The following is a 72,089-nucleotide window of genomic DNA, read 5'->3' as shown; positions in this document are numbered from 1 at the left end:
TACGATGTCCATCCAACGGCGATAGTGCTTCTTCAACCTCTGGTCTTCTTGCTCCAGCCGCCCAAAGCAGCGCCGGTCGTGCCGCATGCTCCTGCCTCCCGTGGCCGGCTGTGCTGCCGCGGAGGCCTCACCGCCCCCTACTATTCCCACCGCTGGCCAGGCCCTGCGGCAACGGCAGCCTCACACCGCAGCCGAACCAGTCAACCCTCGTACACCTCTCCGCGTGGGCTTCCCTTACCGCGTCTTCCCCGGCTCCCCGTCGTCCCCTTCCTAGGCCTCGCCGTCGTCCACCGCCCTGGTGCTCTCGGCGCGGCGTGGTCAACGTGGTCAAGGAACGACTTCCATCGGACGTGGACTGTACGTGGAGAGGCTGACAGCTGGGTCCACGGCCGCAGCAAGGAAGTGCCTCCTTATTTCGCGGAAAATAATGATTCCTCCACCTGACAGCTGGGACCCACCGGACGGGCCACTGTATTTCGTGAAAAAAACGTTTCCCCCTGACTGCTGGGACCCACCAGCTACATCTTCGCACGCAAGGAAGTGCGTCCGGGCCAAAAAAACGATTCGCCCCCTGACTGCTGGGACCCACCAGCTACATCTTCGCAGGCAAGGAAGTGCCTGACAGTCGGGACCCACCAGCTCGAAGCGTACGTTGCATTGTCATTCTGGTCGCGAACGTGTACGTACATACTGGTCGATGTAGAGGCGCGCACGTGTCGTAGTAGAGGCGCGCACGTAGCATGTACATGTACGTATAGCGGCCAGTGTGCAAGAAAGAAAATACGGCCACGTACGTACGTACGGGCAGGGTCTCGAATGCCTACTCGCGCATACGTACGGCCAGGGCTCGTGTACATGGCTGGGTTGGAACGGAGAAACAGCGTCGTCGTCGTGTTCATGGGGAGCCAACCGGCTGGGTCGGAACGGAATGCGTCGTCGTGTTCATCGGGAGGCTTGGACGGAACAGCCGATGGAAACGAGGCCTTGCGTACCGCAGAACGGAGGAAACGGCCTTGTGTTCGACCGACCACGATTGAAACGGGATCCTGTTCATCGGGAGGGGTCTGGCGTACCGCAAAATGGAGGAAACGGACCTCCTACGGTCGAAACGGGGGTCCTGTTGATCGGGAGGGGTGTGGCGTACCGCAAAACAGAGGAAACGGCCTTGTGTTGGAGCGCTACGGTCGAAACGGGGGTCCTGTTCATCGGGAGGGGTGTGGCGTACCGCAAAACGGGACTCCACGGGACACAGTTCATCTCCACCGTCGACCCCCTCCCGCCTCCACGGGCTACTGTTCATCCACCATCGACCTCCTCCAGCCTCCACCTGCGACTGTTCATCCACGAGCTCCTATTCATCCAGCCTCCACCACGCGCTACTCCACCGGCTACTGTTCAACCAGCCCTCTCCACGGGCTACTATTCATCTAGCCCTCCGCCGTCTACTGTTCATTCTGCCCTCCACGGGTGGTCCTGTTCATCCTGCCCTCCACGGGGTCCTGTTCATCCAGCCCCAACCGGCTCGATCAATCGGGGTCCTGTTCATCCAGAGGCAACACCACGGGGTCCAGTTCATCCACCCCCACCGGGAACTGTTCATCCAAACCCCCCCAGCAACGCTCACTGTTCATCCAGTGGCTGCATCGATCGGCTTTAGTTAGCAGCAGTAGCGAAGGAATCGCTCGATCAGGTTCAATTAACAGCCATCGATCGATCGCTCGGGTTCAGTAACGCGTAGCCTGCAGTGCAATCACTCGGGTTCAGTTAGAGCCCAAGTCCTCGCTCGGGTTCAGTTAGCGCCAACGCCTCGCACACACGCGCACACGTGTACGAGAGAAACGCGCATCGCTCGGCCCCCGACCTCCCACCTTAACCGGGAACTCCCCGAAATTTTCCTCGCCCTCGCTTCTACCACGGTTTTTTCCATCATGGACGGCCCAAAGAATGTCATGCAGCTGCGTCTCCAGCCCGCCCAGGACGAAAAGCCCATTTTATGTCATGATTTTTTGTCATAGAAGTAGGAGCCCACCACATCTATGATGATACCGGGTTTTGTCACAATTGTCGTCATAGAAGTGTCATATGTATGACAGTTAAAAATTTCGTTCGGCCCAAAATGTCACGGATGTGTCTTTTTTTGTAGTGTAAGTTGATGTCCACTCTGTTTGTGGTCTATTTTTTTTCCTAGTTTTTTTTGTTTCTTGTTGCTACATTATATACTTGTGGGAGCTTAGATGTGATATCCTTAAATAACATCTAGATGTGAATTAGACAAACTGATTTTCTAACGTACCAAGAAAGAAAACTCGATCAAAAACATGCCCCCGCTTCCAGGTCGCGAGAGTCGTCGCGCACACACACATAGACATAGACATGCATATCCGTGTTTACGTAAAATTCCATTTCCATCTCCATCAGCAATCATATTTGTCCAACTGGCACATTATTTACGTTGTTAATTATATACGCAGCAATATTAACGTACAGCATCTCTTGTTTGCGCATGTCCGGACCGCTGCCACGGCCGGTCCTGACCAACCCGAACCCTCTTCATCACCCGCGCGTGCTTCCCGCCCAAAACGGTCAGTGCCGCATTCATGCCCGACCAGAGCGGACGCGACCTCTCACTGGCGGCGGCACTGAAGCGGCGCCGCCGGCTGAGAGAGCGTCTCCCACGCCGCTTCTGGGTGCACGCGGCTGCTCCACGTTCAAAGGTCGCAATAGCCGGCTACAACATGCATGTAAAAAGTTCTTGGGAGTCCGTGCTACAGCTAGCTGTCCTCCCCCAACTCGTCAATCTCTTCCAGTAGTGCTAGTACTCCATGGCGCGATCCATCGACAAGCAGGCGGGAAAGTTATCGTATATTCGGTTTGCGGTGAGTGGCATGCCGAGCGACCGTGTGGGGTCGAGCCGTGGAGGAGGGTGAGACACGAACACGGCAGATGTGATTTAAACGTCGGTTTTGCTCGATGGCGCGATCCAACGAAACGAAACGTTGGTTTCTCTCCGTTTCCATTTTTTCTCCGGAAAAACGGAAACTTTCCACTCCATTTTCATTCCTATTCCAAGGTTGCCCCGTTACAACATTCCATCAAATACAAAGGAAAACTAACACGCATGCTGATGCATCTCAATGATTCACAGATCATAGCCAATATTTACTTCACAACTAAAGAAAAAAAGTTGTGAGAGCGTGTACGAAAGAAAAACTACTGATGGGGTCACTACGACTTAAACCCTAAACCCTAAACATGATTTAATTTCCTGGCCAAGTAGAACCTGTCGAAGGAAAGACGGCTGGCACCCTCGGATCATACGATGCTTTTGTGCAGTTCCACTAAAATCGACCTGAGCATCCCTGATGGCAAAGATACTGAAGAAGTGTGATTAGAATAATAGTACTGGCACTAGTTCATGAGACATAAACTCATCACAAGTAGAAGCCGGTAAAAGTAGAGAAAGATCGACATGGAGATGGAGCTACGGCAGTGGAGCAAGCCGGCTCCAAAAGGAAGATGGACTACCTGGGACGTCGGGCTGTAGCTAGAAGGGCGGTTGGGACGCGGCATCGGCCCATACCGCGGTGACCCCCGATTGGGACGCACCGGCTGTGGGTTTTCTCCCTCGCCGATGTCGACCGCGTCTACGCAGAACATTGTTCCCTTCCCCCAGCTGCAGGATCAGGCCCGTCGTTCTATGCTTGTGAAGAGAGCAACCTAAGTAAGCAGGCTTGTAGCTTAGGCTCCTACTAGTGTATATATAGTGGTTTTCTTTTTCTCTGCATATCAATCATTTATATTGCATACGTGTCATTCAAGAGTGAAATGATGGTTGCTTCTTCCGACTAACTTACTGTGTGATTTGACTGCTCCTTAGTGGCCCCTACACGTACTCCCCCTACGTGTATGCAACAGTCACACGTACACATGGACGCAAAAACGCGTGCGACGCCCTAATGCATGCATGTCCGAGCACACGACGGAACACACACGGTCACGCTCAAGTGCTCAACCTACACGTGCATGCACACACATACTCAGTCAGGGTGAGCTGGTGACCGTATAAACACCGGGATATATATATATATATATATATATATATATATATATATATATATATATATATATATATATATATATATATATATATTGAGCGCAATGAGCGTATTATGAAGTCCACTGACCGTATTTTTACAAATATACAGTGACAGACAGTGTATTTATCTCCTTTGAAATTAAGCCATATTAACCGGAGAGGAGGCAGTATGGACTAGCATTACTTTGCTGTGTCCCGTCAACTTGCCGAACGAGGAGAAGGTTGCAGGACGGGAGAAGCTTGCGCGCGGTGGCTCACAGGACAAGGAGAAACTTTTGACTAATGCAAGCTCTCCCTCGCTCAGGCGGTGGACGTGCAACAGTTAATTCGGTGTCAGATTGCCAGAAGCATACACTATACTACTAGTGCTATTACTGTTCGACTTCCCGAATAGGCGAACAGCCAAGCGCAAAGTTTACTAGTACTACTACTATAGTCTATAAAGGTACGTAATATACCAGTACTAGGAACCGGATGGAGGAGCGTCTGCACTCTTATTATAATTTTAAAATGTGATAAAGCAATCTTCAACACATTTGGTTCTCTTCGAGGGTTCTCGCATGTGATAATGGAAGTTGATTGCATGGAACACTCGCCACAATTCTTGCTTAATTCTGGCTCATATCCTGTTACAAATAGTAGCGCTCGGTAATATTTCCTCTTTTTTTTGTTATTCAGCATGTAAACAGGTCAGCAAACCTTGCGGCGCATCTTCGTGCGAACCGTGCTTGCTGCACTTTGAATGTGGCCGAGAGCTGGCTTGATGAAACACCTCGGTTCCTACTTCTTTTTTTGTGGGGTACCTCGCTTCCTAGTGACCAGTGTCTTGGCTGATCGTCCTAAGAATGCTTATATATGAATAAAGCTCTCTCATTTACCCGCAAAAAAGATTAAGCCATATTAACCGGAAAGGAGGGAGTATGGACTAGCACTACTTTTTGGTGTGTCCCGTCAACTCGCAGAACGAGGAGAAGCTTGCAGGACAAGGTGAAGCTCGCTTATGCCTTTTGACTAATGCAACCTACCCTCGGTGGACATGCATCAGTCCATTCGGTGTCAGATTGTCAGAGGCATACACTGTAGTACCCAACATGCGGAGTACCATCATTGTTCGACTTCACGAAGAGGCGAAGAGCCAAGCGCAGTAGTACGAGTAGTACTACTACTAGAACCGCATGGTGGAGCGTCTGTACTCTTATTTTTTTTATCTCTGATAAAGTACACGTTTATTCCAGAGAAGGGCGGAAAACGGCAGCCCAACATGTAATGAATGATATCGATCAACCAACCATGCTCAAATATATATTGGCCTCCGTGCGAGCCCGTCTGTGTGTTCTCGCTCCTCGTCTCTCTCAAGGAACGGCGGGTTGGCTCTTTGCCGTCAATTGAGATCGGTTTGCTCACACTCCTGTCCCACATGTCAGTGATATGCCAAGAGGAGGTGCGTTGACCGACTGGCCATACGCGTACTTGGTTTTGCACCTTCATACTACTCCTCCCTCCGTCACAGTTTACAGGGCGCGCTTCATTATGATGCATTTCTCTCAATGCATTTCCACCACCAGAGAGACTTTAGACGCGTTTGGTTTAATGCTCAATTAATTAGGGCGTGGTAACCGCAATCAAGTCCACAATTTTCTCTCCATGTACTGTACTACTACGGAGTGGAGTAAGTGCATGCATGTGTGTACCCGGGGTGGAAGCACTGCATGCATGTGTGTACGCATTATTCCCTCTAGTAATAGACGCCGTGCTATAACTACCAATGCTATTTTTCAGGCCGATCGCTAGTCGCCTTGGTCCCACAGATTTTTTTTCTTTTTTCTGAAGCGTGCTGTATAAACAGTGACGGATGGAGTAGTATGAGCGGATTCAAAGAAGAGCGTATTGATGGTTGCTTTGTCAGAGCAACTTACAGTGGGAAAGGTGGGGCTTATGATTTGACTGCTCATTACTCACTACTAATGCGGCGCAACGACCGTGCTGAGTCCCCCATGCGGTTGTGCACTACCCCCTCGGTTCTTAAATATACTCCAGAGTATTTGTCTTTCTAGAGATTTCAACGAGTGACTACTCAAATATTTGTCTTTTTAGAGATTTCCAATGGACTAGCACATACGGATGTATATAGACATATTTTAGAGTGTAGATTCACTCATTTTGCTCCGTATGTAGCCACTTGTTGAAATCTCTAGAAAGACGAATAGAATATTTAGGAATGGAGGGAGTACACATACGAAGCAAAATGAGTGAATCTACACTCTAAAATATGCCCGTTTGAAATTTGTAAAAAGACAAATATTTAGGAATGAAGGAGTATAATTTTGTGCATGGCACATGGACCCGGATGATGAAGAGGCTTCTGGCAATGCTATCAAGCTTCCATCATTTGTTTACATAATTGACGTACTATACAAATAATTTTCCAGCGACATGAAATTGTACAATGGTGTGAGCTTTCAGCTTTTGTTTCGCGTGTCTTGCCATCGATGCTCTTTCGGAAACAATAAAAAACTAACTTCCTTGCTAATGCATGTCAATTATTAGCAGATCAGAGCTAATAATTACATCACAACTGAAGACAGAGTTGTGAGAAGGTGTTAAATTAAAATTGATCCATGCTTTCATTGGCAGCAACGTCCCCCCAGCTCTATCTAAATCAACAAGGCATGTTGGGAAAAAAAAGTAGCTATCTGGAGCATGCAACATTCCGATCATTTTGTGCAGTTCCACTAAAATAGAGCTGAGCGTCCCTGTTCCAAAGATATTAAGTGTGATTACGATAATAGCGGACTCCTGATGAAACAATAAACACACAAATAGAAGCCGGTCACCTTTGCAGTCTCTCTTAAGACTAACTAGTTGGAGAAGATTAGGCTCGGAGTTGGATGAGGAGGATAGAGCAAAACCAATCTCCCTTTGTGCAGTCGCACTGAAATGTAGAGACATTGCCCGTGTGACATTTTAGTACAACTGCACAAAACACTCTTAAGAAAAAAGTGATTTGTGCAGTTCACCAAAAGGTCGCAATAGCAACGAGTAGAAAGGAAACAATTACTGGCCAATAACAGTTGATGACACATGCGACGACAAAAAAGAAGCATATTCCTTGTCCTAAGGGAAGATAACAACACGGTTGTGTTTGTCTAAAACGGTGTGAGGACGAGAATGCAATATGGAAAGTACGCCGGATGAGCTACGTTTTGGGAAAAGAACTATGGAAGATCCACATGCAGCGACGTGGGAAGACGGGCAGTGGAGCAAGGCAGGAGGGGATACCTGGTGGTCGTCGGGATGTAACTAGGTGAGTGGCGGCGGGTGGAATCTGCGAGCAGGTGGCGTAGGCCCTGCCGCGCCGGAGCTTGGTCAGAGAGAACGGCGTGTACCGCAGATCGGGACATGCTGCCTCGGCGCCATCAAACGGAGAAACGATGCACTTCCTCCCTTTCCCCCGGCGGACGGGATGCGGCCGGATCAGTGACCAACGGTGAGAGAGAGAGAGGCCACCGCACTCCCTTTCCCCCGGCGGACGGGATGCGGCTGGATCAGTGACCAATGGTGAGAGAGAGAGGCCACCGCAGCCTTGTGTGAGATACTCTGAAGAGCGACAAACCAGGCAGGCAGGCTCCATTGTATATAGTGAGCGGACTACCTTTTTCTCCATAAAAATTGTTTTATATTCTGTGTACGTGCCATTGAGCGCTATAACTTTATTTAAAAATAACGCCGCAACGCGTCAAGTCGAACTTTGTTTCGTGCACGCGTGGTACACGACCTCCCTAGGTAAACAACCGCTACATGCGTTCAAATTAGCACGTGGGCTGCCATTTCATAAAGAAATGAGCTCCACCATGTACCCGCGCGGGTGTGGCTGGGCACGAAGCGTGAGTACGTGCACGGTGCACCTATTCTCTTCTTGTATACGTACACCACCTACGTAGGGTTGTGTGAGAGAGATACAAACCTAGAGAGATATAGTGTGTGGGTTCTTGAGAGTTTTTTTGGGGGGGTCAATCAAAAAATGTAACATATGCAATGTGTGTGAAATAGAGTCCAGGATATAACATATATATAGAGGGGCGATCCACGAGAAGAGAGTGGAGGTATCATCGGCTTGAGGTGTCCATAGAATCGAAGAGAGGGATGATGTGTGTGTGTGTGCGCGCGCGATCGATAAAGAGTGCCATCAAATTTGTTTGTGCCCACGTCAAAGATATAGAGTGGCTGGCCTACTGGAACGTGAGATGGGACATGTGCAGTTTGTCTCTGTGGCATGGATACCTACCTGCAGCGCTCGACTATCGGTGTGTGGTGGGGGAAGAGGGAGGCCCAATTAACTATAGAGGTACAATGGCTGGTATATGTGTGGAGGAGGAGAGAGGCCTACCTCATGTATTAAGGAGATCGATCTGCCTCATGTATTAAGGGAGATCGATCGGCATCCATGCATATGTGCAGGAGAGGAATAAGGTTGGGAGAGAGACAGAGCTAGAGTGTTGGAGGGGGTGGTAGTGGAGTTGCTTCTAACAAATGGTGGGATAGGCTTGCTAGACAAACGGAGGGCACACCCGCAATATCAAGAAGAGAGGAGATGGCTGCTTGTTGTCTGTGCACGTGCGTGTGAGAGACGGGTCAGGAGGCATGCACGAATGATGAGGGGGGCGATGTGGCTGTGGTAAGCAGACGTAACTACATAGGAAGATCAATCGCCCTTTGTTAGAGAAAGGAGAGACATAACTTGTGAGCTACGTCGATCGATGGGGGGGTAATTAAAGTCGATCTAGGTATATGTTGGGAGATCGATCGGTATACATGCATGTGTTTGTTAGAAGCAAATGAGGCACGAGGAGAAGGATAGAGAGAGAGGGACGCATGTAGGAGGTGGTACGAGAGGCATACTATATCGAGGGGGGAGGAGTGTGCGAGTACGAGAACGATGAAAAGAGTGGTGGGAGTGAGGCATGGACGGTAACAAGAGAATAGGGGAAGCTTGTGTTTGTGCTAGGCACACCTGGCTAGAGAGGCATATCGATCGATGTGTGCCGTAAAGAAGGAGCTGGGGGCCTACACACACCGTGGGTGAACGACCTAAAGTGAAAAGACGAATTTGCGTGATGGAGCTAGAGAATGCTGAGGGAGGGTGAGAGGGATGCGGGCGTGTGCATGCACAAGAGAAAGTTAGCGCTAGCTACAAAGATAAGAGGGTTGTGTGGGTGTAAAAGACGAATAGATCATATATACTTCATTATAAAAAGCAAATTCGGATATTTGAAGAATTTATCATAGTGTTTCAAACTGACGCATGTGTGAATATACATAACGGTGATACACATGGTGTGGTTATGAACATGTTATACTACATTTAATATATTTTATCTCTACTCTTATAAAAAACGGAGTTGTTGATGATGGTGTGCCTGCCATCCTGCATTATAGGCCGTCCAATTTATATCTGGCGGATAGCAAGGAAACTATGATGGTTGAAGTTGGCAACAATCATGATTGTAGATTCTTATTGAAATAGAGAAACGAATTCAAATTTAGTTCGAATTGCAGCGGTAGTATAGACATTTGGAATGCACTAAAATGTTGGTATCAGTAGGTTACATGCATTATACAGCAAGCGAAAAAATTTAATCGGGCATAACATGGATTCATACTCCCTCCTTCCATCTATATAGGGCGTAATGAGATTTTTAAGACGGCCTTTGACTATTGACAAGATTAAAAGTACATGACATGCACAATGTGAAAATTATATCATTGAAAGAACCTTTCACAGACGAATTTAACGGTGTGCTTTGTGTAAGTTGCATGTCATATATCATTGCTCTAATATTTGGTCAAAGTTAGCATCGAAAAACGCATTAGGCCCTATATAGATGGAAGGAGGGAGTAGCTTTGAATAGCATTTGTATAGTAAAATGGGGCAAGACTCTCTCTTTGTGTGGTGTGAATAGTTTTATTTTTTTCGTTTTCTTTTTGGTTGAGGGAAGTGCGAATTGATTTGGTACGTACAAGTACAATATTACTACACATTAGGCTTGTCCCTAAAATTCAACCCGCGTCTTGTTATATCCCAAAAATTCAGATATCGTGCTCCCAAAACTGGCGCCTTCACAACCCGCGCCTTGCTATCCCGAAATTACAAAGCGCGCGAAAACTCCCTCTAGCTGCCAAATCCCGACACGCGAAATCCCCCTTCTAACCCTGAGCCGAAAGGGCCGCTAGTTCAAATCGGTGGGGGGTACTTTTGTAACACACCCTACATTTTGGACAAGCGCGTCCCTAAGTCATGCTTCACCCCCTCCGATCGCCCCTTTTTCGCCATTCGGAATCCCAGGCCGCCATAACCTCTCCGCTCCAGCCGCGAAACCCCACCCTCCTCCGTCCGCCACGTCACCGCTGCCCAGCCGGAGCCTCTTCCCCGACGACATCGTCCACCGCAATAGCTCGACGTCCCTCGTCCACCTCCCTAGATGAGGATCCGTCGTCCATCTTGCCGTCCCGCCGGTTCAGCCGCCCCGTCCTCCACCTCCAAGGAGCTGCTCCGATGATTGCCTCGTCTATCACGGCTGCTCCATCCCCACAGCGCCGCCTTAACCTGCTCCACCGGAATCGCAGAATCCTCACCGACTCCTCGGACGAAGCCGAGGCCTACTCGGCGCCACCAAAGAGGTTGTACACTCATCGCATCGCACCTTCTCCTTAACTCGACCTCCCGGCACCGACGGTGCTCCATCCCGCACCCCCATGGAGCGGCTACCTTGAAGCCGGCGCCGCAGGCGACATCTCCACGGCGGCTCTCCCCCAGTGCGAGGCCCCTTCGGCGACGGCGTCCATACCAGCCGGATCTGCTGCTGCTGCTCCGGCTCTCGCTCGCTCGCGCTGCTGCTGCTGCTCCGGCTCTCGCTGATCGCTCGCTCGCCCAGCTGTTGCTAGTGCTCTCCCCCTCGCTCGTGCTACTGCTCTGCTCCGATTAAGCCACACTTCAGTCGGCTGAATCGACTTTTGGGTCAGTGGATTTTCAGGGGTTGGGGGGCTCGCCGGAGTTAAGGAAGAACCACCCGCAGCGGGGACGGGGGCTCGCCGGAGAGGTACCCCACTATCTATCTTAGGGTTCAGGGTGGGGGCGGGGGGCCTAGAGGGCTGGCCGGGGCGGCGGTGGCGAGTTGTTTCGGGGCGGCGAGGCGGCACTGGGCCGGCGGTTCGGCCGGTGGTGGTTGGCGGCTCAGGGGGGTGCAGGTTGAAGATGAACTGCAGGCCCTCCCTAAACTACATGTCAAGTGCCTCTCTGCTACCATTGCGTTCAGTTTCAACAGTAGCATTCAGATTCCACAGTAAATTTCAGTTTCGACAGTTAAGTTCAGAGTCAACAGTTTTTACCTCATCTGTTGTAGTCAGGTGGTTTTTGGTGATGTTAATTTTACATCCATTTTACATCATCTATTAGAGATGCTATTAGAATCCCACTTGAGATTGACGATGTTTGTCTTGTGCTGCTTCAGCCTTGGCGTCTTACGGCTCACCGGAGCTGCTCCAACAACAGAACGATCCATCACAACAGAGCAGTGCCCTGGACGCCGTCTACAGATTCCTCAGATCTTCCTCCACACCTCCGACAGCCACCTCTGCCTCAACTGCTTCAGCGACCAACCCAATGATGCTGAGGTCGACACGGCTATGGCAAAGAGGTTGTACACTTGTTGCATCACTTATTACTATACATTCACGTCGATCCATTAGGGCTATTTTGGTTCAACGAAAAAACGTCGATCCACTGGTTGTTACCATCACTCTAAATTTCTGCATGCTCTCCTTACATAATCTCACCATATTTTTTTCGTATGCATGTCAGATATTGTACACAGTCATGCTGAACATGTAGAGAAAAAGAGAAGAGTTTTGCGCGGCAATACAATGTCATGCAGACATCACTCCATGGTGGGTTCAATGGAAAACCCTCCCCACCCCTCTCCAGATTGTAATCCACAGGAAGATATCTGTTTTGAGGCGGATTCAAACGCCGCTGACCACTCCTATTCACCCCCCAAGGTGTTTGCTCTACCTTGGCATGACGATGTTAGTCATATCATGCATATGTTGCCTTGCAGTGCCTACTTTTGACATCATATATGTCATCTTCTTAGTTTAGACATGTTCTGTAATGCCACCTATTTAGTTTCGATATCATATATGGGAATTATGCAGTCTCATGTCTTTTAGCCAGCCATAATATATGTGAAATGTGCAATGCCATCCTGTTTAACCAGGCATCATATATTTGAATGATATCTTGCCCATCGTTTTCTTCATTACATTTCCATTTGTTGACAATGTTTGTACATTAAACTACTCTTCTTGTGAATCAGCCATTTGGGTGGGAGATGGAAAAATCTGGAGTGAAAACAAGGCCTTCAGAGCAGACAGTGCTACCTGTCGAAGCAGTTCTCTTGTTGGGTCCCGATAGCTCCTCAGAGATGGATTCAGAGACAGATGACCAGTCCTATTCCCCCACTGAGGTGTATGCTCTAACTTGGCACGGTTATACTGCTCATATCATGCATACGGTGTCTTGCATTGCATAGTTTAGACATCATATACACAATATTCAACACCATGTTCTTAGTTCAGACATCATATAGAATGCCCTCTGTTTAGCATATAAATCACATATGTGAATTAAATGATGTGATCCTGATTACTTAGATAACATGTAGGTGAATTATGTCATGCGATCCTGTTTAGTTATCTTTGAATTATGTTATGCTATGCTATCCAATTTAGATAGACATCATATATGTGAAATTATGTCATGCTATCCTTTTTAGTTAAACAATATACATGTCAACTATTTCATGCCCTCTTTTTACCTGTAGCGACCAGACCTCAAATGGCATGTGCTGCTGTGCACCAGTGTCATCCCTGGATCAGTAATGCTGACACGCACAGTACAAATGGAGGATTTATAACAGAGTAGCAATCACACACTTATTACATCGGATATCTCCATAGAGACTAAGTATAATAAACATGGCTTAAGGCCATCTAATAACGATAACAGCGGAAGACTTGGAAGATAAGTGAGTCCATCAACTCCAGCGGCATCACTGAGTATAAGACCACGACCTAAGGCACCTTACTCGTCGTCTGAAAAGTCTGCAACATGAAACGTTGCAGCCCGAAAACGGGTCAGCACATAGAATATGCTGGCAATGTAGCACATAGAGAGCAATGAACAATAATAATGCTATACTACATGCATATGTGGCTGGTGGAAAGCTCTATGGTTACAGTTTTGCGAAAAGCCAATTTTATCCTACTTCAAAGGAATAAATTTTATTTAACTATCATGGTGGTTGTGAAACATTGAGATGGTTGACAGCATCTCAATCCCAATTAAAAAGTCATCAATAACCCAAAAAAATTAATTAGAAGTAACATAGTGTTGAGATTCACATGATAATCCAAGTACTAGATACTCAAGTTGTCCATAACCGGGGACACGGCTAATCATGATCAGTTTGTACACTCTGCAGAGGTTTGTGCACTTTTCCCACAAGACTTGATCTCCTCCGTTGGATTACTCGCACTACATGGTGTTTGAGTAACGGATGACCAAGACACAGTCTTTCAGAAGTGTTTGCACCTTACGTATGGGTAGACCGTTACACCTACTTTCCCCTACATCTGCTAGTCTACCACTGTAAGAGTTCACACAACTTAATCAACTATGCTAGAGCCCATAATAGCTTGCGGCTGCACACGGAAGTTTCTAGCATGAAAAATCTCATGATCCCTTTGAACCTGGGTGGCGGTCCAAAAGAAAAAACAGGCAATCCTGGAATACCCAGGTACCTCAATCCACCCAGATGTGAGTTTAAGTTGCCACCTTAAGTAAACCATTAATTAACAATCTCACATCTGTCATGAATTTCACTCAAACCCAATCCACGTCTACGAGCATAGCATGGCAATAATAAAAGCAACGTAGAAGTAACTCCCAAGGGTTTGATAGAAAAACAGGTAATAGGTACTACCTCAACTACTTCCCAATACCCACAGTTTATTAGATCCTAATCATGCAATGTGTTTGAAGGAATAGATCTAATGCAATAAAACTGGGTATGAACGGGGTATGATCAAAGTGTTACTTGCCTTGCTGATGATCCGCAAAACCTAGCGATTCGAAGTAACAAGCGGCACACTCCGGGTACTCTATCGCAAACAAACAAGCATACAATCAGTACTCAACTAATGCACAGGTAAAACTCGAATGAAAGATCCAACCAGAAAGTTCAACTTAAGAACTCCGGTTTGCAAAAAGAATCAACTCGAAAGAAGCAACGAAAGTCAAACGGCGGAAGAAAGAAACTTCGTTTGCTAATCTGGATCTAGGTCAAATTTTACTGTATTAAAAACTTGTTTGAGTAGGTTAAACGGAAAGAGAATTTCGAGACGAAACTCTAGGCGCTTGAATCACCTGATTCCGATAAACGAGCGAGAAGTTAAACAGAAACGAAGATTCGATCAGAAATCGAATCTGAGAAATTAACGAGAAAAATCCGCCGAAAAGAAAAACGGACGAACGGTTAAAGAACGGACGTTCGTTAACAGAGAAAAACCGACGAACGCGTTCGTTGAAACGAAAGGTTCGGTGAACGCTCGTAAAATAAGAAAACCGAAGAAAAAATCGATCTAGGGTTTTTTTTAAACGAAGGGTTTTAAAAAAAACCGGTCAACGGGGCGAGGTCTACCTCGTCGGGGTAGAGCTCCGGCGGGGCTCTGGCGAGGGGCGGCGAGGGCGGCGGGGCTCGGGCTCGGGGGCGGCGGCGGCGGCGCGGGGCTCAACGAGCGGCGGCGGCGCGAGGCGGCACGGCGGGGCGGCGCGCGCGGCAGCGGCGGCGGCGGGTGCGGGGCGGGCGGCGGCGGGTGAGAGAGAGGAGGCGAGGGGGGGTATATATGAGGGGGGGTGCTTGGAGGAGGGGCCAAGCCGGGCGGTGGCGTAGCCGGGGCGGACACCGGCGGCGATCCCGTCTCCGGGACGGAGACGACGGGCGGCGGGGTTGGGCCGTCGGCTGGGCCTTTGGCCCAGTCGGCGCGCGGGCGTTCTTTTTTTTTAAATAAGTCCCGCGAAGAAAACTGCGTAGAAACATAAATAAAAATCAGAAAAATATGAAATAAATTTTTCCCCGTCTAGTTAGAAAATCTAGAATAGGGTGAACATTTTTAAAATAAAAAATAAATATTTTGAAAGCATGCATATTTTTAAATGCAATAAAAATTACAAATAAAATCCAAATAAATTTCAAATAATGATCTTAACATTTTTCCTCTAGTATTTCAATTGTTTTGGAGAAGTCATATTTTCTCCTCTCGTTTATTTTAAGAATGAAATAGTTTTCCGGAGAGAAAAATAATTAAAATCCCAATCCTCGTTTGAAAAATCAAATATGAAAATTCGAGAAAATCCCCAACTCTCTCCGAGGGTCCTTGAGTTGCTTAGGATTTATCGAGGATTTGTCAAAATGCAATAAAACATGATATGCAATGATGATCTATGTATAACATACCAAATTGGAAATTTGGGATGTTACAAACCTACCCCCCTTAAGATGAATCTCGCCCTCGAGATTCGGGTTGGCTAGAAAACAGGTGGGAGTGGTTTTTCCGTAGATCTTCCTCTCGCTCCCAGGTGGCCTCATCTTCCGTGTGGTGACTCCACTAAACTTTGCAAAACTTGATAACCTTGCTGCGGGTAACTCGGCTGGCATACTCGAGAATCTTAACTGGTTTCTCCTCATAAGTCAAATCACTTTCGAACTGAATCGCTTCCAGTGGCACAGTATCTCTCAGTGGTATCTCAGCCATCTCTGCGTGGCACTTCTTCAACTGCGGAACATGAAATACATCATGTACTTCAGACAATCCTTCGGGCAATTCCAGCTTGTAAGCAACTTCTCCCATACGTTCCAACACTCTGTATGGTCCGATAAAACGGGGCGCTAACTTTCCCTTAACTCCAGAGCGCTTCACTCCTCGAAGGGGTGATACTCGAAGATACACTCGGTCTCCGACTTCGTGAACTGTCTCTTTTCGTTTAGAATCAGCATAACTCTTCTGCCTGGACTGGCCTACCTTGAGCCTATCGCGAATCAACCTTACTTTCTGTTCAGACTCCTTAATCAAATCTGGTCCAAACAACTGACGGTCTCCAACTTCGTCCCATAGCAACGGTGTTCTACACCTCCTTCCGTATAAAGCTTCGAAAGGGGCCATCTTCAAACTGGTTTGATAACTGTTGTTATATGAAAACTCCGCATATGGCAAATTGTCGTCCCAACTAGATCCATAATCTAGTGCACATGCTCTCAACATGTCCTCCAAAATCTGGTTGACTCTCTCGGTCTGTCCATCTGTCTGTGGGTGAAATGATGTACTAAATTCCAACCTGGTTCCCAATGTTTCATGTAGCTGCTTCCAAAACTTCGAGGTAAATTGGGTTCCTCTGTCTGATACAATAGTCCTCGGAACTCCATGCAAACATACTATCCTGGTCATGTATATCTTTGCCAACTTAGCACTGGTGTAGGTGGTCTTCACTGGAATAAAATGAGCTACTTTCGTCAATCGATCAACTACAACCCATATTGAGTCATAGCCTGAATGAGTCCTGGGTAATCCTATGATAAAATCCATGCCTATTTTATCCCACTTCCATTCGGGTATCGGCAATGGTTGTAGCAATCCTGCTAGCTTCTGATGCTCTGCCTTCACTCTCTGACATACATCACAAACTGCTACATACTCCGCAATATCCTTCTTCATTCCGGTCCACCAGAAATTATTCTTCAAATCCAAATACATCTTGGTATTCCCTGGTTGAATCGAGTACGGTGAATCATGGGCTTCTTGCAAAATCAACTTTCTGATCTCCGGATCATTTGGCACATATACGCGGTCCTCAAACCATAAAGTATCGTGCTCATCCTCACGAAATCCCTTGGCTTTTCCTTTGCTCATCTTCTCCTTTATCTCTTTAATCTTCTTATCTGACTTCTGAGCTTCTCTGATCCTTTCCATCAAGGTAGACTGAATCTCCAATGTCGCTAAATAGCCTCTCGGGACTATCTCCAAACATAGCTCGCGTAGGTCCTCGGCTAACTCCTGAGGTAACTCTCCTGTCATGAGGGTGTTGACATGACTCTTGCGGCTTAACGCATCTGCTACTACGTTAGCCTTTCCAGGGTGATAATGCAATCTCATATCATAATCCTTGATGAGCTCCAACCATCTCCTCTGTCTGAGATTTAACTCCTTCTGCGTGAAAATATACTTCAAACTCTTGTGATCCGTATACACCTCACAATGGTTTCCGATGAGAAAATGTCTCCATGTCTTCAATGCATGCACCACGGCTGCTAATTCCAAATCATGTGTAGCATAATTCTTCTCATGGGGTTTAAGTTGTCGTGAAGCATACGAAACAACTCTTCCTTCCTGCATAAGCACTGCTCCAAGTCCTCGACGAGAGGCGTCGCAATAAACTTCATAGTCCTTGCGTTGATCTGGCAGAATCAACACTGGTGATGTAACCAATCGTTTCTTCAACTCTTGGAAACTAGCTTCACATTCCTCAGTCCAATTGAATTTGGTGTCCTTCTTCAATAGCTCAGTCATGGGCTTAGCAATCTTCGAGAAATTCTCGATGAATCTCCGGTAGTATCCTGCAAGTCCAAGAAAACTCCGGATTTCTCCAACTGTCGTGGGTGATTCCCAACTTGTCACTGTGTCAACCTTGGCAGGGTCTACTGCTATTCCTTCTCCGGAAATAACATGTCCAAGGAATCCAACTTCCTTCAACCAAAACTCACATTTGCTGAACTTGGCATATAACTGATGTTCTCTGAGCTTCTCAAGTACCAATCGCAAATGCTCCTCATGCTCTTCCTCATCCTTGGAAAAGATTAAAATATCATCAATGAATACCACGACGAACTTATCCAAAAACTCCATAAATACTTTGTTCATCAGGTTCATGAAATAGGCAGGTGCGTTAGTCAGTCCAAATGACATAACGGTATACTCATACAATCCATATCTGGTGGTAAATGCCGTCTTGGGTATATCCTGCTCTCGAATCTTTAACTGATGGTATCCTGATCGTAAATCGATCTTGGAAAATACTTTAGCTCCTTGCAGGCGGTCAAACAAATCATTTATCATTGGCAGTGGGTACTTGTTTTTGATGGTCACTTCATTCAATCCTCGGTAATCAACAACCATCCTTAGTGATCCATCTTTCTTCTCCACTAGAAGTACTGGTGATCCCCAAGGTGACGAACTTGGGCGAATATAGCCTTTATCCAGTAACTCCTTGATCTGCTTCTTAATTTCCTCCAAATCCTTAGCGGGCATCCTGTACGGTCTCTTAGATATTGGCCCGGTGCCTGGCAAAAGTTCAATCAAGAACTCAATGTCTCTATCCGGTGGCATGCCTGGCAACTCTTCTGGAAATACATCCGGATAATCCTTCACCACTGGCCTACGGTGCATCCTCCTTGGCGTAGGTTACGAAACTCACGCTTCTTCATAGCCATAGCTCCTGCTGAAACATGAGCTATACGGAAAGCTTGCTGAAACTGGTCCCATGTGACAGTGTCAATAGGGTGCGTGGCTGTGTAATTCTCCCACCATGATGCTGCGGGTCCATCAAGCTGATGTGCGGCGAAACGCACTCTTTCCGTATCTGTGCAACCTGCAGTGGTCAACTCCCTTCCAACTTTGCGAAGCCAATCATCTGCAACAATTGGCTCGGTGCTACTGGAAAACACCGGCGGATTTAACCTTAGGAAACAGGCTAAGTGATCAACAGGTGGTGGTGGCGGTGGGTTGTTGTTGTTGTTGTTGCCTTGGTTCTGAACTAACACTTGCATCAGGGCATTCTGTTGCTGAATCAACTGGGTGATCTCTGGCGGGAAAACAAATCCGGTGTCGCGTCTCGGAGGCATCTGATGGGTTTAGAAAAGATGAGAATTAAGAATAGAATGAGGTCTAGAGAGAAAACACTACCCATATGCTCATGAGACAAATTCAATCAATATCACTCAATCAATCCAAACAAGACAAAACAATCGATCTAACTAGCGTTACAAAGTGCTTGAACTATAGTACTGAATGGAGGTAAAACTACTACTGGTATGGTGGTCTACTAAAAATTCTGATCCGTTGAAGACTCCATGATGTCTGCTCCAGCTTCATCAATCCATTCGTCTTCACTTGGTTCCGAGTCGGTGTCGTCGATGATGATGTAGTTATCCGGACAAGTGCATTCGTCGACTTCTGCTTCTGGTACTGGATTTCCCACGGATGCTCCAATCTTCTTCTCCAAATCGTCAATCTTCCCGACAAGTGCATTGATTTCCTCCAAATAATCTTCGCGTGTAGTCTTGAGTTCTTCTTGGAGTTCCTTGATCTTCGTAAATGCCTTCTTTAGTTCTTCCTTGTCCGTGCACATCTGGTTCTCCTGGCGACGAATATGTTGGTTCTGTTCCTGGATGAAAGCTGCAATTGATCCATCCTTCTTGGTCTTGATCATCTCCCATTGCGCGTCTCGACGTCCACAAATTTGATAAATCGTATCCTTAAGCTCCTGGTGGTAGACTTCTCCAATGCGTCCTATGGCGATGTGTGCGGCCATGCTCTTCCCTAAACTCCAAGTTGGTGCTTCGAAAACCAATCTCACTGGTTCCGTAATTGGTGCGAATGTCCTTCCTGGAATGATAACTTGAATCTTCCAGCTCTCCTCTTCAGGTAATATGGCGTTGTAGGTTCCGGTGACGCTTGGTATTCCTATATTCAAGTACTTGGTGACTTCCTTCAAATGTCGTCCAAATGGCGCGTCTTCATCTGGTTGCATGAACTTGCTCCTTGCATTCGCCATTCCTAAAAGAGTAGAAAGTGGAGAGGAGTCAGAAATGAGAAGAGAGAAGCTTTCTAGGGCTTAAGCTTAGTGGTCGTGTCCTATAATCAGCGTGTGCTCTGATACCAACTTTGTAGCGACCAGACCTCAAATGGCCTGTGCTGCTGTGCACCAATGTCATCCCTGGATCAGTAATGCTGACATGCACAGTACAAATGGAGGATTTATAACAGAGTAGCAATCACACACTTATTACATCGGATATCTCCATAGAGACTAAGTATAATAAACATGGCTTAAGGCCATCTAATAACGATAACAGCGGAAGACTTGGAAGATAAGTGAGTCCATCAACTCCAGCGGCATCACTGAGTATAAGACCACGACCTAAGGCACCTTACTCGTCGTCTGAAAAGTCTGCAACATGAAACGTTGCAGCCCGAAAACGGGTCAGCACATAGAATATGCTGGCAATGTAGCACATAGAGAGCAATGAACAATAATAATGCTATACTACATGCATATGTGGCTGGTGGAAAGCTCTATGGTTACAGTTTTGCGAAAAGCCAATTTTATCCTACTTCAAAGGAATAAATTTTATTTAACTATCATGGTGGTTGTGAAACATTGAGATGGTTGACAGCATCTCAATCCCAATTAAAAAGTCATCAATAACCCAAAAAAATTAATTAGAAGTAACATAGTGTTGAGATTCACATGATAATCCAAGTACTAGATACTCAAGTTGTCCATAACCGGGGACACGGCTAATCACGATCAGTTTGTGCACTCTGCAGAGGTTTGTGCACTTTTCCCACAAGACTTGATCTCCTCCGTTGGATTACTCGCACTACATGGTGTTTGAGTAACGGATGACCAAGACACAGTCTTTCAGAAGTGTTTGCACCTTACGTATGGGTAGACCGTTACACCTACTTTCCCCTACATCTGCTAGTCTACCACTGTAAGAGTTCACACAACTTAATCAACTATGCTAGAGCCCATAATAGCTTGCGGCTGCACACGGAAGTTTCTAGCATGAAAAATCTCATGATCCCTTTGAACCTGGGTGGCGGTCCAAAAGAAAAAACAGGCAATCCTGGAATACCCAGGTACCTCAATCCACCCAGATGTGAGTTTAAGTTGCCACCTTAAGTAAACCATTAATTAACAATCTCACATCTGTCATGAATTTCACTCAAACCCAATCCACGTCTACGAGCATAGCATGGCAATAATAAAAGCAACGTAGAAGTAACTCCCAAGGGTTTGATAGAAAAACAGGTAATAGGTACTACCTCAACTACTTCCCAATACCCACAGTTTATTAGATCCTAATCATGCAATGAGTTTGAAGGAATAGATCTAATGCAATAAAACTGGGTATGAACGGGGTATGATCAAAGTGTTACTTGCCTTGCTGGTGATCCGCAAAACCTAGCGATTCGAAGTAACAAGCGGCACACTCCGGGTACTCTATCGCAAACAAACAAGCATACAATCAGTACTCAACTAATGCACAGGTAAAACTCGAATGAAAGATCCAACCAGAAAGTTCAACTTAAGAACTCCGGTTTGCAAAAAGAATCAACTCGAAAGAAGCAACGAAAGTCAAACGGCGGAAGAAAGAAACTTCGTTTGCTAATCTGGATCTAGGTCAAATTTTACTGTAGCAAAAACTTGTTTGAGTAGGTTAAACGGAAAGAGAATTTCGAGACGAAACTCTAGGCGCTTGAATCACCTGATTCCGATAAACGAGCGAGAAGTTAAACAGAAACGAAGATTCGATCAGAAATCGAATCTGAGAAATTAACGAGAAAAATCCGCCGAAAAGAAAAACGGACGAACGGTTAAAGAACGGACGTTCGTTAACAGAGAAAAACCGACGAACGCGTTCGTTGAAACGAACGGTTCGGTGAACGCTCGTAAAATAAGAAAACCGAAGAAAAAACCGATCTAGGGTTTTTTTTTAAACGAAGGGTTTTTTAAAAAAAAAAATAAGTCCCGCGAAGAAAAATGCGTAGAGACATAAATAAAAATCAGAAAAATATGAAATAAAATTTTCCCCGTCTAGTTAGAAAATCTAGAATAGGGTGAACATTTTTAAAATCAAAAATAAATATTTTGAAAGCATGCATATTTTTAAATGCAATAAAAATTACAAATAAAATCCAAATAAATTTCAAATAATGATCTTAACATTTTTCCTCCAGTATTTCAATTGTTTTGGAGAAGTCATATTTTCTCCTCTCGTTTATTTTAAGAATGAAATATTTTTCCGGAGAGAAAAATAATTAAAATCCCAATCCTTGTTTGAAAAATCAAATATGAAAATTCGAGAAAATCCCCAACTCTCTCCGAGGGTCCTTGAGTTGCTTAGGATTTATCGAGGATTTGTCAAAATGCAATAAAACATGATATGCAATGATGATCTATGTATAACATACCAAATTGGAAATTTGGGATGTTACATTTCCACACTATCTATTGCATCTATCTCTCGTACAATGTCTGTACATTCAACTATGTTTCCTGTTTATCAGCCATTTGAATTGGAGCGGGTGATGCCAGTATCTAGCGGACTAAAAACACGGTCTTCAAATAAAACAGTGCTACCTCTTGGTGGAGATAGCACCCCGGTTGTACATGCTCAAGAACCAGCCCTACCACACATAACCCAAACTCTCGCAGATTGTACCCCTACTGCGATGGACAGAGAACCAGGTTCACCCAATCTAACCCCAACCCCAGCCGATAGTAACCCAGTTCCTGTTGACACAGCACCATCTCCACCACAGAGCTCCCAAACAAGAGCAGTTAGTAAGGCAGCTCCAGTGCCCAAAGGGCCAGTACTATCACGGCGAACCCCAACTCCACCAGTTAGTACGCCTATTCCTGTGGAGGAAGCACAACCAGCTAGTCGTAGTTTAGCATCTATCGCATTTGATGTTGTTAAATCGTATGTGCGTATCTTCCCATCTTGGAAATATTATACTGAAGATAAAGGAAAATGCCAGTTGCAGGTGTTTGTCCAGGAGTTATGTGTAAGTAATGTTATTCATGGCAATTACTTTGCTTCGTCCCGTACATCCTACCTCCATGATGATTATAATACAGCAAATTTTCCCATTTTTCTCTATAGAGAAGGACCGATTTGGAAACTCAGGATGAGGTAACCTGTGCTAATACCTCTGCTATCTTCAAGAATGCTTGGTGGCAGTATCGGAATTACCTGAAGAAAACGTACTTCACCGGCAAAGAAACTCATCAAATTCCCTTACGTTCTCCTGAGACACATTTACTGGACGATGACTGGGAACGCCTTGTTCTGTACTGGTCCCGAACCAAGAATGTGGTAAGGTCTATGAGCTCATTTTCTATTTTTAAGTATTATATTCTTGCGTCTTACTGTACTCTGTTCATGTAGAACAAGTGCCTAAACCTGAAGAACAACTGTTCTAATTTAAGATTCCATTGCTATCATAGTTCAAAAAAGCGCTAGGCGTTAATTGTGTGTTTTGCCACCGCCTTGCGCTTTACTGACCAAAGCGCATGCTTATGCGCAGTTATGCACAGATATGCGTAGTTATGCTCAATGCGTTTTGCCAACGCCTAGAGCCTAGGCGTGCTTAAGCGCTCGCTTAGGCGCGCCTTTTTTAACTATGATTTCTTTGCTCTTGTATCACTGTATTTACCCATACAAACTTATTTTTAAATTGAAGGATCCAATCGAAACTCCAATGGCACAGCAGGTATGTTCACGCATGTTTCTTTAACAGGTTTGCTCTTATCAATAGCTCTGTTGATTTCAATTTCAATTGTGTATACAGTTGACTTTCATATCATGCACATTACTAGCATCACAACAGAGCCAATAGTGTTGTTGTACATGTAGACCCGTGGTACCCATCTGAAATCTTGTTGTGCTGTGTAGTTTCCCACGCTTTGTATTCTTTCACTGCTGCTTTGTCTTGAACTGATATGATTTGAACCGTGTCTCTATTTTGATTTGGCAAGACAATGCAGTGACCATAGGACATAGATATATGTTTGTTTGATGCTTTTATTATGTACTAGTACTTGGCAATAGAAGACTTGGTAGTTTAATCCTGTCCACCTTACTAATGAACTGGTTCACCGAAATGAGTTTCATATACTAGTACATGCTAAACTTGTTATGTGTCTGCTTGTTTCTTCTTTTAGAATGCTGACAGAATATTGGGGAAGAGTGCCTTATTAAGCAATGGTAAAGGAAGTAATGCAGATAAGGTTCAGGATAGTGACACATCCTTGTTGGTCTCCAACAAAGCTGATAAACAGCTAAGGAAGACTATCTTGAAGACAGCGAGACAACCCCAAAGTCCTGTCTTGGTTTAGTGTTCGAGTTACTGGTCACTACCGCTTGCACAAGCTATTCAAACTCACTATCTGAATCAGTTCGGTTTCTTGAGTCTCAACTACAAGCTGAAAGACATCGATCAGGTGTGCTGCGACAAGAAGCGGAAGGACTGTGGAAGTCCCTGGAGCATTCAGATGCATACTTTCTGGTGCAACAGCAAGCGTTGGAGGATTTTAGCGCCAAATAGGACAAAGCTAATCAGCTTGCTAAGCTTATTGCCAGGATGGTGGATACCCAAAATAACGTTTCTTGAGCTCTTCTGAAGTTGTTTCAGTTATGCTCTTGTTTTGCTGCCGCGTTTATTTGCACTGGTGGCCAATTTTGACGGACAGTGTATATAATGTGCTGCTTTGTTCCCTATATTTGCACTGGTGGCGAACTTTGATGCCCAGTGGATGTAATATGTGTAATAGCGGTAATAGGCTAGCATTAATTGCTTGCTTATTTATTTCCTTATTGTCTTGTTTAGTTGTTTGCTTGTAGTCACTGCAGTTCTTTTTCTGTTTTTTTCTAGTGGCCACAATAGCCTAATTTTGGTAACTAGGCCAAAATAATCATGGCAACACACGGACTGTTGTAACCATGGGCCTCCTGCAGGCCGTATGATCCATGGGCCTTCGTCCGGCCGTAGGATCCATCGGCCTTCTATACGGGCCTTAGGGTCCATGGGCCTTCTACGGGCCGTAGGGTCCATGGGCCTTCTACGGGTCGTACGATCCATGGGCCTTCTACGGGCCGTACTATCCATGGGCCTCATATGGGCCGTAGGATCCATGGGCCTTCTACGGGGGGTATCATCATTTCGCCAATCATGGGCCGTACTATTCGTGGACCATAACGGGCCGTTAATAGGCTGTATTTGATAACTCTATGAAAACGGCCCAACGGGTTTTTTTTACATGAAAACGGCCCAACGTATTAACGGTCCACAAACGGGCCGACTGTAACGACGGGCTGAATTTGGCCCACAAGCAGAAAATGACAGTAACGGGCCGTATGTAACCGAATGCTGCAAATGAGCCCAAGAATCAATGGGCCCTGAGAAGGCCAAAAGATAACTTGGGCTGGAAACGGCCCAATGGAATAACGGGCCGTTAATGGGTATAAAGTGATACATTGTTCATTACGGGCCAGTTTCACCAGGGGCCGTTAATGGGCCAAGAGTTACAAAGTTTCTCATATGGGCCGAAAGAAGTCATGGGCCACACATGGGCCGGAAGTTAAAACGGGCTGAATCATATTGGACGGCCCAGATGGCACTACTGGGCCTAATTCGGATAGGGCGTAACGGGCCCTGGGTTAGCGGGTTGTAAATGGGCTATATGCGAACAGGCCGTTAACAGGCTTTCCGTGGGCCGGCCCGCCACCTTTTGACCAAGTCAAACGGGCCGGCCTTTTCACAGGAATGGGCCTCTGTTGGGCCGTGCCACGTGTCGCCCTATCATAGGCGCCTTCGGTCCAATGAGCGGATGACATCTGTCCCAACGGTGAGCCGACACGTGTTTCCTCCAGCCAATGATGATTTTACACGTGGAAAATCCCCATTGGTCGGGGCTGTTAACGGGTTATCGGATCCAAAACCCGACCCGATAGCTTAACGGCGTTCCGTTACGGTGGATGCCACGTGTCGGTCACCCTTGACGAAAGCACTTCTGTGACGCGCGATTTATCGTCATGGAAGTGGACACTTCCGTGATGATAATTTTGGTAATGTCATGGAACACTTCTACGACAGCACAGGTATGACTATTTTGTTCTGTCATAAAATCCTCATGGATGTACATGCATGACAAAAAACGCGACCTACTGTGACAAACACATATCATCACGGAAGTGTATTTTTTTGTAGTGTTACTAGAACAAACATCGGAACAAGTACAACTCTGTTCCAGTATTAAGGAAAGTCAGTACCTCAAGACACTTCGAGGGAGACACAAACACGAATTCACCCAATGTCTCCAGTTTACGTGCAGAGACAACGATTATCCAACAGTCGTCAACCAGACAATCAACAATCAACCGTCGAAGCGAAGGGGCATCCTCAACAATGAGTTCTCCGTGTGGACAACAAATGCCAATGCTTACAAGGTTAGACGAGTTTATTGTGACGCGACGACCTCCTCTATTGCAAACAAGTAGGAGAGACTCAAGTGCAGGGCAACTAGAGTGGATTATGCTTTGCAGCGACACGTCTGATATATCAACAGCCACAAGCGAGAGTCTTTTCACCAGTGGTAGCTTAAGCGTCCCTACATAATTGTCTGGTATTTGGCAAAGAGCAAAGCCGAGGGTGTGGAGAGAGGAGGAAAACCGAAACACGGACTCCGGTGCCGAGGGCGTAATTGAAGTGCATAGATCCAATAGAGTTACCTCTTGCGTCAGAAATTCTGGGAAGAGGTAGTAGAACTCAAGAACCTGGATATTGTTCAACTTCCAGGATCGGAGCCAGGCATCAACGGTGGAGGGCCTGCACTATAGGCAGCACGCCGGAATAGAGAGGCGGCTAACCGAGCTAGCATGGCAGGATAGAATGGATTCCGGAAGACTAACAACAGGATTTCGACAGAGCCGCGTTCCGGAATAGCATTTGCGAACGGGCTCCTTGGTGAAGGCGCACAGATGAGCTATGGTCTCGATATGAACTTTTTCACCATCGTTAAAAAGACGAGAGTCAGAGATCTCGCGGCAGTCAAGATTCAGAGGAGCGATGGGCCACAAAGGACGCCAGCGACGTGCGAGGATTTGAGTACGGATGTCATCCTTGATGGGAAGACGAGAGATGATCTCACCTAGGACGCCGTCGGCGAGATCGCTGATGCGGTCCGCACGACATCCCTCTTCTTCCTCATCGGATCGGGAGGGAGCACGGTCGCCGCTTCCATCCCCTCCGACGACCAGCACACCACCAGAAAGCGGCATCGCCGGAGGCGCCACTCTCGACCTCTTGATGCTACGAGCGGCGCTTTCCATCTCCACCTCCGTTGCTGGGGTGGCGCCGCCCACGACCAGTGCTCACTGAGGTGGATCTGGAGAAATGGATTACAGCCTGTCAATCCACGAGATGACTTAAATACCCACGACGGGGAGCGGAGGGGTCCAGATTAATTACTTCTTCTTTTTTTCTTTTTGACAGGGGGGCCCGGGTTAAGTACTACTCGTAGCAAGTCAATGGTAGGTGACTTCTTGAAACATTAAATAGAACCACGGCTTTCAAGGTACGAGATGCATTGTTGCACACGTAGACATGGCTCGGGCGTGCGCGTCCGTGTTTTAATTATTTATGACACACGTTCAATAGAAGAATATGTTTGATGCCGGAAGCACAGTTCTACAGTCATCTTGCCTCTACGACCAGCAAAATTTTCCACGGACACGTTCACATTTAAGTCAATAGAAGATTCAAGGTCGTGCCTCTGCTTTGCAAATGATTCTGCTGAAACACTCCTGTCACGGCTTGTCACGTACCTGACACACGGTACGGCTTGGCATTGTCATGTACCAGACACACGGTTCTGCCTTCGGCATTGTGACGCACTGTTCTACATGCCACACAGGCATGTAGAATAGTTCGTGTCTACGTTCGTGTCTCTTTGTGTTCTAGATGATTCCGTTGACTCTAACACCAGGAGAGGCATGGTATGGAGGCCCAAAGAGGCATGCTTGCGTTTTACGCGGGATCACAATTATCACAGGCACGGGCATGAAGCGCGTAAAGGCATGGTTGGTGGTATTACATAGAGTCACTCTAACCTTTGTCTTACGCACAGCCACGGGCGTTTACTCTGTGAGGAACGGAATGGCCTATACGAGAGACCCTGTTTTTAAAAGTGTATTTCCTTGTACGGGCATAAGCACGTGCATACAGCATAGATTCACGGGCGTTTACTCTGTGTTTCAGTGTCAAGGGTCACAAGCACGGGCATACAGCCCTCAAAGGTCTTCTAATCACATAGAGTCACGCACATAGGTTTTCTAATTGTATTCATAATGAGTCGGTGGAGAGGCATGGTTTATTCTTACCCAGAGTCACGATTGTGCGATTATTACGGAAACCTAATAGAATCGGACGACTGTCCGTGTTACAATTGTTTTCGTTGTAAGATTTTAACTCAAATGCACGAACCATCAAGTGTGTCAGTGTTTCAAGTCAGAGGTCACCTTCGTGTCTCTTTGTGCTCCAAATGCATCCGTTCATTTATAACCAGGAGTGGCACGGTAAAGACGCTCAGGGAGGCAAGCTTGTGTTTTACGTGGAGTCACGTTCGTGCGTTAATTGCGGAAACCCAATGTTTCGACGGGTGTCTCCTCGTATTCGGGTGTGAACGCCACGTGGCACCGCTCCAGAAACCCAAGGGTCCGACGGGCGTCTCCTCCGGTGACGCCGCTCTGGCTCGTAGCCCGAGGTCAGGCTCCGGCGAATTAAGCAGGACGGACCCTCTCCGCCATGGCTGCGCAGGAGGACACTACTGCGGAACCCCGTGCCCAGACACTGGAGGGGATCAAGGCTGGCGAGCGTTCCTCATCTGTAAGTTGACTCTGCTTCCGCTTCTTTCCTTTTTTATTTCCTTCGGCTACTTGATTTAGTTGTGAAACGTGAATAAGCCAGACGGAATCTCGAAACCCTAGCCACATCCCCTTCATCCTTTTATCCGCCTCCTGGTTATCCACTCCTCTTGCTGTTCTCTACCCTGACACTCTCCGCCATCGCTGTGCAGGATGACACTACTCCAGAGATCCGTGTCCTGAGGCAGGAGGAAATCTCCGCTGGCCAGGCTTCCTCATCTGTAAGTTCACTCTGCTTCCGTTTCATTCGTTTTTTATTTCTTTCGGCTCCCCGCATTAGTTGTGAAACGTGGATCATTGTGGTGAACTTCATCCTAAGTTGATGATAGTGCGTCCTGCCATCAATCTCACACCTTCTCTTTTGTCCAGGTGAAGAACCGGTGGGACGCTACGGAAGCTCACCTCTTGAAGATCGTGGAGATATCCACGAGGTTGTATGATCTTCTGGATGAGAAGACGAAGGCGAAGCTCAAACTTGAGTATGACAAGCTCACGCTGGAGACATACGTTATGATAAAAGAGGTCAAGGAATTTCGCGCCCAGCGACCCTGATCGTTGTATCTGAAGTAATTAAGCAGTGGACTAAAATTTTCTTATTTTGTCTTGCGTCACCTCGTAGTCAGTAACTTTGATAACAAACGTGTTTTGGTTTCCTGGGTCAAGTTTATGGGTACAAATGTGAACATTAACGTAAGGGCCAATTCGAGAGGCGCTGTTTTTAAAAGGACGGGCGTGAAGTCTCTGCAGCCAAGGTTCTTTGTACCAACTAGAGTCATGTCTTGTGCACACATGAAGGCGTGGACATTCCTACCTTTCTTTGTTTAAGTGTTTCGGGTCACAGGCACGGGCATGAAGCGCTCAAAAGCATGGTCGGTGGTAGCCTGTGACTCTATCAGACGGACACGCACGGGCGTTTAGCCCACAGAGGCAGCCAATGGCCTATGTGAGGGACGCTGTTTTTAAAATCTTATTTCCTTGAATATAAAAGCACGGACGTGAACTGCCTACGGACACAGTTCCGTATTGAGTTGCGTCACACATCGTTCTTGATGTTACGTATATTATTTCGATATAAAAGGCGTGGACATTCGTGGCTATCTGTATTTCATTGTTTCACAGTGAAGCACGGGCACGCTTTTAAACAAAGCACAAGCACGTCTCGATTTGCAGAAACAGCACTGTCGTGGTTCTACAGGACGCTATGTTCTAGGTTGTGCAGCATGTTTCCACCCAAACGTTCACCACAGGGTCACAGACATACACAGAGGAAGTGCCATGCAGTGATAACAAACGCACAGTCTTACAGGTACAAGAGGCACGAGGAGGCACATTGATTAACATCATCATAAATGAATCAGATTATACATGCGCACGCATATAGAGAGATGCATAAAGAGTGGACTACAAGAGATAAACTAAGTTAGTAATAGTAAACAATCGATGGTATTAACTAATAATGGAACTTAGCAACAGGCATACAACATTAGCCTCAAACTTATAGTAGAACACACACAGTAGTTAGAAGTCCTGATCATGACAGATCGACTGGGTCACTGAAAACTCAAAAGTAGTAAAAGGTCAATGCTAGGTGGCTGCTTGAAACGGCAAATAGAGTCACGGCTTTGATGGTACGAGATGCACTGTTGTACTTGCAGACCAGGCACGTGCGTGCCCCTCCGTGATTTAATTATTTACCGCACACATTCACAAAGCGTGCCTATCTTCGTGAATCTGTTCCACGCCGAAAGCACGATTCTATAGCCATCTTCCCTCTGCAAGCGGCAAAATTTTCCACGGGCACGTTGACAATTAAGTCACTACAAGATTCAAGGCCGTGCCTCTGCTTTGCAGATGATTCTGCTAAAACGCGGACAAAACCAAGTGGATGAAGGGATGGCAGAACCACGACTTTTCAAGAACGAGACACACGGTCCTGCCTTTGGCATTGTAACGCACTGTTCTACATGCCACACACAGGCACGGCTGTGATTCCACGTGCTTTAGTAGCATGTAAAGACGTGATTCTCTCACAGCAAACGCCGTGAACCTACTGCCGGGCACTATATCCATTTGTGAAACAGAAAAACAAACACAACCGTCACCCATTCAGTTTGAAATCTTTGCATGACAGAAGCACAGCGTGAAGGCACATGAGGCACGGTTGGACATGCATCGCAAGCACGGTTATTTGAATTACTTATAGTCATGCATTCATAACGGAAGAACATGCATTAGAACAGGCGAGGCACAGTTACCACGAAAGCCACGGTTATGCAACCCCAGAAGCACGACCCAGATTTTGTGCTTAAAAACGTTTTCGTTCCATAACGGCGGGCGTGACCATGCAACCGTGAGAGTCACGGTTGAACACTCACCGGTGGCATGGCTGTGGCTGCCTGTGCCCTTAGGTTATTTTTATCTCTCTGTCACGCAGCAGAGAAGCATGCTTGTATGCTTACAACATCCACGTTCAGAAACCGACGCGGCTGCGGAAAATAACAAGGAAACCTGTGCCTCTGATATTTTTGTCCGCCGAGTAAAAAATACATAAAGAAGCAAAAGGCGTTCTTATTTAAATTTGTTTTGTTTCTATAACTGCAGCAAATTAACTTACAAGTCGTTCTTATAACCACAGCACAAGAAAATAAACAATTGACAACCGCCCGCCCTCCCCACTAATTGCTTGCTATTTCATCGCTCCACGTGCGGCCTTGTTTTTGAATGTTCAGCGATCCATTCTTCCTTCTCGACCCTTGTGCAACCCCACCCTTCTGCGTAGCTATTCAACCTATTTACCTGTAAAATTAATATTCATACATAAAAACAAAGCGAACGATTCCGGTCATCACTGTTTTTTGCTTACGTCCTGTTTAAGCTGCATTATTACCTTTTAATTTTTCTATTCGTACTGTTCTCCGGTACCAAAAAGTCTCCACTCAGACCTTTCCTTTCTGAAAATGGACTACGCAGATTATGTGCCTTGTCCCGGGCTTCCCTGCACGCATTCTGTGTGCCTGGCTTGTGTGATGTTCGATTCTGGCGTACATGCAAGACTTTGGTAAATGCTCCCTGCTGTCAGTGGGGTCATTGGAGTTGCTGGCGTCTGACGTCTTCCTCCTGGGCTTGGAGTGCATTGTCCTGAGCCGTTTGATTTCCACGATGGTGTTGTCGGTGTTGTCGCCCATTTCATTGACCTTGCCCTCTTCTCCTGCTGCGATTTCCTCTTCTCCTCTTCAATCCTCATCCTCTCCTGGACTTCTGGGTTATCCGGGCAGTTTGTTTTCCTGTGACCCTTTACTCTACAACGGCCGCACTTGGATGCGGCTTTGTTGCCTTTTCCTTTCTTCTCAGAACCAGCTTTGATTCGATCTCCTTTTTTCGTACCCTTTGAGCCACTCATGGGAGGGTTCTTGAGAGTTTCGGCAAGAATGCCTGTGTCTGGTTCCTCGGCAAGTGCCGCCATGACTTTTATTTTCATATCTACCGTACACTCACGCAGCACATGGTATGCCTTCTCTTTTCTGCAAGCATTTGAACAGATATCCGACAACTCAGCGTAAGCGAGGCCGAATCTCATAGTTTCATCGTCTTGTATGGTCATGCTATCACCTTGACTTGTAGACAGAACTTTCAGACTTTCTGATAGATTCCTGGTCCATCTGGGGATGACAAAGGATTTTGGAAGTTGATCGATCATGCCTGTTTGGTCCATCAACTTAAGCACATGGCAGCACTGAATGCCATCCCTACTCATTTTCTTGCAGTTGCAACTGTATATTTCTTTTTGCTCATCCACATCTACCCTGAACTCAGACCTGTCAAATTCCTCGCCCGGATATGGTTTCCACACTTTTTCCCCAGGCTCAATAATCTTTTTTAAAAAATACTGCCTCCCCTTTGCCAGGTCAGAGCACTTGAAGTAAGTCTGGTGCCGTAGCTCCAGCTGGAATTTCCTGAAAATTTCATTCGTGTATACTTGACTTGCTTGTCTTTCAATCGGAAAACCCGTCTCTAGTGATGGCGCCTTCTCTTCTGTTCGGTGTCTTTTCTTGTCAAGCGTGGCGAGGCAATTTTGCTGAATCATGTGATACGCATTAACAAACCTTTTTATAGTGTCCTTGTGGTCGACGTAATTCTTCCACATCGAATTTGTGCTCTCACTCCGAGTGGTTGTTGACGAGAAAGGATAGAAACAGTCCATGAAGTAGGCCGGCACCCAGAAATTTCGGAGTTCCCATAGTGTGTTCAGGTGTTTGTTGCCTTCCGCCTTGTGCAGAGAAATTGCTGCTTTCCAGGCACGCTCAAACTCGTCTTGATCTAGTGAGTTTTTGACGATTCGAAATATATCATCAGACATCCCTGGGTGCTGCGCAAACACTGCTGCGTTATTTTCCTTCAGGTTCTTCCTAATATGCCACCAGCAGAACCTGTGCCTCGTTCTCGGAAGAGCTTCCTTTATTGCAGTCTTCATCGCCTAGTCCTGGTCTGTTATTATGTATTTCGGCTCTTTACCTCCCATTTCCTTGACAAACGTGCTTAGGAGCCACTTGAATGACCCTATTTTCTCATCCTTCAAAAGGCCTACTCCAAACAGGACAGTCGACCCGTGGTTGTCGACACCTATAATTGGTGCACATGGCAAGCCATATATATTCATAGAGAATGTCGTGTCAAAAGACACGAAATCTCCATATATATAGACCATAATTCATCTTACACAAGGAGTCTGTCCAGAACAGGCTGCGCACTACATTGTTCTCTATCTCTTCCACATGGTGGAATCCCGGCGTCCGCCTCTGCATATCAGCAAACAGTTTCATGGTGTCTGCGATATTAGTGCCGTGCTCTCCAGCCCTGTCCGGGCATGCAATGTTGCTTATGTCAATCGTGTCGAACATAATTTCTCGCCTCGGTTTCCCCATGGCAGTAAAAATCTGCATAACCTTCCTTGGTTCTAACCTCGCCTTCTGCAGCACTTGTATAAAGAAGTTCTCCTGAGGTGTCATCTTCTTATAGCATCTCATGAACTTCAGCATCTAATCAGATGGGTGAAGCTAGTGGTTGTGCTCTAGACGCACGTTCTTCAGATACCATTTCCTCCTATCTGTATCCCTCTTGGCTGTTATTTGGACTGGGCAGCTTGTCCGGATCAAGCAGTTGCTCCTTCTCTCCTTAACATGTCTCTCAGTTGTTTTATTCTGCCCTTCCTTGGTGCACTGAAACACCTGCTTGTCAAGCTGCTGATCATATGTCAATCTTCTGCTCGTTGATCGCTTGGCAGCAAAGCCAACCTTTCTAGCATAACTGTAGAAAAACAAAAAGCACTCATCCAATGATCCGAATACCATACCACCCTCTGGTTCGAGCGCTTCGGTGACCTCCTGAATCGTTGGGTATATGTCTTCTTTAAACATGTCGTCCATTTCTTTCTCTACAATGGTCGGCGGCGCCACGATGATTCTGTCTACCGTGTCTTCGTTTGTCTAATCTCATTCGCTTCTGACGACATCAGTCTCATCGCCAGCCACAGGTCCACTTACAGCGGAGCTGCTGCTGCTCTGTTGTTTGTCACACGCAGCAGCGTCGTTTCTGCATGGCACGGCCAAATCCATAAATGAGTCTGCCTCTCCAATGTTGCATTGTGCAATGCTGCTCCCTGTTTCTCCGGCACTCGTGCAACCAAGGGACTGTGCTGCTTCTACCATGCAATCCGTGCTGGCGCTGTACGCTACTTGCTGTTGTGAACGTTGCGTTTCCTTCGAAATGGATGGAGAACTATGATATTTCTTTCCCTCATCTGTTATCCCCTCCGCCAAATCCTGAACACATGGCAAGAAACAGAATTAGATGTCCAGAGCAGCATATCCATTTTTTAAATTTCTAAACAAAAGATTTATATGACTCATCAGGGCTCATCTGGTATACCAAAACCAGACCTGTGCCTCTTCACCGAGTATAAGCGGTACACCAGAGGCACTGTTCACATTACACCCAGCAGCACGAATGTGACCATGCTACACACACATCTGCACAAAGAGGCACAGATGTGCTTCTGTTTACACCATACAACCGGAGAGGCACAACAACATCCTATATAAAAGAACAACTGCACATACAGCCGTACAAGACGGACAGCCGTCCTCCTATTTTGCACTTTACCCTATTCTCCCATAAAACTGTTTGTGTGTTGAATTGAAAAAGCATAGTTCCGACGTCACCTTTGTTTTCCCATGCCTCTCTTGTCCAGCAAATCTTGGCGACAACCTCCGTGCATTGGTGATTTCGCTGACGATTTTGAATGCCATCGGAGATCCTTTGGAAGGACCCCGCATGTTGAACGCCACAGTGATCCTTTCAAAGGACTTTGCCTTATGTTTTCATCGATCCGTAGACTACCGCGATACTTGCTTCCTTCCTCGTACACCTGCGTGTGGAAGATACTGCAATTTAAATATACCAGACAAAAACAAAGAAAATATTGCTCACAAAAAAATATACATTTGCTTTAAATGTTGTTGCACGTTCGTATATGATGTCACCTGTATTACTTTCTGATGCTGCTGTATGGTAGAGCTTATTGCTCCTATGTTTGATTTTTTCGTTGGGCTCTTCTTGCTTGTGCAAACCGTACCGAATCCTTGAACACCAATGCTTTTGTTGCCAATGACCCTTTTGCTTGCATCAAAGGAAATTCTGTTACCCTGTACCTCTTCATTATGACCGCCTACAAACGCTGGGCCGTCACAACGCCCGCTCTGCGCCTTTGTGGGCATATGTGTCTTCAAACCAAAAAATAATTAGAGGCACGTGCGACCAAAACTTCCACGTACGTTAAAACAGCGTTTGAAGTTTTCGTCGTTACCTGCACAATCTGCTTAGTGGAGTCTCTGCTGCTTAGAATGCTCCTCTTGGCAGGTGTCTGTTGCACACCATGCTCCTGGTGGGGGCGTTTGCCAAGAACTTGTATCTCACTCTTGACTCCAATTATTCTAGCCCGCATGGCATGTGCGTGTTTGACAGCATCTGCATCCTTGATCTTCTTCTCGTTTTGTAGTAATTTTTTTCTTCCACCTCTCGATACTCAACAGCAGAGTAGAAGCACAGGATAAATAGATATTACAGCATTCATCCAGGATATATAAATCATTTTTGTTGTTGTTAATGATCTACTATTTGGTGTTCTCAGTGGTGACACCTTGACAGCAAACATCCCAGAAATAAAAGACCAAACACTAATGTTCAACTGCCTTACTATTACCTGCCTCCCATAATCCTTGCCGATGTCGTTCAAAGACCGACCGTCCCTGTTGTCCTGACCAGATGACGCACTCCTGAACATCTGCCCCGAAAAAGAGACATAATAAATATAAAGGTTATAAACCTGCAGTATCAGTGTTGAAACTTTTCGAAGTCGATATCAACAGAGATATATTTTTAGTTCTATATAATTAACATATATACATATATACATATATTAATTTTTAATTAAACTACAACCTCAACCAAAGTGAGATCCTCTGATGCTAATTTGCTTGTGCAACACTTAACACAGAGATAACCATGAAACCTAACAAAAGTAACAACCTCGTATTACAAGGACGAGAGGATACAAAACAAAAAACAAACTCAAATCAAAGCTACAGTGTAAAACTAAACAGTTTTATTCTATGAATCCCGACCACAACAAATTCATCAACGAATTGAATCTCGTGTACCAGGAATCGCCACGCAAAAGGTGCGTTGATAAAATTTTTACTAACCTTTGATTGTCGAATCTTATGCGCTGATTGTTCGGAAGTCACACCTTTCTAAATTGTGGGGGGATCTGCTTCCCTGCAGTTTGTCAGCTATCCCCTTCAATGATTTTGAATCTCGGAGAGAGAGAAAAGAGAAAGAGAGAGGGAGAGAGAGAGAGAGAGAGAGAGAGAGAAAGAGAGAGGCTACTTCATTTTTTGCGTGCAGGAGAAGAATAACCTGATAGGTGGGGTGAGTTTTGCGACGCATGAGAGATGGGCATGTTTCTTGGGCGTGACGAGATGTGGTAGGTCGACTTCACTTGACCGTCAACGACACTGACAAGTGGGCTCTCAGTTACTAATTCCTCTAAGTCTCTCACTAACTTGTGGGGTCGGCCTTATATGAGTCCTGCGAGGAGTACCTCCATCTGAGGTGAGAAAATGTGGTAGGTGGACTTCAAACTCATACTGACATGTGGGCTCTCAAATAGTTCCTCCAAGTATTTGACTAACTTGTGGGGTCATCCGCAGATGAGTTCCAGATCTCTCTCCATCTAGCATCGGTGGCGACAGGCGAGCTCTCCAAAGGAAAGCCAATCCTGATCCCTCCGCAGACTTCGCTCGTCACTGAAAAATTATCGGTCTCCTTCATCTCACTCGCCATGGATCTCCTGTTCAGGTAATCCATTGCATCCTCACCATGATTATTCCACCGATTCAACGTTTGAACAAAAAAATTACCGGTGCTAGCAATTCCGCGGGCTGCGTACACACTGCATGTGCACAACACAGCAGGTGGGGCGCGATTTGAATATCGGTTCCGAATCCAATTATCTTCAGTTGGTCCGTGCTCAAACTGTTGCGCCGTCTTAACAGCAGAGGGGTTATGGATTTAAAATTAGGACTCATCTAACCTCACTTTAATCATGCCAACTGCATGCTTGCGCCGTGGTTTTGCTAACTTGAGTTATATCTCCAGCCATGCAAAACATAAGCACTCGTCTTAGCTGACCAACAAGAGACAGGTCAAATTATTTGTATAGATCCGCAATCTATAGCAGAGATCCAAAGGATTTACGTCCGTTTTTGCAAAGCAGTTACTAACTCAGAGTTAGAACCCGTCTTAGCTAACCAACCTGTTGATGATGGTCTCACATGGACTGCTAACAACTGTCTTACATAGCTGACCTGGTAACGATGACGTCTCATGACCTCTTATGTAGAGTTCGATGAGATGGACTCCACCCCACAGCTGTCGGAGACTCAGTCTCAGTCTGTCGATGGCACGGAGATTGTCACCCAAGATTTCATGGTTCATGACCAACTAGAGACAGAGAGACTAAGGATCGAGTTAAAACGTGCAGCGCACAAAAAGCTTGTTGAGGAGTACAGGACAAAGAAGCAGCTTGCTGCCTCGAAGTAGGTGTTTTTTTATCATGCATCTCGCGTGTGTCGTTGAAATTTCTTTGGAAATCAATGCCTCTCATTCTAGCTGCATTTTTAATCACGGCTTAAATATTTATCTCTGTTTTGCTGACTCGGCATTTATATGTAAGCTTCTGCCAGAAAAGCATGTGGTTCAACAATACATTTGCTAAAGGTCATTTCTTCTCTTTGTCCACAGAGCTGCTGCAATGGGTGAATACGAAGAAGAGTTCAGCACAAAACTTAGCTTCCAGAAATTCATTTCTGTCTGTGAAAAGCTAACAGAACCACAAAAGCAGCTTGTCAGAGATATTGGCTTTGGATACCTTCTAGATCTGTGCTGTCGCGAGCTTCCAAGGTGTTTCGTTCGCTGGCTTGTCCGCTATTTTGATTGCCCTTCTAGGTGTTTCATACTGCCTAGTGGATACAGATTCCTTATCAACTCGTACACCGTGCACCGGATCTTAGGAATTCCACTGGGCGGGCAGATTGTCCCTAGAAAATGCTCAGAAGCTTTCAGATGTCAGGTTAAGTCTGAAACTCGGTGTGCTGGGCACGCTCCAAACATCAGAGTTAACTGATCTCATAACCCCAGAGCTGATAGGAGAAGTGTTTCAACGGGTTTTCATGATGTTTGCAACAGCGGTATTTCTATGTCCAACGACATATGATTGCGTTAGCCCCGACTATTTAGCCGCTCTAGAAGGACCAGCAAGTAACATATCATCATATGATTGGTCCAATGCTGTCACGGAGAAACTGGTGACATCACTCCAGACCTTCAAGGACAAAGGATTCGCAGGCGCCCTGTGTGGCTGCCTCCTGATTCCAGTGGTTTGTTCACGAACTTGTACACTTCTTTATACCCACAAGCAGCTACAAGAACATGATTAATTTTTACCTCTTCCCCACTTGCAGATAACGTATTTTGAGTACCTGAATACGAAGATTGTGGACCTGGAACCTGACACTCCTGCAAGACTTGTCATGTGGGACACAGAGGCCATTAAGAATTATGATAACATAGACAGCATGTCAACAGAGGACGGAATTTTTGGGAAACACACGGTGAGTCAACTTTTCATCATTTTCCTTTGGCGAAGTTTTCGACTCAACATAATGACTTAGCTGCCATGTATTAATTTGACTTGACTGTAATTCTTTCCTTCCACATGGCAGCTGAAAGACATTAGGCGCACGCCTTTCCAACCACCGCGTGACTTTCAGGCGCCATTTTTCCAAATGAGTCCCAGACTAGAAGCCTACATAGAAGAATTTGTGCCTCAAGAAAAACTTTGTTCCGTAAGTGATTTCCAGCTTCTGCGCCTGATTTTATGTTTGAAATGATGTTCCCTAAGTTTTTACGAAACAGATACATGTCCTATTGTGTTCATCCAGACAGTTTCCTATAGTACGTTAGCCGTGCTTTTGTGTTAAAACCAGAAGTGCTTCCTATAGGACATTAGCTATGCTTTTGTGTTAAAACCATAAGTGCTTCCTATAGTACGTTAGCTGTGCTTTTGTGTTAAAACCAGAAGTGCTTCCTATAGTACGTTAGTTGTGCTTTTGTGTTAAAACTAGAAGTGCTTCCTATAGTACGTTAGCTGTGCTTTTGTGTTAAATATAGAAGTGCTTCCTATAGTACCTTAGTTGTGCCTTTGTGTTAAAACCAGAAGTGCTTCCTATAGGACGTTAGCCGTACTTTTGTGTTAAATATAGAAGTGCTTCCTATAGTACGTTAGTTGTGCTTTCGTGTTAAATATAAAAGTGCTTCCCATAGTACCTTAGCTGTGCCTTTTTGTTAAAACCAGAAATGCTTCCTATAGGACGTTATCTGTGCTTTTGTGTTAAAACCAGAACTGCTTCCTATAATACGTTAGCCGTGATTTTGTGTTAAATATAAAAGTGCTTCCTATAGTACGTTAACTGTGCATTTGTGTTAGATATACAAGTGCCTCCTATAGTATGTTAGCTGTGCTTTTGTGTTAAAACTAGAAGTGCTTCCTATAATACGTTAGCCGTGCCTTTGCGTTAAAACTAACAGTGCTTCCTATAGTACGTTAGCTGTGCTTTTGTGTTAAAACTAGAAGTGCTTTCCTATAATACGTTACTCGTGCCTTTGCGTGAAAACTAACAGTGCTTCCTATAGTACTTTAGATGTGCTTTTGTGTTAAAACTAGAAGTGCTTCCTATAATACGTTAGCTGTGCCTTTGCGTTAAATATAGAAGTGCTCCCTATAGTACATTACCTGTGCTTTTGTGTTAAAACTACAGGTGCTTCCTATAGAACGTTAACTGTGCCGTTGTGTTAAATATAGAAGTGCTCCCTATAGTACGTCATCTGTGCTTTTTGTGTTAAAACTACAAGTGCTTCCTATAGTACGTTAACTGTGCCTTTGTGTTAAATATAGAAGTGCTTCCTATAGTACGTTAGTTGTGCCTCTGTGTTAAATATAGCATTGCTTCCCTACGACGGTAGATCAACCATGCTTCATAAGGTACGTCGAGTGTGCTCTTTCAAGGAATGTGTTCACCATGATTCATGGACTTTGTTAGCCGCACTTCCCGCAGCACACCATGTGTCCTTCTGCGCACATTATTCCATGCCCTTTCTGCAATTATTGACACAACGTACAGTAGTTCACAAGATATTTTTCATTTTCGGTATTAATAACTTCTTTTCATTCTCGGTGTTAATAATATCTGATAGTTTTTCTTTCAATTCCAGGCCAAGATGAAAATTGCCAAAGTTATCAATGAAATGTACACAGAACTTTTCTCGCGGTTTCAACCAGTTCTCGAGCAGAAATTGGAGAAGCTCCTTTCACTTGGTAGGGATCTTAGTGCAAAAGAAACCAAGACCAGAGACCAGGGCGTTTATTGTAACTTGCAACAGGACAACTCAAATGAAAAAGAAACTTTTTCATCACTCCCTTCAACATATTCTATGCTTCCAAGTTCTAGCACGACAAGCAGTCAAAGTTCTTCCAGCAGGGCTCGACCAGTGTCCTTCACGCCACATCATACTCCCTGGAAAATTTAAAGGGTTGCTGCGATACCCCTGACCCAGAATCCCAGAAACCGTACGACAAAGAGCAGTCTGAAATTCGTCTATCTTCACGCCTAAAATCATCAACCTAGATTAAGTTGCTACTGGAAGTGAACAGGATCGACCACAACACAGAGGACATTGATGAACAAGCCAAGATTCATCTGGACAAAGTGCACAACCATCTGCACAACTGCCTTGATGGCTTGCCGGTCCATGAGCCCTTCGTATCAACATCCGAGATGCTGGAGAGCGGGGCAATTATAATGACAGGTGAAAATTCATCTGAGTGTTCTGTACCGATTGAAACCAAAAATTCTGCTGGAGGATCTGTAGACCACAACTCTCTGACAAGCCCACTGGAAAAACTCTTGGAGGAAACAGCAAAACCTACTCCAACATAAACATCAGCCTTGCACTCTGCGGTTGACAAACAATTACTGACTGATCCAATCTCAACAGATACACTTGGAGCACATGTTTATCACGTTGGGAAAACGTCACCAACTACTGCACGGTCCAGCGGTTCTGACAGCACTCACAACAACTCTTCAACCAACACAAAGAGCCTCACTGTATCCCAGCCTGCACAAAAATCAAACAATGTCACTAGACAACGTTCTTCTTCGCTGCCGGAAGATAACGTCCATCTTGTTTCAACTTTGAGTGACGAGAAGAACATTGGTGAAACAGAATGCACAAGAGCTACTTCCTCCCTTGCTCCTACAGTAGAAGTCCGCAGTGATTCTGCCAGCGGTTCTGGCTCAGTACTGGACACGGGAAAAGCAATTCCATCCACTAGTGATGCTCCACTGGTTGTTGCACCATCTGCCAATGCAGAAGACAATAACATTGCAGAAGAACATGAACAGTGTATGAAGCAACCACCTATTGATCCCACAGACAGCGTCCCTATTACCACAAGCACACATCCGCTAGAACCGGAACCACAAATGGCAGCTCACAAGAGGTCCTTACAGCAGTCAGAAGATCCAAGTAACAAGAGTACAGCGCCTCCTATGAAGAGAGTTAGGATACTAGAGCCTCCACATAATTCAACAGAAACTGCAAACAACCAGTCTCTACAAGCTGACAACCACAGAGGCCTCCTTAATTGTGGATTCATTGATGATGATCAAATATGGTCTGACCCATCTATCTATGAACAACTTGACAGAGTCATTGAACAAAAAAAGAAACAACCCTTTCATAACCAAGTAGCATCACAACAATGCCAACCTGATACTGTCTCACACTTGGCCAAGAATTCAAGCTCGTCAGCTAGATCTTCCCTTTCTAACTATCCAGAGCCACCTACCCAGCAGATCAGGATCAATGTCAGGCGGTAGCCACCTCACACAGGCATTTGATACGTCATACTCTACAGGTTTAACTCAAACTGTCTTGTCCCAAAGTTTACCAGCAACTCCCTTGTCCCAACACTACAACCAACCAGCTCCTAGTATCAAAAACCACTTCTACCGACATCCTGGTGCTCGGAATAACGGCGGTTCAAACAACAGCCAGCGCTCACCATATGCGATGAACAACCAAAGTCACAAGAAGTACCAGCAACAAACCACTGTCCATGATGCTCACTACCCCCAACACAATGATGCTCAGAATAACAGCACTACACGGTGCCAACAACGCCAACCTCAAGAGCAGAACAATCAGCAACCACACATAGGCGGGTCTAATGGCCAAAGTTACAGTGCCTTGCAACAACAGTTCAACAGCATGCAGTATTCCGGCCATCCTCTCCATCATTTTCCAACAGATATTCCTTCAAACTCAACCAGTGACCCAACTGTCAGAACATTAGAACTGCGCATGCAGCACCAACCACAACGCCTAATGTTCCAAAGAAACAACAATTATAATGAGGGGCGTCTGCAACTTAGTAATGGTCAATTGAACTCTGGTGGTCATGTCTTCTAGCCTCATCAACATCATTCTGAGCTCGAACAGACTCGATTCACTGACCAAGGGAATGACCATCAAGATCACTGCCAACTTTTGGAAATAAGAGATTCCACAAACGAGGAGAAAGAAGTGTATGAAACAATCGTCGACAATACGCCAGGTATCAAGCAAAATGATAGGCAATGAATTCATTGTTCCTGTTACAATAAAGTTTTGGTCCCTTCGTTTACTAATGCAATATATTCTGCCTGAAGCTATCATATTCAAGTGTTTCGGCTCGATTCTTCTACTATTGAAATTGAATACTAATCATTTCCTCTTATGTTAAAAAATAAAATCTTACGATTTAAAATTCATTTGTTTTTTTTCACAGCAAGAGGATATTCTCCGTCGATCGACGTTGGGCCGATCATCGAACTTTAGGTTTGTCAATGAAGGTATACGGATATATCAACTCATTCGTGGTCGATGCTTACTCAGCGTTGCTGATGAAAGAACAATTCTACGCAACGCCAGCATTTGTGCACAAGCATATAATGTACATTGACGCTTCTGTAAGTTCTTGCTTCTCATAAATAATAATAACAAACCACATTTACTACTACTACCACACTGAGTGACACAGCTTCAATTTTCTGCAGGATAAATTTAAAGTTCTAGGAGCAAGCACAGAACTACTCAAGGAACACATTGTGGAAAAAACTATTGGGTACAGGCTGCCCAACAAATGTAACATCGTGAGTTCACCCTACTCACTCTATCTGCCCAGTGTTTGTCTTTGATTCTACAAGTTTTTCTTGTTACAATGATATTATTCCCTGTTAATTGTTTTAGGTCTTAATACCTGTGAGAAAGGATCCACATTTTATCTACCTCATCATCGTGAATCTTGCAATGCGTCGCTTCGAAATTCTGTGTCCTTATATCAATTGCGACGGTATAAAGGAACACTCGGACATTGTCATCGAAAACTTCAAGAGAGCTTACCATTCTGCTTACAACAACTATCGTCACACCATGGCCTCCTTTCATGTCAAACCTGTGCAGAGTGTAAGTTTCTTTTAACTGTAGCTCTACCTCATTTAAACCATGCATCTTTTTGTTCCACTACACATCCCATATCTACTGTTCACCTTCTAATCACAGACATTAATGCTCTCAATTTTCAGGGATGACAGTGCTATTTACACCATGCATTTGATGCCGCTCATTAATTTGAATAATAATTCATTTTTTCTCAATAATGTAAGTTCACTCTCATTGACAACACATCAACATACATTCATCCAAGCCAGCTGAACATTAAGTTTTACTATAAATTTTATTAATTCGCACGGTTATGTGTTTGCAGATCCATGTGAAACCGATGAGAGAACAACTAACTTACAAAATGATAACATCCAACCACAACACAGGCCATGTATTTGAGGCACTGAGCATCGTCCTCGACAAGCACAATATCCGGCGCGAAAGAAGAAGAGTTGGAAGAAGATGACTACTGCTTAAATGTGCCTTAATTTAGCTGGAGCCATCCGAACATTGTTTCAGCCATATCGACTAATATGTAATCACAACAATGTTTGAGCTATTTTTGTGTCCGTCCAAGATATCTGCTATGGATCCCATTAAACACAGCTGTGCGTTCAAATGTCAAGTCTTAAATTCCTGAACAGCAAACATTTACAAATAAGAATCATATTTTTTCCAAAAGTTCTAAACATGATATTCAAGACATCACTTCCTTGCACTAGAACACCACTCACTTCGAGTAGACATAATAAAAGAAACAATTGGAACACGGAAGAAAAACACTATCGATTCGTAAGCATCCGACGAAGGAGCTAAATGACTCACCTCCAGTAATCCGGGTCACAGAGGCATTGTAGTGCCTCTTATCCACGTAGAACGTGCCTCTCTTACCACGGACAACTAAGCTGACACACACAAGTGCGCCACCAGTTAACACAGGACCGTCCCCTCTCGACAGCTTAACATCGGTCCCTCTCCAAGCCAAATGAGTCATGGAAGCACGACCGTGGCTCAAGTTAATGAAAGAAGAACCATCCTCTGTGATAGACGACTAAACTGAAAAAATACCAAAATAGAAGAACGACCGTGACTTCAACTAGAAAAGGTCCATGACCTCACAAGTTTCAACGACGAGTCTCTCTCAGCAAATAAGTGAAAGCAAACGTTTCGAAAGAAAGGCACGACCATGCCTTTGAGTAACATCGTAGACGCGCCTCTCCGAGCGAACGTGTAAGAGAAAGCATTTGCGAACAACAGACAGAACTCTGACTCAACATAACATAGCACATGCCTCCACTAACTAGTCAGACGTGACTTCACTAGCAGACTAACTAGAAATATTACAGAACATACAACCATGACAGTGACTCATACTAACATAACGCAGTGCCTCTCCGAATTTAATACCCAAAGGAAGGATAACGCCTCTACCAAACATACGACAATGCATCCAATGCCTTCACGGCCATGCCTTTCAAAATCAAAGTACCACCACAATAATTGAAACACAGAAACGCAACTGTCGATAACACAATACTCCCACAGCAAGTATCACACTGGATTACTGTGCCTAAAACAGACAACATATATTGAAACAGACAACATGTATTGAAACAGACAGCAAAGTGAGAAAATCTGAAGAATCTTAAACACACTCAAGCTGTGCATAAAAACATTTCAAACACACAACCACAACCGTATATTCAATATAAAAACAACCGTGCCAAACACAGTACAAACACAAAGCAAAAGTAAAGCCCCTACCTGTCAGTGAAGAAGCTAGCAAACTAATAAGACCAGAGCGTGCCTTGCCTAAAACAAAAACAATGCCTCCCTGAACAGACAACTGTGCGCTGCCTAGAATCACGAAAGTGCACATCTGAGTGCTCCCCTTAATACATCTCATCTTATACCAACTCGTAGCAAAAAATCATAGAGGAAAATATTCTTGAAGGCACCCAATCAAGAAAAACATAATGGAACGAAAATAAACTTAAATTTCCAAACTAGTCAACTCCATCCAGTTCAAAATAAAACAACCACAATTACAAATTCATCAGTCTATGTAATATTACCCCATACAATAACTATCAAATAACCAATTCATCACACAATCCATCTTGCCAGCACTTCCACCTGGACTACTCCTTAGAAACGTCCTCGCCATCTGAGATCAGGAAGACAGCGACGATGCAGGATGTCCCTCATCGACAGAAACCGGCGGTATAGCTCATAGCTCACATACCCTTCCTAAGGAAAAGCAAATGAAAACATGAATATACAAAAAAAACAAGTATTGTTCTAGCAACAAAGGCAGAAACTAACGAAAATTAAATCTTCACTTACAGTAGCTCCATATTTCAGGTGATCAAAAGTAAGTGGTTTCCAATCGCAGTAGTGACGAAGAAGTTCTGGAAAAGATGACTCCAGCTTCGAATAAGATTCGTCAATGATGGCTCCTGCTAAGTCCTCCATGGAGTCCCTTTCTTCGCCGCCTTTGATCATAAACTTCTCTTGGATGTCAATGTGGTACCCTTCTGGAATTCTGATGAAATCTTGAAAAAGAGCATCTCTAATATTCCTGACGCCCACACTAGAGAAAGTTATACCTCTATTCTCAAGGAAATCCTTCAGGGCAGGGCACTCCGTCCTGGCCCTGCAGAAGTGATAGAGCAAAACATGATTCCGCATAGCCAGTTGCATGACGGCGACTTTTCTACGCCCGTAACAATCCTTTCGCGTGAACTCCACGCCGAGACCAACAAACTTGTGCTTCTCCTCGCGCAACCAGTCCTCGTACAAGCCAATGATCTCCTCCACCTTGCCAAGCTCGTTGGTGTACCACACGTCGAGCTTCGTGTTACCATCGGCAACTATAGGATGGTACTCGGTGGTGTTCAAAAAGTCATCCATGGCAGCGAGCCGCAAGGTGCCAATGGAGATTCCTGAGACCCTACGACAAGGTTGGGAAGTGGCGAGGAGGGTGGGAACTGACTGATGTTCTATGGCTACAATACGACGTGAAGACCTCACAAACACGGCCAGTATTTAACCTTGGCAAGGGACGTTTGAGTTACAATGCGCATTAACGTGTGAACTAGGAACAGCGAATAGACGGTTGTGCTTCCGAAGCTCATAAAACCATGCACTTCGTAAAGTCATGGCTATGCACAAATATTTGATGCCGTGGAGAAATCGAGGAGCCTCTAACTTTATTTTACGATAACTGACACACTGAATAGTCACATCAAACAGCCGGCACATCGGTCATCAATTCCTCCTTTGAACAAAGACCACCAATGGAAGAATCCAATGAAGCAAACAAACAGCCAGCTTTACACCTTAGATCCGAAGGCCAAAACTCATCCGTGCCTCATCTAGCTAGATTCACAACATCTGTCCCTCGATAGTCAAGGTTGGTTTCACGTGAGGCCCGGGTATGCAGGCACAAGACGCACATACGTGTCTATCGGGCATGGGTATGCAGGCACACGACGCACATACGTGTCTATTCCACAGGCACGGGTATCACCACAGGCATGTAGAGATACAGGCAGCAATTCGCCGAAAACACGTGAATGCAGGCAACGAAGGCACGGAAACGTAGCCTCTACAGGCACGTCCTTCGGCTTGTCAAAGCACGAATACGGCCTTGCAATTAACGTTCTCGAGCCACGGCTACACACCCTCTGCGTACAGACATGGGATTGCAGCTTCTCCGACGCACAAGCACGGTTTTTGAATTGGCATTCTCGAGGCACAGATACAAATCCTCTGCATACAAATCCTTTGGATGCAAAAAAGAGAGGTGGCAGAGGCATCGGTAAGAACACTCTGTTCGAGAGGCACGGTTGCAAACTCTCAAGAGGGATAGCCATGTGACACCGCAGACACATAGACTCGTGACGTGTATCACATGAGGATACATCAAATACAAACAGCGAATCAACGGAAGAAGTGAGAGAGCCACAGTTTTACAGTGTCCCGAGGCACGGGCGTGTAGAAGCACAGGCACGACGAGTCACAGCCACTGCATCCCCTCACGGACGGGCGTCTGGCACCACAGGCACGTAGAGTCACAGCCAGCATGTCTCCTGAGACAAGCGAATGCAGGTACAGGACGCACGGAACTGAAGCGTATACAGGCACGGAATTGCGGCTTTTGGCGCACAGGTACGGCTTTGGAATTGGCGTTCTCGAGGCATGGGTACAAACCACCTGGACGCACTAAAGAGTGGTGGCAGAGGCACGGTTGTGTAGTCTGAAGAGAAACTGTTGTGTGACACCACCACATAGAGACAAGAAACTAAAAATGTTGCCTCGTACGTTACCAGACGAGCCTCTCTTGTGCGAATGTGTAAAACACAACAATACAAACACAAACAAACGGCGGTGAATATAAGCCAAACAAAAAACACGCTTCTCCCAAACAATACATACGTGTCCACTCACGGACGGGCGTCTGGCACCAGAGGCACGTAGAGTCACAGCCAGCATAACGCCTGAGACACGCAAATGCACGTACAGGAGACACAGAATAACAGCGTATGCAGGAACGGAATTGCGGCTTCTCATAGTTGTCGAGGCACGGGTACAAACCACCTGGATGCACAAAAGAGTGGTGGAAAAGGCACGGTTGTGTAGTGTCAAGAGGAACTGCCGTGTGAAACCAGCACGTTACAGACATGGCGTGTGTCACGGATGTACATACATAGACGGAAAGAAGCCACGGAAGTGAAGCCTGAACAGACACGGATGTCCGGATTCTCGAGGCACGGTCCTAAAGCACACAAAGACATGAAACTAAAACGTTGCCTCGTACGTTAGCAGACGTGCCTCTCTTGTGCGAACGTGTAAAAGACAACAATACAAACACAAACAAATGGCACTGAATATAAGCCAAACACAAAGCGCGCTTCTCCCAAACAATACATATGCGCCACTTCAACAGGTTCTCTAAATATACATGAACTCGCGCAAACGTCAACAATGAACTTGTAACATGAAAAAACATAAGAAATTATATTCACATAACATGACACGGTACTCCATAGGTTTGAACTGTCTAAAAGTACTCATTAATTATACAAAAAAAGAAATGAAAGTCTTCTAGGAGTCCAGTCTGCTCAAACCACCAGGACCATTCTACTCAGTTGGAGTTCTGCTCAGAAGCATCAACGGCGTCTGGGGTCGGGAAGACAACGAGGATGCATCATGTCCTTCATAGACAGAACTCGGCGGTAGAGCTCGTAGCTGACATACCCATCCTAATACAAAAAGCGGATGAGAATAAAGATATACGTAAAGGGGGAAAAGTACTATTGTTGCAATAAAACAAAAATATAAAGACAGAAAATCATAAAAACGAAATTTTCACTTACGATTGCCGCATATTTCAGGTGTTCAAGGGAAAGCGGCTTCCATTCCCAGTAGTCATGCAGACCTTGTGGAAAAGACGACTTCATACTCAAGTAAAATTTGTTTATGACGGCTCCTGCCAAATCTGCCATGGAATCCCTTAGATTGCCTCCTTTGATCATGAGCTCCTCTTGAAGGTCGATGTGACACTCTCTTGGGACTTTGAGGTAACTGTTTGCGAGAACATCCCTATCATTCCTGACGTCGACACTAGCGAAAATTATACCTTTGTTCCGAAGGAAATCCTTCAGAGCAGCGCACTCCGTCCTGGCCTTGCAAAAGTGATAGACAAGAACATGCTTGCGCATCGCCAGTTGCATAATGGCGACTTTTCTACTACGATCAAAATAATCCTCTCGTGTGTACTCCAGATCAAGACCAACAAACTTGTACCTGTCCTCACGCAGCCATTCCTCATAGAGAGTAAGAATCTCCTCCACCTTGTAGGGCTCGTTAGTGTACAACACCTCGAGCTTGGTATTACCATCAGCATCTATAAAGAGACGCTCAGTAGTGTTCCTGAAGTCGTCCATGGAACCGAGACTGAGACGATAATGGAGTTTGACTGTGCTTCTCGTACGAGGCGAGGATGACGGGAGCTAACTGCACTTCTCTGCAGAGAATAAGACGCGATAACCTCCCGGAATAGACGACTACTTAACCTTGGGGAGAGACGACTCGGTTACCATGCACCCATTAAATTGCATCGCGAACGGTGTGAATGGACGGTTGTGCTTCTGCAGCTTATGAAACCATGCACTTCAAAAGTCACGACTGCCACGCTGTAATCGAGGAGCCCCTAGATTAACTCTAGCACGGTATCTAGCACAATGAATACTAACAATAAATAGCCATCCCATCGGTCACCAGCACATCTTTTGACCGACAGAACAATGAGAGGAAGCAAACAAGATGACCCTGTCGTACAAATACTACACGGGGACTGAACAAAAATAGAAGCACAGTTCGGCTAGCACAAAAGCCACACGCGTGCCTCCACTTTGCTTTAAAGACAAACCTCAGTGATATCAACGGACCTGCATCTCTATGTCTGCATACCACCGAAAACATTGCCAAAACAAAAGCACGTCCATGCTTCTCACATACAAATAACTGTGGGCTATCATAGATATTCCCGCCTGAACCCAACGTACAAACAGTGGCTCCCTGGGTCAACGACTGCTTGAAAAAAATTGCAATAACAGAGTCACGAACCATGACTCCATTCCAGATACAAAAGTGCCTCTCATTAGGAACCATCATGCCTCCCCTCAATTTGCCTCCCCTGACGTATCGACCATGCCTCTCCTGCTACAACGACCGTGCATCTAATAACATCATCACCGTTCCTCTCCTAAATACACACCCAACCATATCTGATTAAACATGTGATTAAAACAAATTAAAACACAGAAGCACGACTATGCTTTTCAGCATGTATAACCGTGCCTCACAAAAAGTATGTGAGGCAGGATAGGCACGTAAAAGACTCCGCTCGGAGGCAGCACAGCTGGACAACTATAATGGGAGGCAGCTGGACGAGTCAAACATCTCTTGTCCCCATAACACCTCGGAATGCACGCACACCATCTACAACCAGCATTCATTCCATTTCGCAGAATAAAAAATAAAACAAGAAGCACTCATTACTACTCTTGCTCTCTCTCGTCTCCTTTATATTTCAATAAGCTCCAACTCCCTCAGCCACATCACAACTCATTTGCCTTCTCCGTCGCCTGCTTCTAGGGTTCGTGCTTCTTCTCCGTCTCCTGCTTCTAGGGTTCGTGCTTATAACCCGCACACAATCGATTAATTTCTAAGCCATACTTCTCTCGTAGATTGCTGGCCGTGGGTGCTTGCCCTAAGCTTCCCATCACAACCCATCTGCCTTATCCGTCTGCCTACTTCTAGGGTTTGTGTTTCTTCCCCGCACACAGTCTCATTTCAAACAAGTTATTGTAGAGTTTTTATTGGGTCTCTTGATTAACTTCTAAGCCGTGCTTCTCTCGTAGATTTGCTAGCCGTGTGCGCCTGCCCTAAGCTTCCCCTACCCCAATCTCCGTTCGTCAACCCTCGTTCTTCTTCTGTCCCAGGTAAAAAGCATATGCGTAAGCAGCATGCTCCGATCCGTATTTACGTTTTACGTTGAGGTTTTTCATTTGATAGTTATTGAAGCATCAGATCCGGTACAACGACTTCATTCTCTAAAGGAATATAAAAACCATTTGAAAATCTAAAAAAGTGTTATAAACTCTGTCATACTGCTTTTCTCGAAGGAGTAGATGAGCAGATTTCTGGTAAATTTGTAGTTGTTGCCTGCCTTCAATATGGCTAAAATATTTGAAGCTAGTCGTTGTCTACCTTCGACGTTGAAGCTTGTTTTTAAACTGTTATGATATTCTTGTTTTCTTAACACAGTTTTTCTGAATTATTTAGGTATGATTTGCCCTACCTGCCGCCAACCAGGCGGCCCTTGCGAACCACACCCTGAAGTTCTCCAGGAGTTTGAGGTTATTCTTGATGAAAATTGCTGGAGCCGCATGGTTAATAAGCATCACTAACACATTAGTTGCTTACAACATAGTAGAAATCGTCACTGTCACTCATACCCCCTTGCACCTACACTAGGTTCCCCTGCTGCCACTTCTTCGCACCTACCTTGTGTTTTCATTTTCCATTAGTTTGCCTGCCTATGCCCTGATTAATATAGTCCATTAGTTTTGCCTGCCTATGCCTTGATTATTATAATGCATCTTCAGTTCTAATTAAAATTAGTCAACATATGCCAAAAATCTGTATCCATTAATTTATAATACAATTATGTTGTTATCTGTAATTCTTATCAAAAATTCATATCCAATTTAAGAAAACTTTTAACATTAATAGTACGTGAGTTCAAATTTATACTTACAGGTTGTTATTTGCACTATTTTTTCCAGTATGTACCTTGTAATGTCAGAGCTTTTCTCGCTGAATACATTGAAGAGCCAGCCCTTCTTACACATGAAGGAAGGTCTTACAATGCTTTGTTTAAGCATAGGGCGAACTACACAAAGTTCTATGGTGGTGAGTGGAACATCTTTGCGGCTGATTATGAACTTCGTGCTGGAGACCTCATAGAATTTGAACTACCAAACGAGGGTCTCAATCTCGAAATACAAACATATCGGGATGACAAAAGGCTGCTTCCATTACCCCACGTTGGTAGGCATTTAATATTACAAACATTACAAACTTATCTTCTTTCGTTATATTTTTATATTACAAACTTATCTTCTTTCGGTGTAATTTTATATGCATGAATCGAACTGAATAATATTAACACCGTGTTGGATATAACTTTATCTAACTTTAAAAGCTTTTTTCTTTTTCTAGCTCTCGACGATCTTTCTTCTGACGATTTTGACCATGTTCACTGTTGTGTCTACTCTAAGGATATTGAGCTTACCTACGACCAGACACGATTCTTTCTACAACGCCTTTTCGGAGATACTTTCATCCGTTGCCGTCCATTTGTCCATGTCTTGACTCCCACTAACACCAAAGACTATGTCATGGTTGGTTACAACTGTCCTTGTTAAAATACCAAACGTATTTTGCTCATATGTAATATAAACAATACTGACGTAATATTGCTTATATGTAAAATTATAAAGAACCTATTTATTCAAACCTAAAACAACAAAACTTTTGTTGTTCTCTTAATATGTTGTTTTATCTGTTTACACACAAACCTGAACATGCCAGGAATTATATTACTTCCAATATGGAATTTCTTAATGTTTGTGCACTCACCATATTCAGACATTCTTTTGTTTATCGTCCAAGTGACAAATCAACGGTTTTAATTTCTATTTAATTTCCATTTTCTTCTAGAAAATTCCGAGGAGCGTTGTCTCAACACTGAAGAGATGGGTGGACATGCCAACCATTGGCAGGGTAACCCTTGAAGCTCCTGATGAACCTACACATGTCATCAGTCCTTCATCGTACTACATCTCCAAAAACGACGGCAGGATGGTAATAGAAAAGTCTTCTTTCAGAGACTTCATATCAGCTGCATCCTTCGTTGAGAAGAACGTTGTTCTAATCACTTTCAAAGAGCGCCATGACCATTCTGTGTCCATCATCATTCAACATATTATGTAGATTCCGTCGGAACTAGCACCTAAAATGGAAGCAAACAGTGTATCTCCTAGAATGTTCAACGCTCGTTTCATGATGATGCCTCCAGGAGTAAAACACTGATTACTATAAGTTTGCTAGTTAGGATGGTAGAGTAATGTAATTATTATGGACCATGTGCTTACTTGAACTATGGGAATGATCTTTTGCAACTTATGTAGCTCTTACAGACACTCAACTTACTGTTTCAACCATCGGAATGATCCTTTGAAACAAATGTTGTTTGAACTATCGAAATGATTCATTCGAAAAAATGTAGTTCTTATCCTTTCAAAAGTTCACAATTCAAAAAACCAAAAAACAAAAAGATTCATTTTCAAAAATCAAACAAAACAAGAATCAGTTTGTGATTCAAAACCTCTATCAATGCCATGTTATCAAACTTATTCTAGTGAAACATATCTCAATTAAAAACCAAACAGGACTCCGTTTTCAAGTCGAAACTATCTTTACTTCAACTTTTCCTAAACACACACTTGTGCACCGAATAACATAAAAACCGTGCCTCCCTAACCAAGGAAGATTATTAATTGAAAAAAACATTTTCACAACAAAGGCACGACCATGCATCTGCTGAGTGTTCTACCGTTTACACGACTACTTTCACAGCCAAAGATGGATCACGCAGGCAGCACGAAACGAATAAAAAAATCAATGAACAAGAGAAGCGAAAATCTTAAAAAAAACAGATAAAACAAACCCCTGTTTCCGAAATTCTACGCCTGGAACCGCCGCGTGACTAGCAACTACTCTTTGGCGGTTTCCTTTTTTGCACAACAAAAGAACCCTTTCACTTTTCCGACTCCATTTCATCCTCTTCCTCTAAAGTTTCTCGCCGACCGCAGTTCACCACCGCACACCTCCAGCCATGGACGACGGGAAACTAACAACACTCACCAAACACATCACTACCCATGGTACAACCGTGCTCGAGGTGGTGTACACCAACGACCCAAGGACCGTGGAGCGGATCATCAAAAAGTACGAAGAATGGCTAAAGGAGGAGAAGAACAAGTTCGTCGGCCTCGACCTCGAGTACACACGTAAGAGCAGTTACATACGACAAGGGATCGCCGTCGTCCAACTTGCCATGCGCGAGCATGTCCTTGTATACCACTACTGCAGATCTGAGCGCTCCCAGGCGTTAGTTGACTTCCTGCAATGGAAAGCGGTAACTTTCACTAGCGTCGACACCTGGAACGACAAGACCATGCTTGCCCGTGCATGGATCAAAATTCCAGATGAGCACCACGTCGACATCCAGAGGCTATTATGCATCAAGGGTGGTGGAGAAAGGGACTCCATGGGTGACCTTGCAGCGGCCATCATCGACCCCTCATACAAGAACATGAAGAAATCATTCCCAAAGGAGAAGCACCAGTTCTGGGAGTGGAAGCCACTTTCCCCGATACACCTTGAGTACGCGGAAAAGGATGGGTATGTTAGCTACGAGTTGTACCGTAGAATCCTAATCATCAAGAACGGGATACGTCACCTCCACCAACAACCAATGAAAGAAAGACTCCGCCCATGTAAGAGCAATGACGAGGGATCTTCCAGCGGCTGGAAGCGCTGGAAGGGAAACAGTGGTTGGTAAATTGCGAGAAAATAGATGTCTACATTAAACTAGTCGGAACTACTATTATCATAATTTGGATTGTATGAACCTATGTTGTAAATATGTTTGTTGTTGCTCAAAGATGTTGTGTGTATTGTATTACTATTTTACGTTTGAACTTTGAACACAGTGGTGTGCTCATGTACAAATGCATACTACGTTTTGCATGTTTAAATGCAATTAGAAAGTTATGTACCAGTACTGAGCAAGCATATATTGTATCCATGATTATAGAACGAGAGATATCTCGCACGATATTGTATTATAATTTTCATACTCAACCTTTACAAGATGCATTGTGCATTTACAAGAATATGTGATGATATTGTTGTAAACTTTCAATACAATGCTTATTAAACATTGGCGTGAACAATTCATAAATATTGCAGAAGATCATTCGGTACACAGTCACAAGCGAAGAGAACTTTGTTACTTTAACCACATTGAAAAAAAATCCTTGCCTCCATTTCACATCAAACACCGCTCCGTCCATTCAGAACATCCTTGCTATTGCACACAGGTTCCTCTCCGTACACCAGTTCTGCACGATGCCACAAAACTACACTACTATGTGCAACTGACCTATGTACAAGCGTGGCTCGCTAAGTGTCTACTCAATCCATGCCTGTGGTGCCACGCACCCGTGACCCTAGAGACTTCACACCTGTGCATCCACAACCGAGCCCCTCTAACCAGATATTTGGACCGATGCCTCTACTGCCATACATCCGTGCCTCTAGAATCTTGACAGCAGCAAGAGGGTTCAAAACCGTGCCTCCACACAACCGTGCTTGTACTGACTGCACTTCCATGCCTCTGTTTGCTTGATCAACGTGCCTCACATGAAACCCACAGTAACTCTACATGCTCCGCACGCGTGATCGCCAATGCAACTTTGGTGCTGCACAGACGCGTCTCTCAGTATACCCGTACCTCCACAACCGTGCTTGTACTGACTATAATTCCATGCCTCCATTTTGCTCAATCCACGTGCCTCACATGAAACCAACAGTAACTCTACATGCTACACACACGTGCCTCTGGCATGAAACCCATAGTATCTCGCCCGTACAACTTTGGCGCTGCACACACGTACCTCTCAGTATACCCGTGCGTCCTCACGACCGTGTCGGCACTGACTTCAATTCCGTGCCTTCATTTGCTTAATCCACGTGCCTCACATAAAAGAGATGCACAGCCGTGCCTAAGAGTAAACAACACACGTGCCTCTACTGTATTGATAACTATGACCCAAATTAAATAACATCCGTCCAAAAAACATATTTAAAAGAGATGCACAGCCATACCTCTTCTACAAACATACAACAGCAATGAACACTTAGGTTCATATCGTTTCATATATCTAGATAACATTAAACCGTAGCATAGATTTTTAAACAAAATCCATTTATGTTCAAAGGCTATAACTAACATCACTGCAGCAGAAGATTGAAGATAACAACAAGCCTCCCATCACGCTCTTTGAAAGTTATCAGCACCAAGTTGTTTACTTCAATAGACGATGCCTAGAGAAAATCACTGAAACCTTCCTGTTTGAACACCATTCTACTACCCAAGCCAATCAAGTAGGAGCAAGGAGTGCTCACATATATATCATCATCACCAGATTCCAAAGTAACTTCAAGGGTTAAAACGCCAGTCATAGGAAAAGTCACAAACTCCTTCAAACTCCTCACAACAATACCAGGAATAACCTGACAAAAAACATCAAGCTATCAGAAATAGAACAAAAATTCAAAACTATAAATAGAAGAGATAATAAAAATAAATAAATAAGCAGAAACAAAGAAAAAACAGTGGAAAAAAATCTGACCATATGATGACCATTAACATTCATGGAATCAATCCTGCGTACAAAAGGACAACAGGGTATGTAGACATCATCAAAGAGTTGACACCTCATGAAATACATCTGCTGATAATTAAGAAAAACACCATGGATGTAATAACAACTCCCAACAAGTTCCATCTCAGAGTCGCTCAAACCATCAAGAGCTACAAAATATAATTACACAGGCTGAAGGGAACAGAAAAATCATCATGTGCAATAAAACAAGCTAAAAACTTCCTTAAAAATAAACCTTACCAACAGACGGTAAAGGAGACAACGCATCTCCACGACCAACACGATAAAAATCAATACCAATCCACGTTCCATAATGTTCAAGCCTAATGGTCATTATATCATGAGGACGAACACCATAATCACTGACCAATCGTTCCCAGGAAGGACCATGGAATTTGCTCCTCAACTGACCATGACTAAACAGAACACCATACAAATAACCCTCATTGCACTAAAGAGCAAGATCAGTATCTTCGTCACCCCTCCTTATGGCTAAAGCCCTACACTCCTCGATGTAACGAGCAAGATGAGCTCTAACACTGCACGGAACATACTGCACAACAAATCAAAACAAGGATCATAATCAAAACCTAAACAGCATGAGCAGCACCAAAAGAAATAAGTGTGTGTGCCAAAAATTGAACAATTATAAAATGATATTCTTACAACACGCCTCCAACAACGCCGATCCAGGACCACACTGAACCCATCTAGAGAAGAATCAACAGAAGAACACGGGCCACCAGGCATACGGCAAAAAGGACAAGCCATAACTGCAAGGAACACAATGATTATCAAGAACTAATCCCACAAAACCCAGTTGAAACTTGACATCTGATAGTGTTGGTAGTCCCCACCCGTAACTACCCCATAAATCTCCATATCCCGGAAATATAATGGGAACAAAAAGAGAAACGACAAAGGGAAACAGGGAACCCACGAAGGCAACCGGTAGGGAACGGCGATCACGCAAACGGGGAAGCGCGGTCGACGCTAAAGAAGGACCGCCGTAAGAGCAGGCAACAAGCGCGGCGGCCGGGACAGGGGCCGCCGTAACCACGCGACAAGAGCGGCGGCCGCGACGGGCGGAGACGACGGCAAAGAAAGAACAGTGCTCCACGACGGTTCGCCCACACCAGAGAGAAACAGATCTCAAAACAGATCAAAAGGTTTTACAAAACATTAAAAGTATAAGGACTAAAGTGAAAAAAGGAAAACCCAGAAAGGGAAACCGAAAACCGGAAAACACGGGAGACGCCGTGCGCGCGACAAGTGTCGCACGCGGAGCGCCTCGGAAAAGTCTCACGACCGCTCCGCGCGTGACACTTGGCGCGTGGGGAGCGCTCCCCGACTAATCGTTGCGAGGAGCGCTCCTCAATTAGTGATTTCGCTCTAACGATGCATTGAAAATTAGACATGTGTTCAAAAAAAAGTGGGCCTTTGCCTAAGCAGATCTTCGAGTGGGCCTCTGCCGATGCGGACTGGCTTGTCTGGCCCGCTTGCTGCGACGGACCTGGTCCCTTATCATCGAAATCACTAATTGAAGAGTACTCGTTGCAAAGATCACTCCAATTCCCCTGGTTGCGACAAGTGGCGCGCGCCACTTGTCGCAACCTGGGAGTTTTCCCTTTTTCATAGATCCATTTATTCAAAACGTTTTATCTTTCAAACTGTGCGTCCAAATCTCGAACCGCTTTCACCGTCGGATTCCTCGTGTCGAGATCTTCAAAACTAGATCCTATGTTGATAGGTTTTGACGAACTTTTTTTCACGAAAAAACCGCACGAAAAAAACGAACCGAGAGCACGGGTATTTTCCCTTTCCGAAAGAGGCACGCCCGTGCCTCTCGTGGAGCAAAACCGTGACTCTCGCGAAAGGAAAAAGAAAGAAAACGCATTTTTTTCTGTTTCCGAGGAGGCACGGCCATGACTCTCGTGAAAGCACAACCGTGCCTCTTGCGGAAGCAAAACCGTGACTCTCGCGAAAGGAAAAAAACAGAAAACGCGTTTTTCCCTTTCCGAGAGGCACGGCCGTGACTCTCGCGAAAGCACAACCGTGCCTCTCGCGGAAGCAAAACCATGACTCTCGCGAAAGAAAAAAAAAAGCAGAAAACGCGTTTTTTTCCTTTCCGAGAGGCACGGCCGTGACTCTCGCGAAAGCACCCGTGCCTCCCACGGAAGCAAACCTGTGACTCTCGCGAAAGAAAAAAAAACAGATAACGTGTTTTTTTCTTTTCCGAGAGGCACGGCCGTGACTCTCGCGAAAGCAAAACCGTGCCTCTTGCGGAAGCAAAACCGTGACTCGCGCGAAAGAAACAAAAAAGGAAAACGCGTTTTTTCGCGCAAAAAATAAATTTTTCAATTTTTTTTATTGAAAAGCTGAGGAAGACCATGGAAAACCAAAATGTCGAAAAAAACCCGGAAAAACCGTTTAAAAAGCCGAAAACGCGTGCGGAAAAATAAAAAAAATTAAAATCCGGAGGGATCGCCCAGAGCGCGACACGTGGCGAATGGCTGAGAGCGCGCCAAGTGGCGCTGATCGTTACGAGGCTCCCGAAGGAGCGCTCGTTAACTAGTTGCTCTCCCTTTTCATGCCCCCCACCCCACACACGCGAGAGCTATGTCTCGCATTAAACGAGACGGTAGCAGCTCTCGCTGAAGGCCCCCCTCCCCCCGCGCGTCATATTGGGCCGGTCCATTCGCACGTGCATAGGAAGTAGAAAGAGCAGAGGAAAGGGGAGAAGTAGGGATTGGTCTCCAGGGAGATCGCGGTAAGTTGCATTCGTGGTAAGTAGTAGGGGCGCGTCCTACTTGAGGCAATTCGAGCCGGTTTTCTTTGGGTTTTTTTTGTTTCTTTTCTTCTCCAATTTTTCAATTTTTATTGCATTTTTCTTTGTTTTTAATTTTATTTTCCCTTTTTTTGGTTTTCTTTGTTTTTTCATTACTATTCTACATTTTTGTCTATATCAACAACATCTTTTTAATACATGTCTAACATTTTTCCAATACAAATTAAACACTTTTGTAATACATGGTTAACATTTTTTTCTATACTCAATTTGAACGTTTTTCAAATACAAGATTAGTTTTTTTAATACTTGGTCAACATTTTTTCTATAGATTACTAACATGTTTTTAAAAATGCTGGATTAGTAAAAAGATTCAAATTTTATGAATACATGGCCAAGATGTTTTCTATGCACATTCAACATTTTTCAAAAGTTTGATTAACATTTTGAACACTTGTTCAACATTTTTAAAAATTATTTAATAACAATTTTATATACATGGTAAAACATTCATCATTAGATACATGGTCAACAATTGTTTTTACAAATTTAACATTTTTCAAATAGTTGTTCAATTTTTTTCAAATGCTTGATTAACATTTTTAAATACATGTTTTATTTTTTTCATCATGTTTTAGTACAAGGCAAACAATTTTTCTATACACATCTAACATTTCCCAAATGCTTGATTAACATTTTAAAAATATTTTTCAGCATTGTTTTTTGACAATGCTTCATTAAGATTTTTATATACATGATAAAAAATCATCATTTTTTAAAGTATGACCAAAAAAATTTCTATACACATTCAACACTTTTCAGAATGCTTTTTGAGAAATTTACAAATACTTGTTCCACATTTTTCAAATGTTTTGTGATGAATAGTACTACTTAAAGGGATTGACTATTCGTCACCCTGGGTGAGGAATAGTTATTCCTCACCCCATTTCTATTTTAACATCAATGCACAATAATTTTACGTTCCGTAAAATTTTGTCTTATTTTGACCGTAAAAGGGGAATTTAAGAAAATATATAATCACCTTAAAAATATTTTATGTTACGTCAAAATACAAAACATAAAAACATAATTTAAAATGTACATAAAATACGATTTTTCTGTTCTTATAACCGATATTTTAGTTTCTTATACCAAATTTTACATGGTGAATCAATATGAATGTAACTATTTGTATTCGAAATGTAATTTATTTATGGAACAATTGTAAGATTACCTCGGGTGAGAAATAACTTATTATGCAGCCTGCTGATGAATATTATATATATTGACTATTCGTCACCCTGGGTGAGGAATAGTTACTCTTCACCCCCCCCCTCCTCCTCTGTTTTAACATCGATGCACCGTAAATTTTATCTTATTTCAGACGTGAAAAGAGAACGTAAGAAAATATATAATCAATGTAAAAAATATTTTATGTTACGTAAAATTACAAATATAAAAATATAGTGTAAAATATAGAGTGGATGAGGGCGGCGGCTGGCGGCGCGAGATCTGGTGCTTTCCCCCCTCCCCTGGTCAGGTTGTGCTTCGTCGAGTCGCCAGTTCCTGGACAGGGGGTGGCTGGTGGCGGGGACGCAGTCCAGGCGAAATCCTTGGCCGGCCATGGCTGGCCTCGTCGACGGCGACGCCTGAGGGCGTCTTTCCCCTCCTTGGAGGCGTCGGTAAGGATTGATCCCCCCCACTACCCCTTCCCCTAGGTCTCCCGGGTGAAAGTTGTAACTTTGTTGGGCGGCGATGGCACTCCCAGCGCCGTTCCCTTCTTAAAGGCGCCGCTTTGGGAGCCTTGTGGTCGGTGGGCACTTGTGGGTGGTCGGTGGCAGCGGCCGTGTAGCTTCTTCTTTCTAGAGTGATAATTCCCCTCCTCTGGTGTTGGATGTGTGCAGCAGCGATGTTCTGCTCAAGGAGAGCCTCCGTCGGCTAGTTGGGGATGCGCTGACCCTCTCTATGTGGCTATCTTCCAGCGGCATCCATCCCATCTTGCGATGGTGTGGCGCCTTTGATCTAGGCGAGGAGGTAGTGGCCTTCTTTGAAGATGGAATGTTGGATGTGTCGTGTCGGGGTCTGTAGGTGGATGGCGGCGACATGCCCCGCTGGTGTCGGTCCCTCTTGATGAAGCTATGTACCTAGGGTAGGGTCATAGGCCTGACCTAGACACCCTCCCCTAGGACATTACCCTAAAGTCAGAAGCATTCAAGGGATACCATCACCCACTCGACTAAAAGCATTCCACTCGGAAGATTCAAGTTCACTCGACCGTAACAGGAATCACTCGACGGACAGAAGATCTAAAGCCACTCTGGACAGCAACGGTCGGGCGTTTACTCTGTAGACTTAATGGTCATTTATGTAACTTTATTACTGGCGTTACCAGAAACACCCCATCTTTATGTACCTTAAACCCTGTGTAACCGAGGGCGGGAGGGGCCTGGCGAACTCTATATAAGCCACCCCCTCCTCAGGGACAAGGGTTTGCACCCCCTGTAACTCCACACACATATAATCCAGTCGACCGCCCCCGGGCACCGAGACGTACGGCTATTACTTCCACCGTGAAGGGTCTGAACTCGTAAACCTTGTGTGTACAACTTCACCATAGCTGGGATCTTGCCTCCTCATACCTACCCCCCATTCTACTGTCAGTCTTAGAACCACGACAGTTGGCGCCCACCGTGGGGCCGGTGTCTTAGCGACTTTTTGGTGAAGTTGCGATTTTTCCGATTCCCATCATCATGGTTTCCGGCGGTGGATTGGATGAGGGCCGCGAGATCCGTCTCGGCGCGCTCGTCTTCGTCGCCGACGACTCCGCCTGGCTTCAGAAAGCTCCCCTTGATGTCGAGACGCTCCCCGTCCGCGGGGCGACGCACTTTCGCGGCGTCCTTCTCCGGCAGCCGTCGACCCAGTATCAGTCGGCTCCCGTGGTGTCCTCGCTCCCTGCTGTACGCCGACGCAAGCGATCAGGTTGGTCGCGGCTTCAGTGGTGGGTGAAACACGCGGTGGCTCGTCAGTCGGCCACCCCACAAGTCGTAGCAATCGAGCCCGACGAAACTCTCTATGGCCTGTTCGACTGGCTCCGTCGAGACCGCATCCGAGTGCGATAGCAGCGATCCTGCAGCTGAAGTCCTGATGGTCGACGGACCACATAGTCCGCCTGGCTTCCGCCGCAACGACGGTGGTGATGGTGGCGGCAATCCATGACGCGTTCACGAGGAGTACCGCCCCGAACCCCTTTCTTCGCAGCAGAGGGAAGAGCTTCGCCGCCGCAACATGGATGCGCTCCACACGCCCATCGTTGGGGAAACCCCCGAGGCTCAGGCCTTGGAAGAGGCGCGCCAGGCCAATTTGGCTGAGCGCACTCGACTGGAGAACCTTCAGCATGCACTCAAAAAGCATGCTCGGCAGCGGATCCCTAAGTCCAGTCGACGACAGCTTTTTCCGCCTCAACCTTAGGTATACCGCACTCCGATTCAAAATCTCACAGCTGCGGCCCATATAGCAGAGTCAATTCAGCCTTCCCAGTCGGAGGCTGACAGAGGTTTGATGCAGATCTGAGCCTTACTCCGGGCAGCAAGAGAGCAGAACACAACAGTGTCTCAGTCGCGGAATAGGATTCATAGCAGATCTGTGATGGTAGATACAGTTCAGTCGGCCCACAGCCCAAGATCGCCCCTGCGGCGTGAGGGACGTGGGCACCGGAACCACGAGCAGTATGATCACCGACTCGGCCGTGATGACCGTCGTCGAGTGCCCACACCTCCTCCGAGGAGTGGATCATATGTGCCCCGGCAATATGATGACAAACGCCCTCACAGTGGCGAGCGAAGAATACCAGTCGACCAAAGGGAGCCAGGCTTTGATGCGAGATCTGTTCTCGTTCAAGGTTTGGTCGACAGGAACAGAGCACACAGAGAGGGCCTTGACAGAGATCACCCGACTGGCAGCAGATTTCATGTTTCAGGTCCAGAGTGTTTCAGCAGAGCCATCAGGGCCGCGGTGATTCCTCCCAACTTCAGGTTGGCGACTGGAGTCAGCAAGTTCACTGGTGAGTCCAAGCCTGACACTTGGCTTGAGGATTACCGAGTGGCTGTGCAGATTGGTGGCGGCAATGATGAAGTGGCCATGAAGCATCTTCCTCTAATGTTAGAAGGTTCAGCCAGAGCATGGTTGACTTAGTTAACACCAGGCAGTATATTCAGTTGGGAGGAACTTGCCTGAGTGTTTGTTAGAACTTTTGAGGGTACTTGCAAGCGACCAGCAGGGTTAACAGAATTGCAGCATTGCGTGCAAAAACCGAATGAGACTCTGAGAGATTACATTCAGAGGTGGACCACTTCGCATCACACAGTGGAAAATGTATCCCAGCATCAAGCAGTTTGTGCCTTCAAGGAAGGCATTAAGTATCGAGAGTTGGTCCTGAAATTCGGTCGGACAGGAGATATGTCTCTGACTCGGATGATGGAAATAGCCACTCGGTACGCTAACGGAGAAGAAGAGGGTCGACTCCGCAGTGGAAAGAGCAAACCAGTCGGTCAGGACATCGGTGGAGGCAATTCCAATCGAAAATAGAAGCGTAAAGCCGAGCCTGCAGGGCCTGGTGAAACTACGACAGTGATTCAAGGGAAGTTTAGAGGGAAACCTAAGGGGCCCTGGACCCCCAAGAAAGTAAAATATCAAGCCGGAAATGGTGTGTTGGATTTGCCATGTCACATTCACACCAAGAAGGATGAAGAAGGCAATCTGATTTATCCTAAGCATACCACTCGACAGTGTCGGGTTCTGATCTAGCAATTCCGAGAGAAACAACCTAATGAGAAGGAAAAGGAATCAGACAAGGATGAGGACAAAGAGGAAGATGATGGTTTTCCCAATGTCAATTCCACCCTAGTGATTTTTGCTGATGTTGAGAGCAAAAGTCGACTGAAAGTGATCAACAGAGAAGTAAATATGGTTGCTCCGGCAACGACAACGTACCTGAAGTGGTCACAAACAACTATCACATTCGACCAGTCTGATCACCCTGCTCGCATAGCCACTCCAGGGAGGCAAGCGTTGGTGGTCGACCCAGTTGTTGGGGGCACTCGATTGACCAAAGTGTTGATGGATGGTGGCAGTGGTTTGAATATTCTTTACGCTGAAACCTTGAAGGGGATGGGCATTCCGATGTCCAAACTTAGTGAGAGCAACATGAGCTTTCACGGCGTCATCCTTGGCAAGAAGGCTGAATCACTCGGCCAGATAACCCTTGACGTGGTTTTCGGTGATTCAAAGAATTACCATAAGGAAAAGTTGACATTTGAAGTAGTGGATTTCCAGAGTGCTTATCATGCTATTTTGGGGAGGCCTGCATATGCGCGTTTTATGGCTCGACCATGTTACGTGTATCTCAAGTTGAAAATGCCTGGTCCCAGAGGAGTGATCACGGTCACTGGAAATCGGCAGAAGGCAGAAGAATGCTCCAGAAGGGTTCTAAATTGCCGATGAACAAATGACAGCAGTTGAAATGCAAGAGTATCCGAAAAATGCAGATCCGAGTGATTTGTTGCGAGCCAAGAAGCCTGCCACAGATTCTGCATTTCAGTCGTCCGGTGAAACAAAGCCGATTCATATTCACACGACCGGTCCTAATGCTGCTCCTACTCATATCTCAACATCACTCGACAGCAAATAGGAAGAAGCGCTCATCCAGTTCCTCCAGAACTGGGACATCTTTGCATGGAAACCTTCTGACATGCCGGGTGTACCCAGGGGACTGGCTGAGCACCGTTTGCGAGTCGACCCAAAAGTGAAGCCAGTCAAGGAACATCTTAGACGGTCCGCCATACAGAAGAGAAAGGCAATTGGCGAGGAAGTGGCTCGGCTCCTAGTAGCTGAGTTCATCCGAGAGATTTACCACTCCGAGTGGCTCGCCAATGTTGTCATTGTCCCCAAGAAGGACGATTCACTTCATATGTGCATTGACTTCAAGCATATCAATCGGGCCTGCCCGAAAGGTCATTTCCCTCTCCCCCGTATCGACCAAATCGTCGACTCAACTGCAGGGTGTGAGCATTTGTCTTTTCTAGATGCCTATTACAGGTATCATCAGATCCGACTGTATGGACCCGATGAGATAAAAACAGCTTTCATCACTCCATTCGGGTGCTTTTGTTATGTCACCATGCCATTCGGTCTCAAGAGCGCTGGTGCCACATTTATGAGGATGATTCAGAAGTGCCTGCTCACTCAAATCAGTCGGAATGTGGAAGAATACATGGATGACATTGTGGTCAAGTCGCGTAAAGGTTCCGACCTGCTGACTGACCTCGCTGAAACCTTTGCCAACCTGAGAAGGTATGATATCAAGCTTAATCCGTCGAAATGCACATTCGGAGTTCTAGGAGGAAAGTTACTCGGTTTCCTCATTTCCGAACGAGGGATCGACGCAAACCCAGAGAAAGTTGGGACCATACTCCGGATGAAACGCCCTGTGCGTGTGCATGACGTTCAGAAGCTTACTGGTTGTTTGGCCGCCTTGAGTCGATTCATCTCTCGCCTCGGTGAAAAGGCATTGCCTCTTTACCGACTGATGAAGAAATCTGATAAGTTCGAGTGGACTCCCAAAGCTGATGCAACATTCGCATAGCTCAAAACCCTGCTTTCCACCCAGCTGGTGCTTGCTACCCCAATCAGCAAAGAGCCTTTACTGCTTTATATAGCAGCCACTGGACAAGTTGTCAGTACAGTACTCACAGTCGAGCGGGAAGAAGAAGGAAAAACCTATAAAGTTCAGCGCCCAGTGTACTATATTTTTGAAGTCCTGACTCCATCCAAGCAAAGATATCCACATTATCAAAAGCTTGTCTATGGAATTTACATGACCACAAAGAAGGTTGCACATTATTTCTCTGATCACTCCATTACAGTCGTCAGCGGCGCACCACTGTCAGAAATTTTGAACAACATAGATGCAACTGGTCGAGTGGCAAAGTGGGCGATTGAACTCCTTCCCTTGGATATCAAATTTGAGGCAAAGAAAGCTATCAAGTCCCAGGCAATAGCAGATTTCCTCGCCGAGTGGGTTGAGCAGCAACAACCGACTGAGATTCACTCGGAGCATTGGACCATGTTCTTTGATGGATCCAAGATGCTGAATGGTTCTGGTGCTGGGGTGGTAGTGGTATCCCCTCGAGGAGACAGACTCAGCTATGTTCTTCAGATTCATTTTGATTCCTCCAACAACGAAGCTGAATATGAAGCACTTCTGTACGGGTTGCGTATGGCCATTTCACTCGGCGTCCGTCGCCTAATGGTCTACGGCGACTCGGATTTGGTGGTTAATCAAGTAATGAAGGAGTGGGACGTCATAAGCCCAGCTATGACTGGCTATTGTAATGCAGTGAGAAAGTTAGAGAAGAAGTTTGAGGGGTTAGAGCTCCATCATATACCCCGACTGAAAAATCAAGTAGCTGAAGATTTGGCAAAGATAGGCTCCAAGCGTGAGCCTATTCCCAGTAATGTGTTCTTGGAGCATCTTCACGCGCCGTCCGTCCAAGAGGATCCCTTCACGGAGGAGCCCCCACAGCCTAAGAGCCCCACTGATCCGACTGAAGTTGAAATCCCAGTCGTGGTTGACTTGGTCATGGAAGTTTTGGTCGTCATACCCGATTGGACAGTGTCATACATCGCGTATATTCTTAGGAAAGAGCTCCCAGAAGATGAAGAAGAGGCCCATCAGATTGTCCGTCGATCTAAAACTTTCACAGTAATGGGTGGACAGCTTTACAGAGAAAGTGTTACCGGAGTCGCTCAGAAGTGCATAACACCGGAAGAAGGTCGAGTGATCCTCAACGACATCCACTCAGGGACCTGTGGTCACCATGCGTCCTCTCGGACCATTGTAGCCAAAGCATACCGAGCGGGATTTTATTGGCCACGAGCAAACGAAATGGCAAAAGACATAGTCGACAAATGTGAAGGTTGCCAGTTCTACTCCAACATGTCTCACAAGCCTGCATCAGCCTTGAAGACCATTCCACTCGTCTGGCCCTTTGCTGTTTGGGGATTAGATATGGTTGGACGTCTGAGGACTGGCAGAAGTGGCTTCACTCATGTGCTCGTAGCAGTCGACAAGTTCACCAAATGGATTGAAGCCAAGCCTATCAAAAACCTCGAAGCAAGTACTGTTGTCAGCTTCATCAAAGAATTAACATTCAGATATGGTGTCCCACACAGCATCATCACAGATAACGGGTCGAACTTCGATTCTAATGAGTTCAGAGCCTTTTGCGCTTCCCAAGGCACTTGGGTCGACTATGCTTCAGTCGCCCATCCCCAGTCGAATGGACAAGCTGAAAGAGCAAACGGATTGATTCTCAAAGGACTGAAACCTCGATTGATGCGTGACCTCAAGCATGCAGCAGGCGCCTGGGTCGATGAACTTCCATCAGTGCTCTAGGGATTGAGGACAACTCATAATCGGTCGACTGGCCGAACTCCATTCTTCTTAGTCTATGGGGCTGAAGCTATGCTTCCGAGTGACTTGCTCCACAATGCGCCTCGAGTCGAGCTTTTCTCAGAAGATGAAGCGGAACAGGCTCGGCAAGATGCAGCTGATCTTCTGGAAGAGGAAAGAGAGATGGCCCTAATCCGATCGACCATTTATCAGCAAGACCTGCATCGATTCCACGCCAGAAACGTGAGAGGTCGAGCATTTCAAGAGGGAGACTTGGTTCTTCGAGTGGATCAGCAGAAACCACACAAGCTCACTCCTGCTTGGGAAAGCCCCTTCATCATCACCAAAGTGCTTCACAACGGAGCTTACCGCCTTTACAATGTGGAGCACAATAAAGACGAGCCACGTGCTTGGAATGCGGAGCTGCTCCGCCCCTTTTATACTTAGCATTCAGATTGTTGAGATGTAATAAGAAATACCTTCTAGTTTGATTATCAAAGACACAGTTTCACAGTCTCTTAGATGATTGTTGTTCCTTTTTTATGTGTTCTAAATCCCCCGGTGGGTGTCTTAGCTGCGAATCCACTTCGCCTAAGTTCCAAAAAAAGAAAATCCTACCGAGTGATGAGCAAGCCTCTCACTCGGGGGCTTAGCTACGAATCCGTTTCGCCTAAGTTTGAAAAATCCTACCGAGTGGTGAGCAAGCCTCTCACTCGGGGGCTTAGCTGCAGTCCAGTACTCGCCTAAGTTTGAAAAATCCAACCGAGTGGTGAGCAAGCCTCTCACTCGGGGGCTTAGCTGCAGTCCAGTACTCGCCTAAGTTTGAAAAATCCTACCGAGTGGTGAGCAAGCCTCTCACTCGGGGACTTAGCTGCAGTCCAGTGCTCGCCTAAGTTTGAAAAATCCTACCGAGTGGTGAGCAAGCATCTCACTCGGAGGCTTAGCTGCAGTCCAGTACTCACCTAAGTTTAAAAAATCCTACCGAGTGGCGAGCAACCCTCTCACTCGGAGGCTTAGCTGTAGTCCAGTACTCGCCTAAGTTTGAAAAATCCTACCGAGTGGTGAGCAAGCCTCTAACTCGGGGGCTTAGCTGCAGTCCAGTACTCGCCTAAGTTTGAAAAATCCTACCGAGTGGTGAGCAAGCCTCTCACTCGGAGGCTTAGCTGCAGTCCAATACTCGCCTAAGTTTGAAAAATCCTACCGAGTGGGGAGCAAGCCTCTCACTCGGAGGCTTAGCTGCAGTCCAGTACTCGCCTAAGTTTGAAAAATCCTACCGAGTGGCGAGCAACCCTCTCACTCGGGGGCTTAACTGCAGTCCAGTACTCGCCTAAGTTTAAAAAATCCTACCGAGTGGCGAGCAACCCTCTCACTCGGAGTCTTAGCTGCAGTCCAGTACTCGCCTAAGTTTGAAAAATCCTACCAAGTGGCGAGCAACCCAGTCACTCGGGGGCTTAGCTGCAGTCCAGTACTCGCCTAAGTTAAATCCTACCGAGTGGCGAGCAACCCTCTCACTCGGGGGCTTAGCTGCAGTCCAGTACTCGCCTAAGTTTGAAAAATCCCACCGAGTGAAGAGCAACCCTCTCACTCGGAGGCTTAGCTGCAGTCCAGTACTCGCCTAAGTATAAAACACGTTCCGAGTGAGAACCGGTCTTCTCGTTCGGGGACTTGGCCGCACGCTCCATCCTGATCAGCAAGGACGACGAGGTGCAGGTCGACTGTGACCTTCTCCCCAGAGTTGCGCCATAAGTACAATGTGCGCTCCATCCCGATCCGTAGGTCGACTGTGACCTTCTCCTCAGAGCTGCGCCATAAGTACAATGTGCGCACCATCCCGATCCGCAAGGACGACGAGGTGCAGGTCGACTGTGACCTTCTCCTCAGAGCTGCGCCATAAGTACAATGTGTGCTCCATCCCGATCCACAAGGACAACGAGGTGCAGGTCGACTGTGACCTTCTCCTCAGAGCTGCGCCATAAGTACAATGTGCGCTCCATCCTGATCCGTAAGGATGACGAGGTGCAGGTCGACTATTACCTTCTCCTTAGAGCTGCATCACAAGTACAAAGACTATTCCGAGTGAAGAACAAGTTCCACTCGAAGGCAAACACAAGCATATTCAGAGGAAAACCAAGTATAGATAAATCCTAAGGTTCCAGACCACGGATTAAAGTACTCGAGCGTCAGGCCTGAAGGAGTTTAACGGTTACAAAATCACTCGGCATTCCGAGGCAAATTTAAGGTGAGGCATAAAGTTTGTTCACTCCGCAGGAGGTGGGCTAGCGGGCTCGACGAACTCGTCCAGGTCGATTCTGTTAGCAATCCGAGCGGCAGCAGCAATGAAGGTTTCCATCAAGGGTTGGAAGTCGTGCCTTTTGGTATTGGCAACCTTGATTTTTGCTAGCTTCTCTTCTCGCGCTTCCCTGCAGTGGACACGAACCAGGGACAGAGCCACATCAGCACCGCACCGAGGAGAAGACTTCTTCCATTCCTGCACTCGACCAGGAACCTCATTAAGTCGAGTCATCAAAGACTCGAGGTCATTTTGGAGCGTCGCCCTTGGCCAGAGTGTTGTGTCGATTCGCGACACCGCGACTTTCAGTCGAGCAAGGTAGTCGACAACACCAACGACATGGGATTCCAGTCGGAGCACGTTCATGGCAGCTTCGTCCTTCACAGGAGAAAGGATGGGGTCCAAGCTTGTCTCAACTCGCCCAGTCTCTTCCTCGAAGTTCTGGCAAAATTCTGCACACACAATACAATGATGAGTCAATGGTTATATATCGAGTCGACAGCAACAAGTCAGTCGGACAAAGGAAAGCACCTTCAAGCATGACGAACAGCTTCTTGGTAGGCCCTCCCAGATAATTCTCCAGATCATCCCTCTTGCGAGCGACACCTTCCACTTTTTCGGTCAGATTGTTCTTGTCCTTCTTCAGACGAGTCGCCTCCTTGTTGGCTTCATCCAAGGCAGTCTTCAGCTTGGCGTTCTCTTCCTCCAGTTTGCCGACTGAAGCCAGCTTCTGGTCGGCGAGTGCAGTTTTCCCTTCGGCTGCTTTCTGCGCAGCTGCAAGGTCCAGATCCTTCTTCGCCAGAGCTTGGTTCATTGCTTCTGAAAGAAATAACGCTCGGTTCAGAAAAAGCAAATAACACCCAGTTCAGCAACAAATCAGTCGACAAGTTTTTTGTACCAGCAGCTTCATCCTTGGCCTTCTGCAAGTTTGTCTTGGCTAGCTCCAGATCGAGATTGAGCTGAATCTCCTTCTGCTCCAGGTCAGCAAAACGGGCTCCAAGTTCATAGGATTTCTGTAATCAAAAGACAGTCAGTCAACGGATGGAAAGATTGGTTACTTCAGAGCAATAGAGTGATAAATTCAACAAGTTCTAAGACTACTGCCGAATCAAACATCCAACAGTAATCTCGGGGACTACACCCAATGGGTGCACTTAGCGTGCCCCCACTGGTCTAGTTTCCACTCGACATGGTCTGTCCAGGCCGAGTGTAAAAAAAGAAGAAGAGGAAAGTTGTTCTCAGACCACAGCCGATTGCCCGCAGTCGCCTATGATCTCGGGGACTACACCCAGTGGGTACACTCAGTGTGCCCCCACTAGTTCAAAGTCC

At 45.6% G+C, this 72,089-nt stretch overlaps 2 protein-coding genes and 1 pseudogene across 2 annotated transcripts; 1 reads left to right on the top strand and 2 right to left on the bottom strand.

Moving 5' to 3' along the window:
* Positions 1 to 31,768: 31,768 nt before the first annotated feature.
* On the bottom strand, positions 31,769 to 36,665 carry LOC109752964 (uncharacterized; annotated as a pseudogene).
* A 12,654-nt stretch (positions 36,666 to 49,319) lies between these two features.
* Positions 49,320 to 50,096, bottom strand: LOC141041273 (uncharacterized). Its single transcript, XM_073507402.1, has 2 exons — positions 49,527 to 50,096; positions 49,320 to 49,412 (listed from the first exon to the last, which is right to left on the bottom strand). The coding sequence occupies exons 1-2, from the start codon at positions 50,094 to 50,096 to the stop codon at positions 49,320 to 49,322; spliced, it is 663 nt and encodes a 220-aa protein (XP_073363503.1).
* Positions 50,097 to 54,616: 4,520 nt separating this feature from the next.
* Positions 54,617 to 55,345, top strand: LOC141041272 (uncharacterized). Its single transcript, XM_073507401.1, has one exon. It carries the CDS (start codon positions 54,617 to 54,619, stop codon positions 55,343 to 55,345), a length of 729 nt encoding a protein of 242 aa, XP_073363502.1.
* Positions 55,346 to 72,089: the final 16,744 nt, after the last annotated feature.

Source organism: Aegilops tauschii, chromosome 2 (genome assembly GCF_002575655.3).
Source record: "Aegilops tauschii subsp. strangulata cultivar AL8/78 chromosome 2, Aet v6.0, whole genome shotgun sequence".
Taxonomy (NCBI): Eukaryota; Viridiplantae; Streptophyta; class Magnoliopsida; order Poales; family Poaceae; genus Aegilops; species Aegilops tauschii.
This window is presented reverse-complemented; position numbering and strand designations above follow the sequence as displayed.

Bases quoted from the DNA above. Each gene is read 5' to 3' on its own strand.
- LOC141041273 (XM_073507402.1), bottom strand. From the start codon at position 50,096: ATGGACGACTTCAGGAACACTACTGAGCGTCTCTTTATAGATGCTGAT. The intron at 49,413-49,526 runs GTAAGTGAAAAT...TTTTTGTATTAG, and splicing joins ACCTGAAATATGCGGCAATC to GATGGGTATGTCAGCTACGA.
- LOC141041272 (XM_073507401.1), top strand. From the start codon at position 54,617: ATGGACGACGGGAAACTAACAACACTCACCAAACACATCACTACCCAT.